Source organism: Tursiops truncatus, chromosome 7 (genome assembly GCF_011762595.2).
Source record: "Tursiops truncatus isolate mTurTru1 chromosome 7, mTurTru1.mat.Y, whole genome shotgun sequence".
NCBI lineage: Eukaryota > Metazoa > Chordata > Mammalia > Artiodactyla > Delphinidae > Tursiops > Tursiops truncatus.
Window position 1 is genome coordinate 79363765 of NC_047040.1, and position 72089 is coordinate 79435853.

General features: G+C 38.5%; 1 long non-coding RNA gene and 1 other non-coding gene across 2 annotated transcripts; one reads left to right on the top strand and one right to left on the bottom strand.

The window, feature by feature from the left end:
- The first annotated feature begins 7707 nt into the window (after positions 1-7707).
- Positions 7708-12931, top strand: LOC109547820 (uncharacterized). The gene is made up of 2 exons (XR_002173748.2): positions 7708-7976; positions 12807-12931. It is a non-coding gene; the product is annotated as an uncharacterized lncRNA (long non-coding RNA).
- A 57484-nt stretch (positions 12932-70415) lies between these two features.
- Positions 70416-70579, bottom strand: LOC117313096 (U1 spliceosomal RNA). Its single transcript, XR_004527559.1, has one exon. It is a non-coding gene; the product is annotated as a U1 spliceosomal RNA (small nuclear RNA).
- Between the last annotated feature and the right edge of the window lie 1510 nt (positions 70580-72089).

Here is a 72089-nt window from a genome sequence, read left to right on the forward strand (position 1 = left end):
AAAAATCTTAAAATCCCTTTGGGGCAAAGAATATCTAGAAGTAATGAATCGGCAGGAAAACAATCAGTTCTGTATTACAGAAGTGGTAGGAAACATGAGCTTCTAAGGAAGAACTCACACAGCCTGGTTCTGATGATAAAAATTGTCCTCCCTCTGTTATGGTGAGAGAAAGGAACAGTCACTCCAAGTAAAACAGAAAGACAATGACAAAGTGACATAACTTCGGAGGGCAATAATTCTGATGGTTTGCTGTAAGTGGAGAAATAATAAAATGTGTCTTTCAAGATTTAGAGATGATTTTCAGATTTAAACATATTGCAAAATATTTGTTTAAGAGTTGTGAGCATTCCCTTTTCTGTTTGATAAAATGTTGTAAGTGCCTGAGACGGTTTTGCATTTTTAACAAATACTTCTAAATTATTTTTATTGCAGATAGTTTTATGTTTCAGATGTCTGAATATGCACTGAATGCTTATGAGCTTGTTATAAACACCTGAAGAGAGAGGGTTTACAGTGACAACACATAAAGAATCTTAACCAAGGTGCTAATATAATGCAATGACAAACAGCATCCATTTCCAGCAGTTGTGCCATCGTGATAGTGTGAGTTCACAGCACCTGACTGGTAACCGCTAACATGTTGTCTGTCAAATCTGAGTCACAGTTACAATTATTCAGAAGACATTGATTTTTCTCATGCTGACAGAAGTATTTATCACTTTTCACTCAGGATAAGTCTGATTTAAGCACATATATTATACTCTGATGGTACTGGAAATCAAGATCCCCGGAATCCGGGATCTAGTCTTTACTCTTCCAACTTCTACATATGTGACCAGTGGCAAGTGCAGTTTTCAGTTCCTCATCCATTTAAGGAGAAGGTGGGAAAAGATAAATTCTTAGATTACTTCCAGCTTGAATATTCACTAACGCTCTGTGCTGGCTCAGTGTTCACGGGGCATTTCCCTCTGACCAACCCAGGAGGTCTTTCATAGATCCCACTGCTGCCTCAAGTAATAGGTAAACCATGATAAAACTATGATCCATAAATGGGTTATACTGTCATGGAAATCCCATAAAACCAATGCTTCAAATATTTGAAAGGCATGAAATATATTTCTGTTTATGAGAAAAATACAAGGGAATTTTCTTATGATCTTTGAACTAGAGTTTAATAAATGTGAAACACCCTCTTCAGTGACTGATCACAAAGGTAGAAGAGTAACTGAATTTGAAGATTAACTGAATCATTTCTCTTTTTATTTTGGTGGATGAGAAAGGTATCAGCTGCGTATTAGGACTCTGCTAAAACAGAGAAGAGTATCGTTTGTGTAACTGGTGTTTAGGGCAGGCGCATGTGAGTATGCACGTTGTATGCCAGACAATCCAGAGGATGCAGTTCCCTCAGCCCCTGACATGAATGCCCTTACAGAGTTGTGCAGTGCAGAGCCTGTTTGAACTGACTGTGGAGCCCTGCAGCATAATAGCTTAAAATGGCATTTCTGTGTTTGTGACCTCACAAGCATCTATTGGGGTAGGACGGAAGCAGAGCTGGCTTCATGGGCCTGTGAAGTGCAGTTGCAGAGGGTCCCGGGCTTACAAAGGCCCATGTTTGGTTTACTGTTCTGCTATCACCATGTCATTATCTTGAAATTCTTAATACTTTTTAAACAAGAGGCCCCATCTTTTCATTTTTCACTCGGTACCAAAAGTTATGTAGCTGGTCCTGGATGGATGGTCCTGGGAGTGGTTTAAGACCGTAATAGCAGGAATGTAAAGAGGAAGAAATAGTTGCTTGTCAACTTCTGACATCCAAAAGAGAATTTTTACAGCAAGGCAATTGGCTTGAAAGCCAGGATTTGTGAAGACAGTAAACCAATTTTCTACTTTCTTTATTATATCAAAGGATTCAGATTATACAATTTCTCCATAAATATAGAGGAAATGATCTTTTCACATATGAGCAAATGTGTATTGTCAACATTTGCAACTATTTTATTTGGCAGTGTAATCAGTAAGCTACCTGGACTAGAGAATACCTTGTGTTTGCCTTTGGCATAAATCTACACAGACTGATGTTCTGCCACCTGGCTTAGTTAAATCAATCCATAGATGTCGAGCCAAGTAGAAAATTTTCCTGTATGATTATTCTTCATATTCAAAAAACATGAGTAACTGTGTGTGTTTTACATGAGTGTACAAAGAAACTAAAATCCATTTCCATGGTTGGCTTGAACATTTTCCTTGAATATTGTTATTTTTTTGACCTGAAATAACCTAAAAGTGAGGACACTTAAGTTGATCATATTGAGTTGTATATTGTATATTAACATGGCCAGTTCAAATAGTCATAATCCAAAATGGATTTTAAAGCTGGAATTATTCACTTTACTTACATTAATCATTAAACTCACAAGAAATGTGAATACTAAGAAATTTAGGAAATGACCAATAGTAGTCTTATTTCTTAAAAGGAGTTAGCTGTGATTACAACATTTGAATCTTTCCGGTTGGTAACTGAGTAGTCTGTCTCCCATATTTGGAGCTAGGGAGAGAGCAAAGGAGGAAGGGAGGGAGGGAGGGAAGGAGGGAGAGAGAGAGAGAATGGTGATTAAAAGCTCAAGCAAGTTATTGGCCCTAAACCTGTTGGTGACATGCCAGCCCTTGTGAGCTAGTTGAAGATTCTCAGCCTCTGCAGTATTGACATACTGACATTTGGACTGGATAGTTATTTGGTTGGGGGGGGGAGTATCCTCTGCATTGTAGGATGTTTGGCAGCATCCTTGTCTCTACCCACTAGATGCCTCCTCTTCAGTTGTGATAACCAGAAATGTCTCCAGATATTGCCAAATCACCTTCAGTTAAGAACCACTGGCATAGATTGAACTAAGGATATCCTGAGGCGGCCGCTTCTCCTTAACTTACATCCAAAAGCAGGACAAGTGGTCCTCTTGGTTCCTTTTTCATAGGCTGATACCTTGATATTGTATTTGAATGTTGAAGAGATAACCCAAAGAAAAGTGAATATATTCCCATACAACTTAGAACAGCTAAACTAGACTGCCTGTTCCCGGGCCTTCCCTGAATATGTGTGTGTGTGTGGTTGTTGCGGGGAGGGCGGGCAATAAGAAATTATTCCAAGCTGGAGGTAGCCCCAGTCCACCCATTCCTACCTTACTGACATGGGAACAAGTAATACAGTAAATGACCATGATCTCAAAGAGGACTGGTCCACAGATGCACTGAGTTAACACCACAGCAACATGTTTTCAGCTCCCTTAGTGATTTTAAAAAAGGTCCATCCCCTAGTGTGTTGGTCCTGCCTACATCGCCGTCCTTTCTTTTTTTTTTTTTTTTACATCTTTATTGGAGTATAATTGGTTTACAATGGTGTGTTAGTTTGTGCTTTATAACAAAGTCAATCGGTTATACATATACATATGTTCCCATATCTCTTCCCTCTTGCGTCTCCCTCCCTCCCACCCTCCCTATCCCACCCCTCTAGGTGGTCACAAACCACCGAGCTGATCTCCCTGTGCTATGCGGCTGCTTCCCACTAGCTAGCTATTTTACGTTTGGTAGTGTATATATGTCCATGCCACTCTCTCGCTTTGTCACAGCTTACCCTTCCCCCTCCCCATATCCTCAAGTCCATTCTCTAGTAGGCCTGTGTCTTTATTCCTGTCTTACCCCTAGGTTCTTCATGACATTATTTTTTCTTAAATTCCATATATATGTGTTAGCATATGGTATTTGTCTTTCTCTTTCTGACTTACTTCACTCTGTATGACAGTCTCGTCCTTTCTTTGTAGAAAGCTTGGTTCAGAATGTTTGGAAGGATTTGAGTACTCCCTAGACTTCAGGGTACCTGAGAACTTGAAGATACAGTCCCCCCAAAAGTGATTTTTTTCCCCTAAGATTAAGAACAGCCACAATCAACACTAACTGTGCCTAGTTACCTGGAAATTTTGATTTACTTGCCCCACTTTCATTCATTCCAGGCCTTCAATAATTAGTTCGCCTTTAGATGAGTAGCAGATCATCAAGTTTTAGGGCTTATCATTATTTACTGTTGGTTCTGTGCTTCTCTGACATTTGGAAAATATACTGACCAGCTCATTTAAAAAAATCTTTCTGGCCCATAAAGAGAAGAAAGGAGGTGTAGTAGAGATCCTTTGAAGCTTTAGCAGAAGGAGTTGTTCCATAAAAATAACATTTTTCTGTGATTTAATCTGTGAGTGGGAAACAGTTGTATACTATTTCTGTTATGGGGGCAGAGTATGTATCTTAAATTACCTAAGTATTTGCTGTGAAGTATTTGAGTAGCTGCTTCCATCCTACAGAGAAAAATACTTTCAAAATAGATAATGCAGGGGAATACAATACAATTACTCAAATACTCCAGAGTCAGACAAAGGCATGCTATATAATGTGTCTTGTTCCTAAGTTTTTGTTCCTTCTCATTTTACTTATTTTCTTTGTAGGATAGATTATATTAAAATAAGGTTTTACTACATATCTAGAGGCTTGGCTAACATTTTTGTTTCAAAACATGGAATAAGTTTCCTTGTGTGTGAAAAGTACCTCTTTACATATAAGGAAAATGCAAACAGGGAAGTGGAAAGATTTGCCTAAGTTTGCAAAGTGAGCTTGGGCGCTCTATGGCAGGCTGACTCTGCACATTAATGACCATTCTCTGTGTTCAGTGTCACCACTTTGGCCCATGCCTTTCTGGGAGCAGCGTGAGAGGAGGCTGTGTCACACTTCTATCACTCCCTGATTGGTACATTGAAGTATCCCTTATATTTTACACTCTGTATTTGACCACTGCCTACAGTTAGGGTCACAGAACTGAAATATCAGGAAGCTGAGAGACTAAAAGTAACTAAACTTGATGGAAAGATAACAACATTTTCATTTTGATAAGAAATGAAAACTATCACCCATAAATGCTTTTACTTAGTATCTTTAGGCTATGTTCAAAAAAAGAAAGAAAGGATCATTGTAAATTAGAAGTCCACAGTTCCTTTCCCTATTCTGGCATTAGTAACCTATGTGGTCTTAGTAAATCATTTGTTCTGGACTTAATCTCCAGTCTGCAGTCTTGTTTCCTCTGGAAAAAATCCTAAAACATCATGATCACCATCAGAATGCCCATGACTAATAATCTGTAGTGCTTGTGAGACTGTGGGAAAAGAGAGATTCTCATTCACTCTTGGTTGGACTATAAACAACCTTCTTAGAAAGTTATCTGGCAGAGCTAATTAAAATGTAAAATATATATGCCTCCCTAACCAGCAATTCCACTTCCATCTACTCATTTACTAGATATAAAAATATTTAAGTATTTAAAGACATATGCATGAGAAATTTATCACATGATTTTTGGCAACAAAGAACCGGAGACAATCTGAAGAGTCATCGGTAACAGGATAATTGAACAAATTGGGTAATTCATATTCTGATATACTACACACCTTTTAAAAAGGACAGAGACCTATATGAATTAACTTGGAAAGCTATCCGTGACGCATTTATAAAGTAAAAAAGCAATTTACAAAATGCAGTATGCTGTTATCCCATTTGATATTAAATCCTTATATTTACATATGTATATTTTACGCTTGTGATAAGCAAAGGAAAATATGGATGAATACATCCAAATTGGCAGTAGATAAATCAAAGAAGGATAGAGAATTACTGCCTTCCTCAAGATGTATCTCTGTCCTGTTTGCATATGTACAAGAAGCATATTACTTTTAGTGAACAATATTTTTCCAACATTTTATTGTGAAAAGTCTCAAACATACAGCAAAGCTGAAATAATTTTACAGTATGAAGCCATATATATGCCACTTGGATTCTACCCCATTAACATTTTACTTTACTTGCTTTATCATGTATCTATCCATCTGTCTATTTTTCTATCCATTCCTCATTCCACTGTATTCTTTTTGATGCATTTCAAAGTAAATTTCACACCTCAGTCCAGTTTCTCCTAAATACTCCACCTTTCATAATAAATGACATTTTGATTGAAATTTAAATATAATACATTTTAAAGAAAGAGCTCTGGTTGTGGCTTCACTCACTAGGCATCTTGTATTACTTCTCCCTGCCCCCAACATAACAGATCTTCCGAGGTCTATAAAATGTAGGGCAGTTGGGTATTAAGGTTTGAGGGTCAGATCTTAGAAATATTAGTGAAATTAATACTCTTTCCTACACTCTTTGGGGATCCATAGACTGACATATCTCTTAGTAAATGCTTTTTGGAATTCAGTGTAAATTGTCTGTACATTCATGAAAATGTGAGCCAGAGATCTCTAAGGAGATTTCAGGCTTTTGGAGACATAAAAGGTATATTGCTCAGAGCTCAGTTGTCAAGAATAGAATCCACTCTACCTAAGCATGCAGGGAGTTATTACATGGTATTATGTGACTTACAGAATCACTGGGAGGGCTGAAGAAAAACCATGTTGAGATTCAGGAAACACTTCCAAATCCACACAGTGGAATTGGGCCAGGGGAGGTGCTGCCTCCACCATAATCAGAAGAATTATTACAGAATCAGAAATATGTCATCATGGCTGCCTGTTCCAGAATGATACCTCAGCCTTTGCCAAGAATCTGCCAAAGGAGGAAACTACCTGTAGAATCAGGAAGTGACTGCTGTAGTTGTCCATTCCAGAACCAGGGTGCCTTTGCCATGATCTACACAAGCAACACGGAAGCTCCTCACTTTGCTTCCTCCTGAAATGAATCAGTATCCAAACTCTAAGATAATACCTGGAATCTCAGCATAAGGGAATCTAGGAAATGTTTCATGAAAAGCACTGTTAGTTGACTGAAATAATCAATTTTCTCCTTCTTGAGTACATGGCTACATTGTGTTTTCCAATCTCCCCTGAAGTTATATGTGGTTGTATGTCAAAGTTCTTGCCTAGAAGATGCAAGTAGAAGTAATATATGCCTTAAGACAATAGTCATACCTTATCCACATTTTTTTCTCCTTATTGTTGGCTGGAATCTGACCCAGGATCAACCATGTGGATAACAATAAAGCCAGAGGGTGTAGAGCTGTATTGCTACCCTGGATTTTGGGATGACTTTGTGGAGCAAAGTCCATTTAACCATTTTGGATGACTCCATGAGTGAGGGGGAAAAAAGAAACTTGAATCTTCTTTAAGTCACTGGATTATTGCTTGATCTTTTGGTTATAACAGGCTCGCCCTACCCTAAGTAATGCATGTGGATTTTAGCTTTTCAGCCTCTGTACCTAGAAATGTTGTTTGGGTTTAGAAGAGCAAGCCAATCCATTGTGCTCTCCGAAACAGGGGTCCTCTCCTCTCCCTTCAAAACACACTCTTTCTCTCCTTTTCTCTCCCTCATGTCTCTCATCTCACACAACCAAACATGCACACACACACAGAGTCTATCTTATTCATTGTTGAATTGTCAGTGCCTAACATAAGACCTAGTGTGTCATAGACGTTTAACAAATATTTGGTTAATGAATAAATAAATGAAGACATCTTCACATTTGAGGAGTATTATGAGGACAGCTTATAATTTTGTCTTTGACATATTTCATTGGAAGGTGTGGTTTGAAACCTTGGAAAGGATTTCAACATCTTGTGATGGGGTTAAGGGCATTCTGTTAGCAGAGAAGTATGCTTAAAGTACGGCAGCATAATAGGGGTGAACATAGTGAGCTTACTGTTATATATGGTGAGAAGGCTGAAGAGAAGGGGCTTCGTTTGAGATTGGATTCAGATTGGGCAAATTCTTAAATGCTATACTAGGGCATTAGCAATTCTGTAAGCCAAGAAAACATCAAAGGTTTTTTTGTTTCTGGTTTTGATTTTTGCTCTCGCGTTGTACTGACATGCTTGGATCTGCCTTTTAGAGAATGAAGTGCTGGCAGTGTGGAGGAGAAGACTGGAGGTGAGAGAGCCTGGGAGCAGAGAGGTCAGGTAAGGGGCTATTTGAATTGCCCAGGAAAGAACCATGGATATTTAAATTTGGCAGAGCTAAGGGATACATTTGAGAGATATTTTGGAGATAAAATTAATAGAACTGGGTGACTTATTGGATGATAAGTAGAGAGAATTTCTAGTTTGTAGATTGAGTTGATAGTGCTATTAACTTAAGACAAGAAGTGCAAACAAGGAAGTAAATTGTGTTTGGGGGGGGATGAAGTAATAAAATTTGTCTTTCAGACTATTGCATTACCTTTTAGGAAATGGAAATATTAAGTAGCTAGATGGAAACATGGGTCTGGAATTCAAGAAACAGATTAAGACACTGGTGACTTGGAAGTCATGAGCAATCTATTAGTATGTCTCAGGAGGTGATCTATGAATATTTGCATCCAAGATACTTGCTTCGAGATGCTTGTAAAAATGAAGATTCTTGGGCCTCATCGCAGATATAGTCAATCAGATTGCCTGGAGGATGCGGCCCAGGAATCTGATTTTCTAAAAATTTTCTTGGGTTATTTTAATGCATTAAAATTTTTGAGAACCAAGGATAAAGGTGATAACCAAAGCCTAATGGTAGATAAGATTATCTGGGAGAAAGTATCAAGTAAGGAGAGATTATGGACAAATGCACAAGGATATGGACAAGAATGGTATTGGACTGCAGAAACTGCAGAGTTTAAAAACTGTTTAAAGAGGAGAAAAAAGAAGAGATTCTTAAGAGTAGAGAAGTAGCAGTAGGAAGAGAAAAGTTTTAGGGAGGCGATGTGGTGAGGGCTCCAGAGAGAGAAACATCATGTTCTGTAAAGCGATCACCTAGAATGAGACAGAGAAAAGGATACTGGCTTCCTCAGTTTGTTGGCCATCACTGACCCCTGAGGTAGCAGTTTCAGTGAACTGAAGGGAGTGAAATAACATGATGTCACTAAAGCATTAAAGGAACTCAGGATTCAGAGATAGACTATTTTGAGACTATTTTCCTTTTATAAGGGAACAATATATATTTGTTTATACCTCAATGTAATTTCTATTTCAAACTCTCATTCTTCTTTGGAAGAGAAAATATGGTGTTAGTTGGGGACTTTCCCCTGTACCTGTTTCTCGTAGAATGTGCAGCTTACCACTCTGTGCTCAGGTGGGTCCAGGCAGATCATTGCTGAGATGTCTCTTGGCCCATCTTCAAGGCTCCTTCCAACCTGACAGCTTTCTCTCTCCTCATGAGTCATATTCGACTGGGGGTGCCTGTGGGACAGGTGTGGCCTGGTGTGTAGAATTTCACCAAGCGGACACTTCGTCTTGGAGTACACCCTCTTTCCGGGGTTTACTGTTGAACATTGCATACCCATCCTGGAGATCTGTTGTGCACCAAGGCTATCGTGTGACCCCTCTCAGACACCAGTCCCAGGGTGCCTGCTTCTCCCCTTGAAACCCTGTTCCTCCTCCCCAGATGCCATTCTTTTTTTAATTTATTTTTGGCTGGTTGGGTCTTTGTTACTGCACGTGGGCTTTCTCTAGTTGCGGCGAGCAGGGGCTACTCTTCATTGCGGTGCATGGGATTCTCATCGCGGTAGCTTCTCTCGTTGCAGAGCAGGGGCTCTAGACGCGCAGGCTTCAGTAGTTGTGGCTCGCAGGCTCTAGAGCGCAGACTCAGTAGTTGTGGCGCATGGGCTTAGTTGCATCACTGCATCACTTAGTTGCATCCAGGTATTGAACCTGTGTCCCCTGCATTGGCAGGCGGATTCTTAACCACTGCGCCACCAGGGAAACCCCCAGATGCCATTCTAAATGTGTTGCACATACTATACACACACTCTTCACTTAATCCTCAAAGTAATATCACAAGATCGTTACTATTATTGGTAACTTACCTTTAGCAAGAGTCACAGCTTGAGCCTAACCTCGATTTGAGGATTGTGTGTGTGAGTGCACCTGGAAAATGAGGAGGTGAGAGAGGCCTACGTAGCTGGGGAAGGCCCAGTGTGAGGAGGGAAGCTCTTTCAAAGAGGAGAAAGTCCAAACATGATGTGTGGAGAGTATACAGGAATGATTCCAAGGGTGACTAGGTGTCTGTCAGATGCTCCTTGGCTTAACTCCCGTGCAGTCCTGCCAAGTCCTAGGGTGAGGGGTGTAACAACAGAGCTTATGTAAATTAAAAGAGTCATTTCTCTAAACTCCCCCATGGGACATTGACATGCAAATTGTCAATTACATTGGGAACTGCTGGTGCCTGTAGGAGAAGCAGTAGTACAGGCGGTAGCAGATTGTCTATGGTGATGGCAATGATGTTAAAGACAGAGGCATCTTTTTTGTTAGTATATTCTGTCTGGCTTTGATAATCAGCAACCTTGCTACAGATACGGATACTCTTAAGCCTTGGGCAATCGCAACCTTACAGCCTCTGGAAGGCAACAGTGGACAACATTGGCATAGATGCCACTTTCAGCATCCACAGAAGACACGGGTACCCCTCTAGTGGGCAAGAGGAGGAAGGGAGAAACGTGGTTGTATGCTATGTGACAGACAGGAGGACTAGGTCTTGGAGCACTGAGCAAATAGAAGGAGGATTTGGGAGGTATTCGACAGGGGGTAAATCTCCCACCAGGCAGGTCAGGATGTAGTCATAAGACTACTACTTCTATCAGTTATTAATTAGTCTTTTTTTTCTTTCTTTTTTTTTTTTTTTACTTATCTGGGGTATAGTGAAGAAAATAGATGAAATTGATGAGAAAACCAAGGTTCAGCGAATTAAGAAAACGTGTGCAAAACTCTATACACAGCTAATGAATTGTGGGATCATTTGTCCACTCATGCTGCCATCTTCCTATCTGGGGCAAAAGAGAAGATGCCAGGGGAGAAAAAAAAGATTGTAATTATCTAACAGTAATCGATGGCAGGGTCTTGGATAAATTGGGAGAGGATAAGATTAAGAGGGTAGCTGGAGGAATTAATTAAAGACATTTAGAAAATGGAATATAAGAAACTCAAGCAGAAGTATTTCAGACAAAAGATTATAAACATATGGAATTAGATAAGAAAGCTAGCTGAATTTTCAGCATACAAAGTAATTAAAGAAAGACATCTGGAACAGGAGAGAAATAAGAGAAGTATAGGAAATAAAAGGTAGGTTTGTGATAAACTAGAGTATGCTGGTAAGGCCAGATGTGTTTTTTTTTTCTCCTTTGCTTGACATATATTATGTCTTTCTTAACCACAGTCCCAAATATTGCACATTTCAACATGTTATATTTGTTTCTGGAAATATCTAGGAACTATATAAATATATCTGCCAAAGCAAATGATTCAAAGATCCACATGATCTGTTTCTCACGGCTAACTTAGCCTGTATCTAGCTTCCCACAAAAGTCTAGAACGTTCGTTTGTGATTACATATTTTGGCCACAAAAATAACGAAAATGGCTATGTAATATGGTTTTCTATAGCAATAGGAAGCAATATCCACTAAATTACCCCTACAAATGTCTTTCCTCATGGTCTTCTCCTCGTGTTAAGACATGAAGCAAGGCAATTTTGATGATGAGGGGTAGAGGTGCATTATCCTTTTATTTCTGAGTGCACTGGAGGTTAATCACATCTGTGTGAATGACGAGAATATCTCATTATACATGGATTCTTCTCATTTGTGTTTGAAGTGTAACTTCAGCTTATGGAATATCTTTGGTCATTGCCTAAACTATGTGGAGGTGTAGATGGCTGCTGATGTGATGTGACGGGGGGAGCCACCGAAGAAAGGCCTGCTCACCCCCAGATATTTTTTGCTCTGACTGGCTGGCTATGGGAATCACTGAGTGCTGTCATTTTCTGAAAGGACAAGAGACTCAGTGACTGAATAGACTTTATGATGAAATATATCCGTTTTGCCTTGTTTAAGAATGTATTGTTTACGCACAGGGAATTGGGGATACCAAATCCTTAGATGGGAACGTGGTGCAGCTAAATTGTCTCTGGCACAAAAAAGAGAGCAATGATGCAGAATCATTCTGGCCAGAGAAACAGCCTCACAACAAAAGGATCTGTGGGGCTGGGCTCTGTCATTTTCAAGGTTTACTGGTAAAGTATGTGTGGTACAGCTGCTATGACTCTGAGCAAGCTGTTGTCCTTGGATCGGTTTTTCAGGAAAAAAAGATTTACTCAAAGCATCCTTTAATGTGGAGAGATACATTGTTTACTCTTTAACCTCTGAAAGGTTAGATATCTTGACAGATCTGAGAGGATTTCGCATTCACATTATTATAGTCATTGATTTATTCAATAAGTATTTATTGAACAATTACTAAGTACCAGACTCTATACTAGGTAGTGGAAACGTAAGAACAAATAAGGGAACATTCCAGTCTTTGAACATCTCAGAGTTTAATGAGAAAAGGAGGACAGTGCAAAAACCCCAAAAATATTAAAAGAAAATGAAATAATAAAGTCTTATCAGCAATTGCATAGACCAGCTATACAAAGTATTGGGATAAAAGGTAACTAATCATTCCTAGAAGGAATCAGGAAAGATTCAAAGAAATTATATTTGAGTTGAGTGAGTTTAATTTTTCAAAGGAGCAGAGAAGTTAAGAGTATTCTAGCATAGGGAGAAATTGCTCATTAAGATAGTAGTACTGCTATGGAGTGAATGTTTGTATCACCCCCAAATTCATATGTTGAAACCTAATCCCCAGGGTGATGCTATTTGAAGGGAAAGTCTTTGGGAGGTAATTAGGCCATCAAGGTGGAGCCTTCATGTTGAGATTATTGCCTTTATGAGAAAAGATGCAAGGGAGCTTTCTCTCTCTCTCTTTCTCCCCTCTCTGCCATGTGAAGACACAACAAGATGACCAACTACAAAGCAGGAAGTGCCCTCACCATACACCAGATCTGCGAGGACCTTGATCTTACACTTCCTAGCCTCCAGAGCCATGAGAAATAAATGTCTGTTGTTTAAGCCACCTAGTCTATGATATCTTATTATAGCAACCCAAGCAGACTAAGTACTCACTAACTCATCAGAATAGATGTTGTAAATCATAGTGGTTAGTTGTCACTAAGCAAAGACTGAGAGATGGTAACACTCAACAGATAAATTTCACTGGGCTGGAACATGAAGAATTTTCTAGGGAAAATGGTCCAGAATTAATGGAAGTCCCACACTTTATGAAAGCACTGGGAAGCCTGATGGATGAGCAGCTGTCATGGAAGAAAGGATGCCAATAGAAAGGCAAAGACCAATAAAAATAAATTTTGCCTACTTAATAATTTTTCTTAGGCTTAGTCCTAATCAATTTCATCCCACCAGAGCCCATGTATCCAAATCAAGATGACATTAAAAATATGGAAAAATCAAAATCGATACCCATGGCTCTAATAAAGAGCTGAACTCAGCATGTACCATAGAGGCATCAAGATCTAACTCCAAGCCTTTTAAATTCTGTAAAGTGATGAGCTTTGAAAGCATGCTGTGCCTGCTCCAGAATGTCACTTAACTGTTGTGAAAGTCACAGCATATTCCTGTCACTCCCAGTTTGCATAGTTTAGGAAACCAAATACATACATATATATATATATTAACATCTTTATTGGAGTATAATTGCTTTACAATGTTCTATTAGTTTCTGCTGTATAACAAAGTGAATCAGCTATATGTATACATATATCCCCATATCCCCTCTGTCTTGCATCTCCCTCCCACCATCCCTATCCCACCCCTCTAGGTGGTCACAAAGCACCGAGCTGATCTCCCTCTGCTATGTGGCTTCTTCCCACTAGCTATCTATTTTACATTCGGTAGTGTATATATGTACATGTTACTCTCTCACTTCATCCCAGCTTACCCTTCTCCCTCCCCATGACCTGAAGTCCATTCTCTACCTCTGTGTCTTTATTCCTGTCCTGCCACTAGGTCCATCAGAACCTTTTTTTTTTTTTTTTTTTTTTAGATTCCATATATATGTGTTAGCATACAGGATTTGTTTTTCTCTTTCTGACTTACTTCACTCTGTATGACAGACTCTAGGTCCATCCACCTCACTACAAATAACTCAATTTCGTTTCTTTTTATGGCTCAGCAATATTCCATTGTATATATGTGCCATATCTTCTTTATCCATTCATCTGTTGATGGACACTTAGGTTGCTTCCTTGTCCTGGCTATTGTAAATAGAGCTACAATGTACATTGTGGTACATGACTCTTTCTGAATTATGGTTTTCTCAGGGTATATGCCCAGTAGTGGGATTGCTGGGTCATATTATTTTTAGTTTCTTAAGACCCTCCATATGGTTCTCCATAGCGGCTGTATCAGTTTACATTCCCACCAACAGTGCAAGAGGGTTCCCTTTTCTCCACACCCTCTCCAGCATTTACTGTTTGTAGATTTTTTGATGATGGCCAATCTGACCGGTGTGAGGTGATACCTCATTGTGGTTTTGATTTGCATTCCTCTAATGATTAGTGATGTTGAGCATCCTTTATGTGTTTGTTGGAAATCTGTATATCTTCTTTGGAGAAATGCCTATTTAGATCTTCTGCCCATTTTTGGATTGGGATTTTTGCTTTTTTGTTATTGAGTTGCATGCACTGCTACTCTAATTTGGAGATTAATCCTTTGTCATTGCTTTGTTTGCAAATATTTTCTCCCATTCTGAGTGTTGTCTTTTCATCTTGTTTATGCTTTCCTTTGTTGTACAAAAGCTTTTAAGTTTCATTAGGTCCCATTTGTTTATTTTTATTTCCATTTCTCTAGGAGGTGGGTCAAAAAGGATCTTGCTGTGATTTATGTCATAGAGTATTCTGCCTGTGTTTTTCTCTAAGAGTTTACAGTGTCTGGCCATATATTTAGGTCTTTAATCTATTTTGAGTTTATTTTTGTGTATGGTGTTAGGGAGTGTTCTAATTTCATTCATTTACATGTAGCTGTCCAGTTTTCCCAGCACCACTTATTGAAGAGGCCGTCTTTTCTCCATTGTATATTCTTGCCTCCTTTATCAAAGATAAGGTGACCATATGTGTGTGGGTTTATCTCTGGGCTTTGTGTCCTGTTCCATTGATCCATATTTCTGTTTTTGTGCCAGTACCATACTGTCTTGATTGCTGTAGCTTTGTAGTATAGCCTGAAGTCAGGGAGGCTGATTTCTCCAGTTTCGTTTTTCTTCCTCAAGATTGCTTTGATATTCAGGGTCTTTTGTGTTTCCATACAGATTGTAAAATATTTTGTTCTAGTTCTGTAAAAAATACCATGGGTAGTTTGATAGGGATTGCATTGAATCTGTAGATTGCTTTGGGTAGTATAATCATTTTCACAATGTTGATTCTTCCAGTCCAAAAACATGGTATATCTCTCCATCTGTTTATATCATCTTTGATTTCTTTCATCAGTGCTTTATAGTTTTTTAAGTACAGGTTTTTTGCCAACTTAGGTACGTTTATTCCTAGGTATTTTATTCTTTTTCTTGCAGTGGTAAATGGGAGTTTTTCCTTAATTTCTCTTTCAGATTTTTTTGTTATTAGTGTATAGGCAAGCAAGGGATATCTGTGCATTAATTTTGTACCCTGCTACTTTACCAAATTCATTGATTAGCTCTAGTAGTTTTCTGGTAGCATCTTTAGGATTCTCTATGTATAGTATCATGTCATCTGCAAACAGTGACAAGTTTTACTTCTTTTCCAATTTGTGTTCCTTTTATTTCTTTTTCTTCTCTGATTGCTGTGGCTAAAACTTCCAAAACTATGTTGAATAATAGTGGTGAGAGTGAACAACCTTGTCTTGTTCCTGATCTTAGAGAAAATGTTTTCAGTTTTTCACCATTGAGAACAATGTTGGCTGTGGGTTTGTCATATATGGCCTTTATTATGTTGAGGTAGGTTCCCTCTATGCCTACTTTCTGGAGAGTTTTTATCATAAATGGGTGTTGAATTTTGTCAAAAGCTTTTTCTGCATCTATTGAGATGATCATATGGTTTTTTCCTTCAATTTGTTAATATGATGTATCACATTGATTGATTTGCATATTTTGAAGAATCCTTGAATTCCTGGGATAAACCCCACTTGATCATGGTGTATGATCCTTTTAATGTGCTGTTGGATTCTGTTTGCTAGTATTTTGTTGAGGATATTTCCATCTATGTTCATCAGTGATATTGGCTGGTGGTTTCCTTTTTTTTTTTTTTTTTTTTTTTTGCGGTATGTGGGCCTCTCACTGTTGTGGCCTCTCCCGTTGCAGAGCACAGCCTCCGGACGCACAGGCTCAGTGGCCATGGCTCACGAGCCCAGCCACTCCGCAGCATGTGTGATCTTCCCGGACTGGGGCATGAACCCGTGTCCCCTGCATCGGCAGGTGGACTCTTATCCACTGGGCCACCAGGGAAGCCCTAGTTTCCTTTTTTTGTGACTTCTTTGTCTGCTTTTGGTATCAGGGTGATGGTGGCCTCTTAAATTGAGTTTTGGAGTGTTCCTCCCTCTGCTGTATTTTGTAAGAGTTTTGGTAGACTTTACCTGTGAAGTCATCTGGTCCTGGGCTTTTGTTTGTTGGAAGATTTTTAATCACAGTTTCAATTTCAGTGCTTGTGATTAGTCTGTTTATATTTTCTATTTCTTCCTGGATCAGTCTCAGAAGGTTGTGCTTTTCTAAGAATTTGTCAATTTCTTCCAGGTTGTCCATTTTATTGGCATATAGTTGCTTGTAGTAATCTCTCATGATTCCTTGTATTTCTGCAGTGTCAGCTGTAATTTCTCCTTTTTCATTTCTAATTCTGTTGATTTAAGTCTTCTCCCTTTTTTTCTTATGAGTCTGGCTAATGGTTTATCAATTTTGTTTATTTTCTCAAAGAACCAGCTTTTAGTTTTACTGATCTTTGCAATTGTTTCCTTCATTTCTTTTTCATTTATTTCTGATCTGATTTTTATGATTTCTTTCCTTCTGCTAACTTTGGGGTTTTTTTTGTTTTCTTTCTCTAATTGCCTTAGGTGTAAGGTTAGGTTGTTTACTTGAGATTTTTCTTGTTTCTTGAGGTAGGATTGATTTTATTGCTATAAACTTCCCTCTTAGAACTGCTCTTGCTGCATCCCATAGGTTTTGGGTCATCGTGTTTTTATTGTCATTTGTTTCTAGGTATTTTTTTATTTCTACAGTGATATCTTGGTTAGTTAATAGTGTATTGTTTAGCCTCCATGTGTTTGTATTTTTTACAGATTTTTTCCTGTAATTGATATCTAGTGTCATGGCGTTGTTGTTGGACAAGATACTTGATATGATTTCAATTTTCTTAAATATACCAAGACTTGATTTGTGACCCACGATATGATCTATCCTGGAGAGTGTTCCATGAGCGCTTGAGAAGAAAGTGTTATCTATTGTTTTTGGATGGAATGTCCTATAAATATCAATTAAGTCCACCTTGTTTAATGTGTCATTTAAAGCTTGTGTTTCCTTATTTATTTTCATTTTGGATGATCTGTCCATTGGTGAAACAGGGGTATTAAAGTCCCCTACTATGACTGTGTTACTGTCAAGTTCCCCTTTTATGGCTGTTAGTATTTGCCTTATGTATTGAGGTGCTCTTATACTGGGTTCACAAATATTTACAATTGTTATATCTTCTTCTTTGTTTGATCCGTTGATTATTATGTAGTGTCCTTCTTTGTCTCTTGTAATAGTCTTTATTTTAAAGTCTCTTTTGTCTGATATGAGAATTGCTACTCCAGCTTACTTTAGATTTCCATTTGCACAGAATATCTTTTTCCATCCCCTCATTTTCAGTCTCTATGTGTCCCTAGGTCTGAAGTGGGTTTCTTGTAGACAGCATATATACAGGTCTTGTTTTTGTATCCATTCTGCCAGTCTGTGCCTTTTGGTTGGAGCATTTAATCCATTTATATTTAAAGTAGTTATCGATATGTATATTCCTATTACTATTTTCTTAATTGTTATGGATATGTTATTGTAGGTTTTTTCCTTCTCTTGTGTTTCCTGCCTAGAGAAGTTCCTTTAGCATTTGTTGTAAACCTAGTTTGGTGGTGCTGAATTCTCTTAACTTTTGCTTGTCTGTAAAGGTTTTAATTTCTCCATCAAATGTGAATGAGATTCTTGATGGGTAGAGTAATCTTGGTTGTACTTTTTTCCCTTTCTTCACTTTCAATATGTCCTGCCACTCTCTTCTGGCTTGCAGTTTCTGCTGAAAGATCAGCTGTTAACCTTGTGGGGATTCCCTTATATGTTATTTGTTTTCTTTCGCTTGCTTCTTTTAATATTTTTTCTTTGTATTTAATTTTTGATAATTTGATTAATATGTGTCTTTGCATGTTTCTCTTTGGATTTATCCTGCATTGGACTCTCTGTGTTTCCCGGACTTGACTGACTCTTTCCTATCCCATGTTAGGGAAGTTTTCAACTATAATCTCTTCAAATATTTTCTCAGACCCTTTCTTTTTCTCTTCTTCTTCTCTTGGGATGCCTATAATTTGAATGTTGGTGTGTTTAATGTTGTCCCTGTGGTCTCTGAGGCTGTCCTCAATTCATTTCATTCTTTTTCCTTTATTCTGCTCTGCGGTAGTTATTTCCACTATTTTATCTCCCAGGTCACTTATCCGTTCTTCTGCCTCAGTTATTCTGCTATTGATTCCTTCTAGAGAATTTTTAATTTCATTTATTGTGTTGTTCATCATTGTTTGTTTGCTCTTTAGTTCTTGTTAACGTTCCTTGTATTTTCTCCATTCTATTTCCAAGATTTTGGATCATCTTTATTATCATTACTCTGAATTCTTTTTCAGGTAGAGTGCCTGTTTACTCTTCATTTGTTTGGTCTGGTGGGTTTTTGCCTTGCTCCTTCATTTGCTGCATATTTCTCTGTCTTTTCATTTTGTTTAACTTACTGTGTTTGGGGTCTCCTTTTCACAGGCTGTAGGTTCATAGTTCTTGTTGTTTTTGGTGTCTGCCCCCAGTGGGTGAGGTTGGTTCAGTGACTTGTGTAGGCTTCCTGGCGGAGGGGATTGGTGCCTGTATTCTGGTGAGTGGGTCTGGATGTTGTCTTTTGTTGGGCAGGGCCGCATTGTGTGGTGTGTTTTGGCGTGTCTGTGAGCTTAGTATGTTTCTAGGCAACCTCTCTGCTAATGGGTGAGGTTTTGTTCCTGTCTTGCTAGTGTTTGGCATGGGGTGTACAGCACTGGAGTTTGCTGGACATTGGGTGGAGCTGGGTTGTAGCATTGAGACAGAGGTCTCTGGGAGAGGTCTCACTGATTGATGTTACATTGGGGCCGGGAGGTCTCTGGTGGTCCAGTGTCCTGAACTCGGCTCTCCCACCTCATAGGCTCAGGCGTGACACCAGGCCGGAGCACCAAGACCCTGTCAGCCACATGGCTTCTATGCTGACAGAGTCCTCTGGGAGCCTGGCACTGTTCTGGCTGGTGAGACCTGAGTAAACTCAGTAAGGTCGCCACCCACAGCCGTTCCGTGGTAACATTTCCTCTGTCTATATATATTTTTAAATTTTTCGTTTCCTTGTATCTGCCTTCTAGATGTAAAAGGTCCCGATTAGGTCCTAGAGGTCTTGTTTTAGAAAAGCAGCCACTGACTATGAACAGGCTCTCAGAGAAAGTCTAAACAGTAACACATTGTTAGGATGTTGTGAGGCATCATAAAAATATGCCTCCAAATCTCTCCATTTCGAAAGTGATAAATAGATGCCAAAAGCAATATTGCATTTCTCAGAATCAACAGAATTGCTAGGAGCTTCTCTAAGATAATAGATAGGTATAAATATTTTTTAATTAAAAAATTTTTAACATGAGAATTTGGCCATGTATATGGAAAGTAAATGAAAGTATAAAACAATTAGTAGTTTCACTAGAGGTAAAGATACTCCTCTGGTAGACATCAAGCCTTCTTGTTTGACGAGAGAGACAATGAATCTATATCACTGAGTGTCTTGCTTTCTGAACAATAGAATATCTACATACCTTGGTATAAAGGGAACCTTTTACCAAGTTATCATGGAATCAATCTTAGTTTCTGGTAAAGGGATATCTCACTTTATTGAGGACTCTGAGGAGGAAAGGGTTTTCCCTGGGGCCTGGAGGTTATACCATAAAAGCCAGGCCCCATTCTCTAATCCTTGCAACAATTCCGTTCTGCAAGAGAGGACACTGAGGTTCTGAGAGCTGGAATAACTTGGTAGAGGTAGATTTGAATCCACCTCTGTCTGCCTCTGATGCTTTGTTTCCTTACCCCATCTTGTGACTTCCCTGTGATGACTCCCCCTTCTCTTTAGCACCTGATCTTGCCAGATGTGTTCCATGCAGAGCCCTGATGATCACCCAAGCCTGATTTGGGGGAGTTGGGAGAGAGAACTTGAGAAGTGACAACCAAACTTCTCCCATGTGATTGAGGACTGACAGGTTCTTGAGGCATATGGCAACGTACACTATGTTTCAAATGCTTTACATATTTTAGCTTGATTAATCTTCACCCAATCCTGTGTGGTAGGTGCTATGAGTATCATTCCCATTTTAAAGATTATTTGCCTAAGGTCACACAACTAGTAATTGGTGGAGGTTGCATTTGAAACCAGGTAGTCTGATTCCAAAGCATGTGCTTTTCACTATTATGCAATACATACATACATATAGATAGTTGTTTTTATTTCCTTCTCCTATAGATGCCTAATCAGTTTTCAATAGTCTAGAGACTGGTTGTCTATCTTACAGATTGTAGCATCATCTCATTTTTTCTATAGTATTTTTTGTTTACCTCATGAAAATTTCATCAGAGCATATATTATTTAGACACATGTTTGGGAAATTTAAGACCATTCATTTAGTAAATATATAGTTAATGAGCACCTACTCTGTCCAAAGCATTGTTCTAGGAAATGACCAAAAAAATACAAAGATTTGATATCAGAGTCTCTAACCTTGAGTTGATTATTATCTAAAGGGAAGATTAGATAAGAGGTAGAGCAAGAGAAAGGGCATAAAAATGATATACACAAATTCTAGGGTGAATCAACTAAGTGATCACAACTTACTGCTGAATTGAACAGAAGGGCTTCTAGGAGGCTCAGTGTATCAGAAGGATTTGGGCAGCAAATGAGTGTGTGCTCTGTGCTGTAGTCACACTGCCACACTCTCAGTTTCTCTTTCCTGAACATTTCCGCGAGGTTCGCTTCTTAAATGTTTTGGTAATTCTGGGTGTTCTGAGTGTCTTTTTCTTTTCTTTGCACTTATCAGAGTTGCAATTTTACATGAATCTGTGGTATTTGATTAATATCTGTCTTCCCACTGGTTTAAAAACTCCATGAGAGCAGGGGCTGTGCTGCTTTTGCTCATGTTTGAATCCCCACTGTCTAGCAAAGTGCCTGGTACGTAATAAGTGCTGAATAAACACTGGGTGAGCCAGTGGAGCCAGGGATTTAAGTAGGGGGAGAAACCATATGAACAAAAGAAAAGTGGCAATATAATAAGGGGTTCACTAAAGGAAGAGCCAATTTACAGGGAGCTGCAGCTGGGAAATATATTGAGATCATGCGAAGGAGGGCCTGGAATGCCAGAGCGAAATGACTATATTAAGTTGGGAAAGGTCTTGGGGAAAAACCACCAGAGTAGCAGTATGAACATAGCTGAAGGCTTATCAGGGGGTGGTGTAGAAGACAGATTAACAAGGAAAATCAGTAAGGCTCCTAGAGGGACTCTATCCAAAAGCCTGATCCTTCCTCCCACTATATCTGTATTAGACCGGCTTCTCCAGAGAAGCAGAACAAGTAAGATGGGGATATACACATACATATATATAATATATATAATATATATTATATGTATAAAATTTGTTATGCAACATATAAAAATATAGATAGATTGATAATGTATTATGATGAATTGGCTAACATGTTTATATAGGCTGAGAAGTTCCACAATCTGTGGTCTGGAAGCTGGAGACCCAGGAAAGCTGGTGGTGTAATTCAGTCCAAGTCTAAAGATCTGAGAACTAGGGAAGTCATCAATGGTATAAATCCCAGTTTGAGAGCTGGAGAAGATGAGATGAGACATACAGGAAGCACCTTCCTCCACCTTTTGTTCTATTCAAGCCGGAAGTGGATTGGCTGATACCTATCTACACTGGGGAGGGCAGTCTGCTTTACTGAGTCCACTGGATACAAATGCTAAACTCATCCAGAAACACTCTTATAGACATATCCAGAAATAATGTTTAATCTAGGCACTCTGTGGCAGGTCAAGTTGACAAAATTAACCATCACTACATTCTAAGCTGCCAAAGTTCTGAAGACCAGGTCAGTGCATTCCCCATTTCCTTCCCTCTGGGTCATGTGCATTGATACTTCTGTATAACTTTGCCAAAGACAAAAACTAGTAATCCCAACTACATGTCACATAATCATGTAGTGATTTACCTTTTGCGACTAAGAGACTTGTTACAACAGAACACAGACTATATCAAGGGGAGATAAGGAGCCAGTTATGTCTTCAGCAGACCATGTAGGTTACTCAGGGCATACCCTCTTTTCTGTCACTGCTGCATTTTCACTGCCGCTCTGACATATGAATTGCGGCCCCAAAAGGGGTGTCACTGGCAGAGGCTTTGCTGGTGAAAACTCAAATCCCAGAGACTCCAACTCATTTCTTTCTTCAGTTCATGGTTCCAGTATCTTCAGAATTGATGGACTATCACTCAAAATGACCTCTGGTTTCTTTTTTTAATTTATTTATTAATTAATTTTATTTTTGGCTGCATTGGGTCTTTGTTGCTGCGTGCGGGCTTTCTCTAGTTGTGGCGAGCGGGGATTACTCTTCATTGCGGTGTGCGGGCTTCTCATTGCAGTGGCTTCTCTTGTTGCAGAGCATGGGCTCTAGGCACGCGGGTCTCAGTAGTTGTGGCTCGTGGGCTCTAGAGCACAGGCTCAGTAGTTGTGGTGCATGGGCTTAGTTGCTCCGCGGCATGTGGGATCTTCCCGAACCAGGGCTCGAACCCATGTCCCCTGCATTGGCAGGCGGGATCTTAACCACTGTGCCACCAGGGAAGCCCAGACCTCTGGTTTCTTATTCATTGGTCAGCTCAAGCCTGGGATAATATGCACTGTTCTATCAGTGTGACTCTGGGCTGGAGAAAGAGTTCTCTCTGTGAGGAGAGTAGAGAGCTTTATGGAAGCCATGGAAGGAGACTGGAAGTGACCTAACAGTTTTATCTAGATCATTTGATGCCACGTATTTAAGAGGAATGGACAATTTAATCAAGAGGACAATAGCCTCAAATTCTGCAGGTAAATAAGGAGATTGGAGGGCTTAGAAAATATTGCTAAATTTGATCACAATAAAAGTGTGGAGCAGAAACCAGTCTATAAGGGATTAAGAAGTGAAAGCAAGGCCTGGGAAGCCATAGATGCAGACTAATTTTCAAGAATTTTGACAGTGAAGAAAAGAGAATGCTATGGTAATTGCTTGATGTGTCAACCCTATACAGGGAAAGATTTTAGAACAGAGACGATCTGAACACATTGTAAGTAGAGGAGATGAAAAAAACAAGAAAATTCAAAGTATACACTAAGAGAGACAATTATTCATGAAAAATTGCTTTAGAATTGGTATTAAAGCAGTAAGATGAAGACCAATATTCATAATTAGGGTAGAGATGATTCCTTCTCTGAGTCAGAAGACATGAGATAAAATTGATGGAAGATAACAGAGTTTCCAGAGGAGAAAAGCAATATGAAAATGTTGCCACTGAACAATCTCAGTCTTATCAGTAATAATACAGACCAAAGCTATTTTTCATAATAAAAAGAAACACATTTAACACTATACAATACAGATGGCTGAATGCTTATATTAACCATGTCTTATTTTCTGTGTTCTGATGCTTTACCATTATGACCCTTGCTGACCCTGGAGGAACTGCTTTTCCCAGGGTTAGCTAATTCTTTGATAAACAACTTGCCAGTGTGTGAGCTTTTCAAATGTAACTCAACCAAATCAGAGCCCACATTCCCAGCCACCTCCTTTACTTTGGGTTCTAATACTCCGGGTCGTTATCCACCTGTCCTAATTACCCGAGGAACAGATACCAGACAACTAGGAACAGCCGCTATGCCCCAGAGCCCACTGAAATTATTCAAACTAGCCAGTCCCAAATCTGCCTCACCCGTTGCTTACTGTGGAAGCCATAGAGAAAGCTCTTGCTCACATTTTGCCCCCTCCCTCTGCCTCCTGACTGACCCTGGTGTTTCCTCACGTGGCCCCTCCATGGTGTTATGTGCCCCCTCCACTTGGGAGCTGTGATCAACAAGCTGTCTTTTCAACAGCGATTGTCTCTTTGTTTGTTTTTTTTGTGTGTGGTACGCGGGCCTCTCACCGCTGTGGCCTCTCCCGTTGCGGAGCACAGGCTCTGGACGCGCAGGCTCATTGGCCATGGCTCACGGGCCCAGCCGCTCCGCGGCACACGGGATCCTCCGGGACCGGGGCACGAACCCGTGTCCCCTGCATTGGCAGGCGGACTCTCAACCACTGCGCCACCAAGGAAGCCCAGTCTCTTGATCTGTTAGGCTTACCATACCTAAATAACCACAAAACCAAGGAAAACAATACCTTATAATTATAGACCTTACACTAATACTTCACATACTTAATTCATAAAGCAGATAGGCTTAGAAGGCAGTTTGCAAAAGGATAAGGAATAATTGTTTTCCAAGTTAAGTTTGAAGACTTATTGGGTTGGCCAAAATGTTGTTCAATTTTTCCATAAGATTTTATGGAAAAACCCGAACAAACCTTTTGGCCAACCCAGTATATCATTGTGGACATCTCCTATGTTGGAACCATCATAAATGATATCAATTTGTGATGAAATTTAAACATGCATTTTTAAATACAGAAGTCGAGGCATGTGCCAAATTTGAAAATAGCTGTAATTCATGCATCACAATTCTAAGGTTTGTAAAGAGCGTAGCTGGACTAGTAGTAACAAGGAAGCTGGATGTGACTTTCTACATTAAATAGGACACCATCTCCGCCAAATGCCCTGTGTACAGAGTCAACTGAGTGAGGAGGCTATCAGTGGGCCTCTCAAATGACAGCTACATCCTTTCTGTCCACTTTCATTTGCTCTTAATTCATGGCACCAATCCTGTTTTGGAAGCAATCCTCTTTTTGATGGGTTGAAACACAAACTTGCTTTACACTGATTCTGAGTAAGGGTCTAGAGATGTCACTTTTCTGTTGCATCTGATATCATCAACTAGTGCTCTTTAAAAGAAAGACCTGAACCAGCAGTGTACGATGTAAGCACACAGTAAGTGATGAGCTTTAGACTGCACTGAAGCATTACTTACTGTTCTGCAAATAATAATAATAGTGATGTGGCCAAACCATTTATACAATCAGCCTGTTATATTAAATTACATGTATTCCCTATCTCCCATGAGTAGCTTTGTCATAACAAGTGGCAACTTTTATAAATTATATAATTACTGGTAACTTTTAAATATTGTACCAATTACAAAAGTTTACCCCCTAAGCTCTAATTGGAAGGTTGATGGTTAATGGGGTGACAGCTTCTAGCAGGATTACAGGTTGAAGCTATATGGGTGAAACACAGTATCTGAACCTGCCACTTTAGCTTTACTGATGATTTTTATAATTCTGATTATTTTGATATTGCTTAATAGATCCACTATTTCACTTACCCAAATGTTCTAAAGGATGGATACCATGAACCAATTAATCTAGAAAACAAGTGCATTGAGAGAAAAATTATCTTTGGCTTTTATTTTTTTAGTATCAACATCATGCTTTGATTTTGATTGTTTATAAAAACAGTTGTCTCATCTACATCAAACCCAATAGATTTGAATAAAAGGGAAGTTTTACAAAGCCAGCTGTGAAAGTATTTAATGCTGTAGTTGTAGTGCTGAATTTTTACCATTTAAAAAAAAGAAACATCACTTACACATTTCTCTAGTTGAACTTATGTGCGAGTTAATAAGATGTCCTTTGTAACTCATAGAGTGAGTTTTAGTGAAGTGTTTGGTTAGGCTTCTGAAAAGGCTGTCATCTTAAGGGTGTATTATTTCTATGATATTTGAAATCTCCTTCTTACACTTGTGAACTCTATGAAGACTACACAATTAAACTATATTTTTTCAAAATTATGTATCTTCTGTTTTTAAAAATTCTGCAAAAGCTCTCTGTGATGAAATTGTAGCTGATTTACCTGCTAAAGCCTTCTGCTATGCTGAGCATGAAGACCCCGTGGTCCTTGAGAGCTCTGTCATGGTTTTTCACTTAGCATAATGTTTTACTTAATATTCAGAAAGGACCTTAGACAATCTAGATCATGAGCTGAATAATTAAGACAATTTTATTATTGCCTGGGGGTTTATCTGAAGAAGATGGTTTTTCCTTTGGTTTGTTGATGTATCATCCTCCAGAAATACAACGGTAAACATGCAAAACAAGAATGGGATATACTTGGCATTTAAACTCATTCATTATTCAATCATTTGTTTACCAAATTAATTTTACCAAAGAGTGACAATAACACCAGAATAAGAATCTGGGTGCTGTTGTTTATGCGCAAAAACAAAGAACAAAAACCTTTAACAAGCAAACAGACTAGCACACTCATAGATTTCTTTTTCTGAGATAGCACTATATTGGAGAAGACAGAGTAGGGAGTCTAAAAGGGGGGCGGCGGTCACTGAAAGAGTGACATTCTGACCCTTTGGAAGTACCTCATTTCTCTCAAACTATGAGAATTAATATAGGAAAATGTACTTTTCCCTTTCAATAAACAACACCCTAAGTCAGCAGTCCACACTTTTCTGTAATGGGCCAGATAGCAAATATGTTGTCAGTATACAACTCTGCCACTGCAGAGTGAAAGCAACCGGAGACAATATATAAATGAATAGTGTGACTCTCTTCCAATAAAACTTTATTTTTGAACTCTTAAATTTGAATTTTGTATTACTTTCATGTGCCACAAAGTATAATTCTTCTTTTGATTTTTCTTTCAACCATTTAAAAACATGAAACTATTCTCAGCTCACTGGCTGTACAAAAACAGAGCATCCTGGATTTGACCCTTGGGCAGTAGTTTGTTGACCCCTGCCCTAAATAATAATCTTATAAAGAATCCCATATACACACACACATATATATATATTTATACATTCTAACATTTTTTGCCAGAAAATCAAACTTAAATTACACTTGTTTTCACGAAACACAATGCTTGTAAATATGTCCAACTCACAGCCCAAATAAAGACTATAATCTTTTCACATCTGTGGCAGAACCCCAGACAAAGAGTTCTCCAAGTTCTATCTGAGTTTCTCTGCATTATGCATAAGCCTTCTTTAGTCTCATTTGCATTTTTTTAATTCACTGGAGACATGTGGTACATGGCCATAACCTCTTTCCTCCTACTTTCTCTCTTTCTATATCCTCTCTCTTTCCCTACTTACATCAATTTTAGGCTTCACAGGACAAAGGGATTTTAATTTGATACAACACAGCAAGGGAGAAAATGACAGAGGGAAGGGAGCTATGGGGCTAGGAAGGTGAGAGAGGAAAGGAAAAGATGAAAAAGAGAAGCACAAAAAGGAGGTGGTTTTTCATTCAAGTCAGAAAAGGATGTGTTCGGAGACGTGGAATACTGTTTCCTGCACTTTTCATTGCCACTTCTCCTTCTCTTTTCCCCATTTCTCCTGCCTCACCCCCAACTTGCTCATTTGCCCTCATCTGCTAGCTTAGCCCTATTTCTCATCTGCACAAAACTTCCTACTTCTCTCTGAACGTCTTACCTGATTCTCTCTTTCAATCCTATTTTTTCCTTTATTCTTTGCTTCTCAGCACTGACCTTGGGCTCATCATCTTGAATGTGTCACTACAACTTGCCTTTCACCTCTCTCTGCTTCCAGACTCTCCAGATAACTACCCCAAAGGCCGCACACCCAGCCTCTGTGGACATGACCGGGCCTCTCAGAGCAGCGTCAGGTGCTCCTAAGTCCAGGCCTCCACCTCTGTGAAGCATCATGGCGGCAGTATGAATTTTCCCCCATGTGTTTATAGAAACAAATGGTACAACTGAGCTTGTACATTTACACGGCAGGTGACTATTCTGGCTCCATTAATTTTCTTTTTAAATACAGAAGTTAGCTTTTATCACTCTTTCCCATATATTTGTTGACTTGTCTGAGTATTGGGGAACTTGCATGCACTGGTGATACCACTGTAGAATTCAAATGAATGGGTTCAGTTCCACTATTTTTTTTCTAATAAATGGACTCATTAATGAAAAGCATTAAAAATTACTTCATTGTAAAAATTTTAGGTGTCAAGTAACACATTCACTGTTAAGAATTCAGAGTATACATATGAGCAAGCAAAAGTCAGAAATCACCACAAATTCTCTTTCCCGTATGTAATCATTGTAAACATTTTGGTGTAAAATCTTCCAGAGTTTTATATAAACCTAAATATGGATTGATGTATACATGTGTATTAGTCATAATTTGATCAAAGAAGCAGAACCATTTGGAGATATACATAAAATAAGGGATTTGACCTTTCCCAATTATGGGAGCTGGTTAAATACTCTGTGCTTTTGTTTTTGTGTCTGGTGCTGGAGAGTGAATACCTATCAGGCTAGATACAATCTCTGACCCTCAATTTTCTCATTTGTAAAATGGGAATAGTACTTACTTAATAAGGTTGTTATAAGTATTAATATCAGTGTTAAATGAAATAATGTAGTAATATGCTTTATCTTAGTTCCTAGTTTGCAGGAAGAGCTCAATATATTTCACCAATAATTATTATTAATAATTATGGTTACAAGATTTTCTAGCACCGACATTTACTAGCTATGGACAAGTTATGTAGCTTTTCTGAGGCTCAGTTTCTTACCTGTAAAACAGAGCTGTTAATACTTATTTCAGAGTGCTGTTATGAGAGTTAAATAAAGTACATCCAGAAACAAAGTCTTGCATAAAAAGAGCACTCAGTGAAAGTCTACAGTTCTCCTAATGCTAAGGTTGCTTTACCTTCATTAGCAGCCCTGCCGTGTCATTATTTCATACTGAGCTTGTCATCATTTAAATCCTTGGGGTTTCTTTAACCTGATGGTGAAATATCTCTGCCATCCTACACTTGAAAAACTTTGTTTATCCAGCTCAACACAGGATTTTACATTTGTCTTTGTTCTCTTTCATTGTAGTAAATTTCTATCCCATATCTCAGAAGGCCCAGATTTTTTTTCAGATGTGATACTGGGTCCAATATATGATTCTTCCTTAGTTTTCATGTTTCCTACCAATTCATCTAAGCTATTAGGCTGAGCCTTGTAAAACTGCTGTTTTTGTAGGTCAAAAGTGGTCACACATGGGCAGTAGTATATGGTTCAACCTAATATTTATTACAAGGTTGAATAGAATAGAACCAAGGACATGATTGTGAACTAAATTTTTATTTTGTTTTATTTTATTTTGCGGTACTTGGGCCTCTCACTGTTGTGGCCTCTCCCACAGCACGCGCAGGCTCAGCGGCCATGGCTCACAGGCCCAGCCGCTCCGCGGCATGTGGGATCCTCCCAGACCAGGGCACAAACCCGTGTCCCCTGCATCGGCAAGCGGACTCTCAACCACTGCCACCAGGGAAGCCCGTGAACTAACTTTTTATTAGTAGTCTTGACCTTTTATGGGTCATGAATCTGTTTGAGAATCTGATGGAAGCTATTAAATTTTTTACTGGGAACACACATACACACACACACACACACACACACACACACACACACACACTTCTTAATATCATCTTTTTATTGCACTGGATATTCATTTCCTTCATGGAGATATAATATAAAACACATTTTAAAAAGGCCTCTCTTATTCTCAACTTTAATGTAAAAAATGTTTATTGCTTTAAAAATTATAGTAATATAAATTATGTATAAAACCCAAAATGTAAACCTTAATTGTGTTCAACTTTAAATTTCAATGAGAAAGCAGATATTTTTGGCTTGGATAAGAAGTAAACACTGTGGAGTGAACTTACATGGCTCTGTGAAAATCATCTTTTGACAATCAATTCTGAGTTTTCATTTCTGTCTACAAATGCTGAAACTTTGTAATGACAAATGTCTGTAATAGCAAAAAAAAAAAAAAAGGAATCATAACTCCCATTACTGGTTTTGCTAGATGAGAATAGGCTCGTTTCAAGGAGCAATGGAATTTCCGAGGTCTTAAGGTAGAATTTATGTCATACCACATCCTTTACTGTCAAGTCAGGGAGGTGAATTTTCATAAGTCCTGCCAATCAGCACAGTAAGCATTATGACTGCACAGCTCACTTTCAGGTCATCTGAGGAGAAGTAACCTTCCAAAAACACCTGGCATTTCCAGGTGTTGGTAGATTCTGGTTTTCTTAAAAAATGAGCTTTGGGGCTTCCCTGGTGGCACAGTGGTTGAGAATCTGCCTGCCAATGCAAGGGACACGGGTTTGAGCCCTGGTCTGGGAGGATCCCACATGCCGCGGAGCAACTAGGCCCGTGCGCCACAACTACTGAGGCTGCGCGTCTGGAGCCTGTGCTCCGCAACAAGAGAGGCCACAACAGTGAGAGGCCCATGCACCGCAATGAAGAGTGGCCCCCGTTTCCTGCAACTAGAGAAAGCCCTCGCACAGAAACGAAGACCCAACACAGCCAAAAATAAATAAATAAATAAAGTAATTAAAAAAAAAAAGTAGATAATGTTAAAAAAAAAATGAGCTTTGTTACTTTTGATTTCAGCTTATAGAACCACTTTCTCCAGCAAAGGAGAGTTTTCAGTTTGTCTCTGATCTTTCATTACAGAATCTCTGTTTGGTTGAAAGGCCTCATATGTTTAAAACAGTATCTATCGCTGCTTTGTGACCACCTAGAGGGGTGGGATAGGGAGAGTGGGAGGGAGGTGCAAGAGGGAGTGGATATGGGGATATATGTATACGTATAGCTGATTCACTTTGTTATATGGCAGAAACTAAACACCATTGTAAAGCAATTATACTCCAATAAAGACGCTTTAAGAAAAAAAGCAGGGCAGGAATACCTTGGAGATATTGTGTGTTCAGTTCCCAACCACCGCAACAGAGCAAATATTATAATAAAGTGCACCTAAAGTGAGTCTCACACACACACACACACAAAACAAACAAAAACCAAAAACCGTATCTATAATGCTGACTCTAGGGCCTTAATGGAAAGGTTTATATTATTCCTGTGGCCAAAAATATTTGTCAGGTGAGCCATTTCAGAATGACATCCTCCATAACAAATGGTTCTGTGAGTGAATTTCTTCTGTCAGATAAGAATGGTGATGGGTGGGGATGGCTCTATCCAAAGTTAATCTGTCTTGTATTGAAGACCCTTTCTTCTATATATCAAATGAAAGAACTCCATATTCTGCTCCTCTATCTTGGCAAAACTTCTTGGCAAGGTGATTTAGGTCCTCAGTCATGATGAGGATGTCTTTCACAGCAGTAGCCAAATGTTTCAGGCTGTTGATAGTCTCTCACATGAATGCATTCTCATATGCAACACTACGTTTGTAATTATGGGTGGAATTGATCTCATCATTCCCCTTTTTATCAACCCACATGATAAGTGTTGCCTAAAAATCCTCAAGGACAGGTATCCTGCAGAAGTACCCTTATTTGTTACCTCTCATAGAGAAAAGACGAGCGTTACTTACCTTCTCAAGCCACAAGAATGACATAATTATTACGTGGTTTATTACAGTTCTTTTTTTTTGGGGGGGGGGGTGGTACGCAGGCCTCTCACTGTTGTGGCCTCTCCCGTTGCGGAGCACAGGCTCCGGACGCGCAGGCTCAGGGGCCATGGCTCACAGGCCTAGCTGCTCTGCGGCATGTGGGATCTTCCCGGACCGAGGCACGAACCCGTGGCCCCTGCATCGGCAGGCGGACTCTCAATCACTGCACCACCAGGGAAGCCCTATTATAGTTCCTGAAAGATGAACAGTCGTAAGCATGTTCCAAGTAAAACTCTCTAGTTGATAAGACATAATCATATTTCATTATTAATAACAAGTTAATCTGCAAATGTTTGCATTAACTGTCTTATCATTATTATAAATCATCTTGGTTATTGATAACTGCAGCAACTTTGTTCAAAATTTGTCTTTCAAATCCCCCTTATAAATAAATGGCACTTAGCCAGTCCCCCAGTTGGCTAAGCCTTCACCAAGATAGTTCGTCCATTCTACATTCATTTTTATTTATGATCCCAACTTACATTGTGGTTATATGTTTTGTTCCAAATTTTTTTCCCATAGGCCAAGCTAATCTTAATATGGTTATTATTTCCATCTTGTTTTTGCCTTTATTGAACATCGTCCACTGTAGAATTTATTCTCTTCCCTGACTTCTTCCTCCTACAGGCTAAAATGTATTGTTACTTCCCTCCCAACAATCCCGAAAAGAGCAGTGGTCAAAGTTTCTACCTGGCCAGCTGTCTATACTACACTTTTTATAAGATGATCTGTATATGGACCTCCATTCTTAAGTTCAGAGATTTTCTTGGGAATAACATTTGATGTATAGCACTATTAATTATTCCCTCATGAGTAGATATGTTTCTGTCTGAAAATGATTCTCTCCCATTTTGCATTTCTATGCATGAATGCCTACTGCAAAGTGTCAGTATTCATAGGTGGTATTTACTTATTGTATCTAGAATTTAATTTTAACTGTTTAAAACATTTACTCAGTGAGTAGCTTATGAAAATTACAGAAAATGAGTATTTCTTATTTTCTGTTACTTCAAACCTCCTATACAATCATCTTTATATATTATTCTTATTGCTCATCATAACTCTTTTTTCTCTCTTTCCTGAAAATATTACTTTAAAGCCTTTGTAATCAAGTTAGTGATCTCCTGGAATCACAATTTCCTTAGACTTTTAAAAATGATCTTTGACCCTTTTCAGGGACCCAATTCAATTATTGCAAGAATATAATTTTCAAGAGTTTTAAGCCATGGAATCCTTATTTCCCTTAAAGAAAATCTTGTTCAGCGCCCTTTTATATAAAATATATAAAAGTGAAGGTTTTCTAGTTGAAGGGTGTTGCAGGTCGGGGTGCCAGATGGGAAGGCTTTTTCTAAGTGATGCTCCGTGGCTTCAGATCACCTGCAGAATGCAGCTTGAGAACCAGTTTTGCAAGCCATGCTCAAATTAAGCAAAATCTTTTCTTTTTATGGCAGTTTCTTTCTTTCTTCTCTGAATATTTATTGAACACTCACCATTTACAGAACATTGTGCTATGCACTCCTTATATCCTACTCTCATTTCCAAAGTGGTATCTTTCTATCAAAACAGTAAATGAAAACACAAACATCCTCAAAACTCACTAGGAATCTATTCTGGGCAGCTTCTGGTGGTTACAGTCTTTCCAATATAAATAAGCACACACAAAAATCAGTTTTTCTTTTTTAAAGGTTATGTATCTGCACCACTGAGCTGGGGGCTTGGCACATAATGTAGTGAATGTGATTGCCACAGACGAAAGCTCAGGTTCTCTAGTTGTATTTCCTTCAGTGACCCAGACCCCAAACAAGAGGACTTGGTGTGCCATGCACACACTGCATCTCCCTGCCTCTGCCCCTGTATGCGTGCTGCCCATTCTGTCCTCTGTAAATGGGCTGCTGTAACTTCTGTCTTTTAAATCTTTAAAGCCCAGTCAGCCAAAAATAATTGTTTCCTCTTCTGTGCCCCAAACTGCACATCTCTTCTAAAACCACATATTAGTCCTTTTATTACAATTATTTTTATATATTTTACACCTGTCTTCCTATAAGATGTAAATGCCCCCAGGACAGAAGAATTTGCAGGAGATTTAAGGTCCTGGTTAGCAGATGGGGACAAGACATGTGGAAGTTGTACTATAGTTGTTAATGGAACTTGCCCTTATATCCAAAAGCTGCTGAGGTCCAGAGGTATTTGGATTACATTTATTTTACAAAGAATGCAGAACTTTTAAACTTATAAGTATTTAAAAAAACAGTATTAAATGAAAATATCCAGTAAGGCTAGGGTACACATGACTGATGTAATTGAATATATATGCTGTGTATATATTACATGTGTGTATGTCTGTGTTTCTCCCCTTCTTGAGGAATAAAGAAGAGATTTTGCCAAAAGGGTAAAACTAGCTAGCCAAAAATGAAAAAATCATAGAGAAGAGAAACAGAATAGATTTTCTGGGTACTCTGAAGAAAGCAGATGATTCCCGTTTTCCAGTTTTGACTAAGATTGCCTACCTTGGTGAGATCTATTTCATATTAGCACTTTGCCCAACTCTCTAGAAAGTACAGATTGGCAGGAAGGAAGAAAACATGCTTTGGCCGCAAAATTGAAAATAGTTGCACTGAAACTATGAGAATAGTGATACCATAAGGATGACTATAAGCAGATGTCTCTGAAAAAAGTGTAAAACCCACAAAAATTCTAATTTCCTGCTATCACGAACACTCCCCGTTGGTTTTTTTAGACTGTTTGCTTTAGATGGCCAGGTGGACTTGGGGAAATGGCTAACATATATAGATTTTCCATTTCTCTAAGTGCAAGTATTTGGAAGCTAGTGAATGTCTGGATCATCTCTAAACCATCTTTCACCCAATAATTTTTTGGATCAAGTTAAGCCAGTGTCTGCAATCCACTGCCATGTAAGTTATTTCTGGCCCTGAAATTTTATTGAACTATGTGGATCATTTCACATTTCATAATGGGACATCAACTTATTATTGCATTATTCTTCTCTTTGATTCAATCATTTTAGAAACATTTGGAAGGGATGAACTCAAATCAGTGTTAGTCATGCTCTTAGGTGACTGGTCTGACAAAATACAATCATAGAAAGATGTCTGAGCCAGTAAAACCATCTGGGCTTTCATGTTTTTAAGACTCGAATGTTTTAGATTTGTGAATCATGCCAGTAAATTTCAAGCCAGTTGGATGGAACCGGGGAAAAAATGGCCTGTGTCTGGGTCACTTTTTTCTTCTTTTTTAAATACATACTTTAAACTACACATAACTTAGGTTGGAATATTCTTCCCTAAAGTAACTCTTATTTATAGCTACACTGTATTTGGTACGTGCACAATTAAGGCTGATGTTATTTAAACCTTGAAGGAATAAATGACCATATAAGTATGCACTAGTAATTTTCAGTAGTATTCTAATTCTAACGGTCAGCAGCTTTTCTTGGAGTTTATCTTGCTACTTGGGCCCTACAGGATTAAGATGGCGACTCTGATACCCAAGTACTCAGAATGAATTCACGGTGGTGCTCAGAAGTATAGGTGAGAGGGTATGGCCTTGCATCTTCAAGGAACCAACCCACTTTAAGTACTTAATACTCAGTAATAAGATACTTACAGCAAGTATTATTAGATGCCTTCCAAGCAGCCACCCCTCATTTCTTTCTGATATCATCCCAGTTCTGCTTGTGTTCCACCATTTACTCAGAAAAGGCAAGGAGAGCTGACTTTATTCCCAGCTCTTTGGGCAATATTAAGCCCATCTATGAGGTCATTCCCCTTGACAATGATTGGATCGCCCTGGTATGCAGTCAGCCAATGTTGTGGAACATTAGACCGCAAACTAAGAATTTAGAATTAGACCTTATTGTTTATTAAGAATTCATTGTGGGAAGGAGGAAAGGAAGTGTTAAACCAGCCAGTAACTGGATGTCCAAGAAGCCATACTTTAAGATATCAAAATTATAGGCTTTCTTTTATGCGCTGGCATAAGCTAAGACCTCCTCTAAGAATTACCTTGTGGCCAATGTGCAGAAAGGGCTTTGTGGTCCTCAGGAAGGCGAAAGCAGAAATTCATTGCGGGAGAGATGAGGGCAAAACTTGTAGTAATAATTAAGAAAACTTTAAAAATAGTGTTTGAATAATGTGATTATAAATGTGAAAGAGGCACAGTTTGTCCAGTAAGATGTTAAGGATCAATTCTTTTGTTGAGATTTTAACTTTGTTTCTCCAACTATCAGCTTATAGTAATAGCTGATTATGGGGAGTCTGATTTTTTTTCATAATAGGAGCTTCTAGAAAAAAACTCCACTTTTGAAAAGAAGCCAGGGAAGACTTATTCCTTTTCTCTTTTTTTGCCATATGTTGTCATATCTGCATGGCATCTTGAGGTTGGCTGGTCTTTGACAAAATGAGAATGCTGAAGATGAGAGAACAGAAAGATAGAAGGATTTCAGGTTGTTGTTGATGTCACTGAGCAATGAATTAATCAGCCCTAGAGTCATTCTGCCTCAAGATTTCCTGCTCTATTGGATAGTAAAAATTCCTTAATTGCTTAGGCCACTGTGAATAGAGATTTCTCTTATTTACAGTCAAAAACTCCCCAACCAATACATTGTTTAATCTAACTTTTGTCTCTTTAACGAAAATAACAATACTTAGCATAATTCCTGGTATGTAGAGAATATGGATCAATTAACACTTTAACTATTCACTTTAATTATAACTATACACTTTAGTTATAACTAAACTTTTCAAGTTGTTAAATTATTTTCTGAAGGAGCAGGTAAGGTATGTGGAGTTGTAATAAAGGAACATTTACAGTGAGTCAGTGCTGCCTTTACACCAGAAAAACGGTTCAAAGAATGTATGGTTTAGGATGTTAACATGCATACACATTCTAGATTCCAGCGATTCCACTGGTAAATAATGGTTTAAACAAAGTTAAACAAGTTTTTTTGTGGCAGAACTGCTCAGAGTGTAGATTATACTTATATATCCTTTGAATTTCCAAGAGGAATTGTAATATGCTGCATTTCCTCCATTTTAAAGTCAGAATATTTCATAAAAGTGCTATTGTAGAAAGAAAAGACTAGCCGTTTCCTTTAGTGAGGAGAATAAAAAATATCTAAAGGCATAGCATCTGTACCCACCGAGGTTATTGAAATGAATGTTAATAAGAGCACCTTGTTTTTCTGCCCCAATTTCTTCTTTGATGTTATCTATTGGGACAGGAGGCTTCTGGAAAAAGGAGTACAGATGCCTGTTCATAATGTAGAGAGTGGGAAAAATCATCATGGCTTTTAGGAAACTCCAGTCTCAGGATGAAGGAGAAGAACTAGAAACTAACTGACTTTGACTTAATTGTAAATAAGACTTGGGAGAATTGTGTACGGTCTGGTTCTGGAATGTAATACTTCCTCATGTTTGTCCTCTTTGTTTTCTTACATTGAACAGGATTTATTTGCCTGGGTTCAAAGTCAGTGATGATGTGCAGGATGCTGAAACACTGTGCTGGAGTCTGCAACCCGTTTTGAGAAAGGCAGAAATCAAGGGATAGAGAATGTGGGAGCAGCTTCTAGGAGGGCGGAAGAACAGGAGAAAAGCAGGAAAAGAGACGGGGGTTGCCCAAGGTGCTTCTTAGTAGAACAGCTATGTGGTTCCTAGAAGAAAAGGCGTGATGATATTTCTGGGCATATCAGTTATGATACAAATGAGGATGCAAAGGAGAAAGCTAGCTGCCCGCGAACACAATAGGGACTTAGAAGCTCTGTACCCAGAGTGTTCATCAAGAATTATCATGAAGTGCTGTAGAAGGCTGCGTCAGCAAGCAAAGGGCCAGTTAAGCCAGAGTCAGCCAAAACAAGTGGTGTGCCTAGGTAGAGGACATTCTGAGACGTTGGTGTCTCAAAGCAGTTATGCTGCTAATAATTGTGTAACTATGTTATGGTAAATCTTTATCCTTCCTTGGTCTTAGATTCCTCCTTTGTGAATGAGAATATCTCTAGGACCCTTTCCAATACCTAATAGTCTATGATACCCCAACTTGCCTTAAAACAGCAGTTGGCAAGGAGCTTATAAGGAGAAAACAAAAACAAAGACAAATGGCTGTGGGAACACAATTACAGAAATTATCCTGGAGACAGAAAGATTTATTTGTTCTTGTTCAGACTAAGATTGCATTTTGATGATGGAAGCAAGAAATAATTTTGAGGCTGTTTTACGCTTGATGAAGCAATTTGGGGCTGCACCAAGACACTTTGCTCTAGGGTAGAATTAAAGTTTCTACTTAGGGGTTTTTTTTGGTTTGTTTGTTTGGACAAAGCAACTTTGGAATTTTAAGATATCACCTCATTCACCTTCTCCTGGTTCTTATCATAGAGATAAAAAATGGAGATATTGGGCAATGCTGGGGGAAAGGAAGAAAATCAATATAGGTGACTATCTTTGACATACCATACAGCTTTAGATGTTGGTGTGTGACAACCAGGAGTTGAGAGGGTGGATGGAAGAAAGATTACTCCATTTGTCTGAGAGAAGAAGGAAATACGGGTGTAGAACAAAGTTCTCTGCTGGTGGCCTTCCCTGGGATCTCCTCGGAAACTCCTCATTGAGGTTTCCATAGAGATTTGTTTTCTCTATTGTTTTTTAAAATTGAAGTAAGAACATTTAACATGAAATCTACCCTCATAACCAATTTTTGAGTGAACAATACAGTATTGTTAACTGTTGGCACAGTGTTGTACAGCACGCCCCCAGGACTTATCTTGTGTAACTGGAACTTTACACCCATTGATTAGCAATTCCCAGCCTCCGCCTCCCATTAGCCCCTGGCTACCACCCTTCTTCTTTCTGGTTCTATGTGGGTTTTTTTTTTTTCAGGGGGGTGGGGGGAGAGTATTAAACTTTTAATTTATTCTTTGCTCTAATTCTTTCTTTCATGACATTTTCAGTTATGGGAGCCAGTGGACTCAGTTGGGGCCAGGTTTAAGGCCACTTGCTGCTAGAAGATTCCTGACTGAGACAGTTTCCTTAAAGCCTCTCCAAGTCCTCTAGGACCATCCGCTCATCAGCAGCTCTTAGAGTCATTTGTCCAACTTCCCTGCCCTGGCCCCTTTCCCACATTCTACCCTGGACACCAGGAAGCCCCCTAGGGACCTTTGCAACCAGCTGATTATCATTTCTGTGCCTTTTCTTTCTCCAGGCCAAGAGTGCCTTACCGCTCATCACCACTTTACTTCTTATGCCATCTTCAAGTTCCAGGTGGTACATTGTCTCACAGGACAAAAGCTGACTGGATGCTGTCCACTGAGCTCAGAATAGATTATGTGAACCTTCACTGACTGTATCCTGTTTATCTGTTGTGCTGTGGTGATCTGGCCTGAAAATGTGTCCCTTGGAGAACGAGGTCCTGGCCTTTCCCCAGACCCCAGCACAGGTCCAGATGCTGGGCAGGTGTACAGTAGGGAATGCTCGATTAAAGGCTGAGTGCTGTTTTTTACTGCCTTATCCTTATGCCACTTACCATTCTGGGTCAAACACTGTATCCCACATTTAGCCTGATAACCTTTATCGACAGAGGCCAGGACTCATAGTCTGTAAATGGACAGCACTTGATTCATAACTTTCATAATGGATAGTTAGCAAATATTAGTTCTCTTTGAAAACCATCCCTCCCACTATTCTTATTTTTTTCAGCTTTATTGAAATGTAATTGACAAATAAAATTGTTAGATCTAAAGTATAAAATGTGATGAATTTATACATATAGATTGTGAAAGGATTGCCCACCCCCCATCAAGTTAATTAACACATCCATCACCTCACAAATATACCTTTCTATATTTACCTTTTTTTTTTTTTGGTGGGAACGTTTAAGTTCTACTCTCTTAGCAAATTTCAGTTATCAAGTATAGTCACCATGTTATACATTAGATCCTCAGTCCTTATTCATATTATAGCTAAAAGTTAGTACCCTTTTACCAGCCTCTCCCTATTTCATCTACCCTGCATCCCCTGGCAACCACTTCTCTACTCTGTTTCTATGAGTTCAATTTTTTTAAGATTCCACATATAAGTGATACCATGCAGTGTTTGTGTTTCTTGATCTGGCTTATTTCACTAAGCATAATGCCCTTTAGGTTTATCCATGTTGTTGCAAAGGGCAGGATTTTCTTCTTTTTTAAGGATGAATGATAAATATCCCATTGTCTATATATGCCACATTTTCTTTATTCATTTATCCTTCAGTGGACACTTAGGTTGTTTCCATACCTTCACTATTGTGAATAAGGCTGCTGTGAACATGGGAGTGCAGGTATCTTTTTGAGATCATGGTTTGTTTCCTTTGGGTATATACCCAGGAGTGGGATTGCTGGAGCATATGATAGCTCTACTTTTAATTCTTTGAAGAACCTCATACTGTTTTCCACAGTGGCCGCTCCAGTTTACATTCCCACCAACAGGGCACAAGGGTTTCCATTTTTTGTTACCTTCATTGACACATATTGTTGCTTATTTTTTTTGATAATAACCATCCCAACAGTCTCATTGCGGTTTTGATTTGTATTTTCCCTGATAATTAATGATATTGAGCACATTTTCATGTACATGTTGGCCATTTCTGTATCTACTTTGGAAAAATGTCTGTTCAGGTCTTTTGCCCTTTTTTTTTTTCGAGTAGCTGAAAGTTTTATTATTTATTTAACATCTCTATTGGAGTATAATTGCTTTACGATGGTGTGTTACTTTCTCCTTTATAACAAAGTGAATCAGCTATACATATACATATATCCCCATATCTCCTCCGTCTTGCGTCTCCCTCCCACCCTCCCTATCCCACCCCTCTAGGTGGTCACAAAACACTGAGCTGATCTCCTTGTGCTATGCGGCTGCTTCCCACTAGCTATTTTGTTTGGTAGTATGTATTAGTCCATGCCGCTCTCTCACTTCATCCCAGCTTATCCTTACCCTTCCCTGTGTCCTCAAGTCCATTCTCTACATCTGCATCATTATTCCTGTCCTGCCCCTAGGTTCTTCATAACCACGTTTTTTTTTTTTAGATTCCATGTATATGTGTTAGCATACGGGATTTGTTCTTCTTTTTCTGACTTACTTCACTCTTTATGACAGACTCGAGGTCCATCCACCTCACTACAAATAACTCAATTTCCTTTCTTTTTATGGCTGAGTAATATTCCACTGTATATACGTGCCACACCTTCTTTATCCATTCATCTGTTGATGGACATTTAGGTTGCTTCCATGTCCTGGCTATTGTAAATAGTGCTGCAATGAACATTGTGGTACATGACTCTTCCAAAACTATGTTGAATAATAGTGGTGAGAGTGGGCAACCTTGTCTTGTTCCTGATCTTAGTGGACACGGTTTCAGTTTTTCAGCATTGAGAACGATGTTGGCTGTGGTTTTGTCATATATGGCCTTTATTATGTTGAGGTAGGTTCCCTCTATGCCTATTTTCTGGAGGATTTTTATCATAAATGGGTGTTGAATTTTGTTGAAAGCTTTTTCTGAGTCTATTGAGATGATCGTATGATTTTTCTCCTTCATTTTGTTAATATGGTTTATCACATTGATTGTGTATATTGAAGAATCCTTGCATTCCTGGGATAAACCCCGCTTGATCATGGTGTATGAGCCTTTTAATGTGTTGCTGGATTCTGTGTGCTAGTATTTTGTTGAGGATTTTTGCATCTATGCTCATCAGTGATAATGGCCTGTAGTTTACTTTTTTTGTGACATCTTTGTCTGGTTTTGGTATCAGGGTGATGGTGGTCTCGTAGAATGAGTTTGGGAGTATTCCTCCCTCTGCTATATTTTGGAAGAGTTTGAGGATAGGTGTTAGCTCTTCTCTAAATATTTGGTAGAATTCGCCTGTGAAGCCATCTGGTCCTGGGCTTTAATTTGCTGGAAGATTTCTAATCACAGTTTAATTTTCAGTGCCTATGATTGGTCAGTTTATATTTTCTATTTCTTCCTGGTTCAGCCTCGGAAGGTTGTGCTTTTCTAAGAATTTGTCCGTTTCTTCCAGGTTGTCTATTTTATTGGCAAATTGTTGCTTGTAGTAATCTCTCGTGATCCTTTGTATTTCTGTGGTGTCAGTTGTTACTTCTTTTGCATTTCTATTTCTGTTGATTTGACTCTTCTCCTTTTTTATTCTTCATGAGTCTGGCTAATGCTTTATCAATTTTGTTTATCTTCTCAAAGAACTGGTTTTTAGTTTTATTTATCTTTGCTATCATTTTCTTCATTTCTTTTTCATTTATTTCTGATCTGATATTTATGATTTCTTTCCTTCTGCTATCTTTGGAGTTGTTTTGTTCTTCTTTCTCTAATTGCTTTAGGTGAAAGGTTAGGTTGTTTATTGGGGATTTTACTTGTTTCTTGGGGTAGGATTGTATTGCTATAAACTTCCCTCTTAGAACTGCTTTTGCTGCATCCCATAGATTTGGGTTCGTCGTGTTTTCATTGTTATTTGTTTCTAGGTTTTTTTTAATTTCCTCTTTGACTTCTTCAGTGATGTCTTGCTTATTTAGTAGTGTATTGTTTAGCCTCCATTTGTTTGTAGTTTTTACAGTTTTTCTTCCTGTAATTGAAATTTAGTCTCATAGCTTTGCGGTCAGAAAAGGTACTTGATATGATTTCAATTTTCTTAAATTTACCAAGGCTTGATTTGTGACCCAAGATATGATCTATCCTGGAGAATGTTCCATGAGCACTTGAGAAGAACGTGTATTCTGTTCTTTTTGGATAGAATGTCCTATAAATATCAATTAAGTCCATCTTGTTTAATGTATCATTTAAAGCTTGTGTTTCCTTATTTATTTTCATTTTGGATGATCTGTGCATTGGTGAATGTGGGGTGTTAAAGTCCCCTACTATGATTGTGTTACTCTTGATTTCCCCATTTATGGCTGTTAGTATTTGCCTTATGTATTGAGGTGCTCCTATGTTGGGTGCATAAATATTTACAATTGTTATATCTTCTTCTTGGTTTGATCCCTTGAGCATTATGTAGTGTTCTTTGTCTCTATAGTCCTTATTTTAAAGTCTATTTTGTCTGTTATGAGAATTGCTACTCCAGCTTTCTTTTGATTTCCATGTGCGTGGAATATCTTTTTCCATCCCCTCACTTTCAGTCTGTATGTGTTGCTAGGTCTGAAGTGGGTCTCTTGTAGACAACATATATATGGGTCTTGGTTTTGTATCCATTCAGCCAGTCTGTGTCTTTTCTTGGAGCATTTAATCCATTTACATTTAAGGTAATGATTGATATGTGTGTTCCTATTACCATTTTCTTAATTGTTTTGGGTTTGTTATTGCAGGTTTTTTCCTTCTCTTGTGTTTCCTGCCTAGAGAAGTTCCTTTAGCATTTGTTGTAAACCTAGTTTGGTGGTGCTGAATTCTCTTAACTTTTGTTTATCTGTAAAGGTTTTAATTTCTCGTTGAATCTGAATCACATCCTTGCTGGGTAGAGTAATCTTGGTTGTACTTTTTTCCCTTTCTTCACTTTCAATATGTTCTGCCACTCCCTTCTGGCTTGCAGAGTTTCTGCTGAAAGATCAGCTGTTAACCTTATGGGGATTCCCTTGTATGTTGTTCGTATTTTTCCCTTGCTGCTTTTAATATTTTTTCTTTGTATTTAATCTTTGATAGTTTGATTAATATGTCTTGGCGTGTTTCTCCTTGGATTTATCCTGTATAAGACTCTCTGCTCTTCCTGGTCTTGATTGACTATTTCTTTTCCCATGTTAGGGAAGTTTTCAACTATAATCTCTTCAAATATTTTCTCAGCCCCTTTCTTTTTCTCCTCTTCTTCTGGGACCCCTATAAATCGAATGTTGGTGCGTTTAATGTTGTCTCCGAGGTCTCTGAAACTGTCCTCAATTCTTTTCATCCTTTTTTCTTTATTCTGCTCTGTGGTAGTTATTTCCATTATTTTATCTTCCAGGTCACTTTTCCGTTCTTCTGCCTCAGTTATTCTGCTATTGATCCCTTCTAGAGAATTTTTAATATCATTTATTGTGTTGTTCATCATTGTTTGTTTGCTCTTTAGTTCTTCTAGGTCCTTGTTAAATATTTCTTGTATTTTCTCCGTTCTATTTACAAGATTTTGGGTTGTCTTTATTATGAGTACTCTGAATTCTTTTTCAGGTAGAGTGCCGATTTCCTCTTCATTTGTTAGGTCTGGTTGGTTTTTACCTTGCTCCTTCATCTGCTGTGTATTTCTCTGTCTTCTCAATTTGCTTAACTTTCTGTGTTTGGGGTCTCCTTTTCCAGGCTTTAGGTTCCCGTTGTTTTTGGTGGCTGTGTCCAGTGGATGAGGTTGGTTCAGTGGGTTGTGTATACTTCCTGGTAGAGGGGACTGGTGCCAGTGTTCTGGTGGATGAGGCTGGATCTTGTCTTTCTGGTGGGCAGGACCATATCCGGTGGTGTGTTTTGTGGTGCCTGTGAACTTATTATGATTTTAGGCAGCCTCTCTGCTAATGGGTGTGGCTGTATTTCTGTCTTGCTTGTTGTTTGGCATGGTGTCTCCAGCACTGGAGCTTGCTGGTCATTGAGTAGAGCTGGTTCTTAACGTTGAGGCGGAGATGTCTGGGAGAGCTGTTGCTGATTGATATTATGTGGTTGTCTCTGGTTGACCAATGTCCTGAACTTGGCTCTCCCATCCCAGAGGCTCAGGCCTGACACCCAGCCATAGCACCAAGACTCTGTCAGCCACACGGGTCAGAAGAAGAGGGAGAAAACAAAAAGAAAGAAAGAAAAAAATTAAAATAATAAATAAAAAATATTAAAATAATAAAATTAAGAAGTAATAAAAAAAAGAAAGAAGAGAACAACCAAACCAATAAACAAATCCAGCAATGATAACAAGTGCTGGATTATAACAAAAGCTATACTAAAAAAAGGACAGACGGAACCCTAGGACAAATTGTAAAAGCAAACCTATACAGACAAAATCACACAAAGAAGCATACACATACTCACTCACAAAAAGGAAAATAATATATAGATATATGTAAAAGGAGAAAATATATATATATATACGTAAAAAGGAAGAGAGCAACCAAATCAATAAACAAATCTAACAATGTTAATAAGCTGTAAATACTAAACTAAGATAAACATAAAACCAGAAACAAATTAGATGCAGAAAGCAAACCCCAAGTCTACAGTTGCTCCCAAAGTCCACTGCCTCAATTTTGCAACGATTTGTTGTGTATTCAGGTATTCCACAGATGCAGGTACATCAAGTTGATTGTGGAGATTTATTCTGCTGCTCCTTGAGGCTGCACAGAGAAATTTCCGTTTCTCTTCTTTGTTCGCACAGCTCCTGGGGTTCAGCTTTGGATTTGGCCCTGCCTCTGCGTGTAGGTCGCCTGAGTGCATCTGTTCCCCGCCTAGACAGGATGGGGTTAAAGTAGCAGCTGATTAGTGGGCTCTGGCTCACTCAAGCCAGGGGGAGGGAGGGGTACAGAATGCAGTGGCAGAGGCTGGCATGACATTGCAGCAGCCTGAGGTGCACCGTGTGTTCTCCCAGGGAAGTTGTCTCTGGATCACGGGGCCCTGGCAGTGGCAGGGTGCACAGCCTCCCGAGAGGGGAGGTATGGATAGTGACCTGTGCTTGCACACAGGTTTCTTGGTGGCTGGAGCAACAGCCTTAGCGATTCATGCCCATCTCTGGCATCTGCTCTGATAGCTGTGGCTTGCGCCCGTCTCTGGAGCTCGTTTAGGCAGTGCTCTAACTCTCCTCACACACCTGGAAACAATGGTCTCTTGCCTCTTAAGCAGGTCCAGACTTTTTCCTGGACTCCCTCCCAGCTAGCTGTGGCACACTAACCCCCTTCAGACTTTGTTCATGCGGCCAACCCCAGTCCTCTCCCTGGGATCTGACTTTCGAAGCCTGAGCCTCAGCTCCCAGCCCCCGCCCACCCCGGCGGGTGAACAGACAAGCCTCTCGGGCTGGTGAGTGCTGGTCAGCACCAATCCTCTGTGCGGGAATCTCTCCACTTTGCCCTCCGCACCCCTGTTGCTGCGCTCTCCTCTGTGGCTCTGAAGCTTCCCCCCCTGCCCACCCCCAATCTCCACCAGTGAAGGGGCTTCCTAGTGTGTGGAAACCTTTCCTCCTTCATAGCTCCCTCCCAGAGATGCAGGTCCCGTCCCTATTCTTTTGTCTCTGTTTTTTCTTTTTTCTTTTGCCCTACCCAGGTACGTGGGGAGTTTCTTGCCTTTTGGGAAGTCTGAGGTCTTCTGCCAGCGTTCAGTAGGCATTCTGTAGGAGTTATTCCACATGTAGATGTATTTTTGATGTATTTGTGGGGAGGAAGATGATCTCCGTGTCTTACTCCTCCTCCATCTTGAAGGTCCCCCTTTTGCCCATTCCTAAATCCTGTTACTTGGGGTTTTTGCTATTGAGTTCTTTGAGTTATTTGTATATTTTGGATATTAACCTTATCAGATATGTGGTTTGCAAATATCTTCTTCCATTTCATAGGCTGCCTTTTCATATTATTGATGTTTTCCTTTGCTATGCAGAAGCTTTTTATTTTGATATAATTATACTTATTATTTTGTTTTTTGCTTTTGTTGCCTTTGTCTGCTTCTATGTGTTTGTTTATTTTAGATACCTCATATCAATGGAATCAGTGTTGTTGCATACTGCAGGATTTCCTTCCTTTTTAAGGCTGAATAAATACATTATATATATATATATAATATATATATATATATAACACATTTTCTTTATCCATTTTTCTCTTGATGGACATTAGCTTGTTTCCACATATCGATTATAATGAATAATGCTGCATTGAGCATGGGTCTTCTGGATGACAGGGATGAACCAGAGAGCATACCTTCACTCTCCCTTTCTGTCACACCATTGCTCAAAGCCATTAACACACAGGGCATCTTCTTTTCATAGAGCTGCCAGTACAATCCAAATAGAGACCCTGAACTTGCTCCCTGTGTAATGTTTTGTTTTAAGCCCTTAATGCAATTGAGAGTAAAAAAAAACATGACTTACTTCATGCTTCATACTCTAAGCAAAAACCTTCCTCACAAGTTAAACAATTTTTTAAAAAGAACTATGTGATTGTCCAACCCAAACCTCAAGTCAACCCAGTTAATGAAATCCAGACTCTGTTTTGAACACCAACAAATGAGGTCTGGGATCAACCAGCCAGAAGCTATAGAGCAGACTCAAGAGACTGGTTTTGAAGGGAACCTAACAGTTTGGACTTCTCTGTGAATACTTTGCCTTCCTTTGCATCGAAGCCTTGCTACAGTCAAGGCACAGGAAATATTCCACCTAATGTGTTGCTGAACCCATGAGCGTTTAGTCTCTGGTAGTATGGCTTTAATTTAAGGGAAAGTTTGTAGTTCTGTTGGCCAACTGAATTAACCGAAGTACACTTCAAGTTCATATTGCTCCAGGAGCAAAGAGGGTTGAAATTAGATGAGTGGAAATTTCAATTTAATTTAAGGGAGTACATTCTAACACTAGAAATTTGTAGAGATGGAATGGTCTTTGCTGTCATCTTCTCAAAGTCATAAGATTAAACTAGGCTTCCATTTGTACTTATGCAAAAGAGATTGAATGAAAGGGTGAGTCTGAAAGCATTCATGCTGACATTGTACAACCACTTCTCCTTCATGTATGGAGAGTATTTGTGTATCTAATGAAAGGACAGGGAAATGACAGCTATTATGCACTTCCGGTTTGCTAGGTATTTCATGTACTATTGCATTTAATCACCACAGAAATTCAGTCATCCGACTATTATCTGCACTTTAATGAGAAGAACTCACCTGCCCAAGGACAAAGAGAATTAGGCAGAGGTCTTTCCAACTCCTGAAACCATGCTCTTAATAAAAATGAACATTTAAGGAGCACCTACTCTATGCTATCACCGAGTCTAAGCACTCTACACATATGATCTCCTTTAATTTCCAACAGCCTGATAAAGCAAGTTCGAATCTTATTCCTCTTTAATTCTTTAATTCCTACTCCTGAGGGTATTTAGGTGTAAAAAATTAATCAAGTTATCCAATGAAAATGATTTTTTGCTAACAAAACTAGGATTTGACCCTAGACAATGTAACTGCACACGTCTAATCATTAGTGTACACTGCCTTACATCTATACTAGGCTGTTTGCTGGATTCTTCTGTAGTACTGATTTTGGCATATTTTTCTAGCAAGAAGTACACCTTCCTATACGCCTTAGAAATAAACTGAAATTTATTCACAGATAAATTTTTTTAAATCCAAGATAATTATAAAACCACAACCCATAAGCTCTAAATCATTTCTAATTGTCACAACTATCATCAGAACCATAGTAGTTGTATCTTAGGGTGAATTGCAGCAGAAATAAGGTGTTCCTGAGGTACTTGCCATCTTGAGTCCCAGTCATACCTCCAATTCTTTCTGTCCCAGTAAAGGAAGAATAACATGGGATTGCTAGTAAGAGTGACATTATTATGGGGATAACATTGCATTCATAACAAAGCAAATTATTTGGAAAAAATCAATAAACTGTTGTACATCATTACTGATAACATCGTGTGTGCGCATGTGTGCTTGCATGTGTGGCATAACTTACAACTAATCAAGGTGTGCCCTGGTCTTGCATCCTCCAAGAACAATTCTACTCTAACCTTCTGTGAATGTTGTAGCAGATAATGCTGATTCTCTGTCCAGATCTTCTTGGAACTCATTTTCACAATTTCCTTTTCCCCACTGTAGGAATTCCCATGGGCTCCTGGATGACTGAGAGCCAGAAGTTCTGGTTATTTATATTCCCTAAAGGTGGACTTAACCAGTGACTCCCAGATGTGGGAGTATGACAGCCCCTTTGACTTGGGTGAAGACTATTAGAGGCAGAATTCACAGTCCATAGTTTTCTGCAGGATCAGGATGAAGGTAGCCTCTGGGGGACTTTGCCTGAGATCACTTCCTTGCTTGGCTTCCTCCTCTTTCCTATCCTGCTTTCCCCACTCCTTTTCCTGCTCCCAGACTGGCTTCCCCTGGAAGCACTTTGTTAATAAATCACTTAAACTGGAATCATACTCTCAGGTTTGCTTCTGGGGAGCCAACGTGAGACAATCTATCTCCTGGTTCCTCTAACAGACTTCAGGTCCTAGCAGGGACAAATAAATTTCATGAAAAAACTTGAAGCTGAATGTTTATGGACACATCTATCAGAAAATAAGAAGAAAAAAAAAGAAAGGAAGGAAGGAAGGAAAGAAAGAAAGAAGGAAGAAAAAGAAAGAAAATGTGTATGGTTCTACTCAGTGGGGTACAGACAAGAAACATTTTTTTTCCAGTCACTGCTTTCAACTGTGCTCTGTCAAATCCCTTTTCTTTTCCCTTAATAACATCTTGGACAGTTATCAATGCTCAGTCTAGTTGAAAAATGAATCTCAAGCTTGATTTAAAATGCATCTCTTCCCCTAACTCTAGGACAGGCATTCAGCTGGGCTCGTTACTGCTTAGGGAGTATGTGTGCCAGTGGATGCTTCAAATACATCTTCCACACTTTTCTACAAAATGTAGATCTTTCTGTGTGTTGATGCTACTGGGGAGGAGAGTAAGAGAAAATAGTGAGCACTTCCAGACTTACCTAACTCCTGTTGTGGTCCTCATTCTACTGGTAGCCACCTCTTCTCCAACTAGCCCTGACCAGGGTTAGGGCTGTGGCACCAGCCGGGTCATGCTGGCTCTCGTGGGGCACAAGGGTGAGTCCCTTGGAGGTCATTGCAAGGCTTCCAACTGCATAGCTCTCCATGGGAAAGCTGGCTTTAATGCTGTCTGTTTTTCTACTTCATTTCCTGCCCCCAGAAGTATACTCTACAAATTCCTATTCCTACATCCCAGGTGGAGTGTCAACATGCTGGCTCAAACCCTACCCATGAGAATTTTATCCTTTTTTTTTTTTTTTTCCTAATTCTCCTCTCCTGTTCATATAGGCTCAGGGTAGATCAGCAAGTTCACATAAGCAGACACCTAAATGTAAAATAAGATGCAGCATCCCTTTTTGAAGGCATCTTACAGTCTCTATGAGAGGTTCTCTCGGAGTCTCCATGCCCAGGCACCTCTCACGCTTTAGAGAAAGTGTAAAATAATATCTGAAGGCTAATACAGCATTCCCCTTGAGGCCAAGGCCAAAGATGCTGAGGACTCCCCCTCCACTCTCCATACCTGAGTCTTTAGTTAGATAGATGATAGATAAATAAATGATAAATGATAGATAACTGAGTTTTGCTCTATTATAGATGATTAATGATAGATAATTACTATATAGATAGGTGGTTGGTTTATAGACAGTAGATAAATAGATGGACAGATGATTGATAGATGATAGATAGATAGATAAATAGATAGATAGATAGACAGACAATAGCTAGTGAGTTAGATAAGTAATTGTGTAGATTTTGCTCCCTTTAGTTGAGCCCTGAAGAAATTAGTCTGGCCCTTACTGTTGGTGGCTCTTTTGACTGAGGGTACTGAACACATGTTGTTTTTTGTCTGTGTGCTGTAGAGCACAATGGACAATCTATGGCCCATGATACAAATATGGTTTGTGGCCTGTTTTTGTATGGCTTGTGAGCTATGAACAATTTTTAAAGTGTTGTAAAAAAAAATATAAATGATAAAGCCTAAAATAATAACTAGCTGGCCATTTATAGAAAAGAATTATTAATCCCTACTCTAGAGATAATTTCAAGGCAATAGGAAAGGTTCCCCTCAACATCCCCCTACACATTTTTTCTGTTATTCCAAGTGAAGAGAAGTGAGGATTTAGCATTTGTTTTTTTGCCCATCCCAAAAGATTAATTTTAATAGCTATTTACTAAGCACATATTGTGAAATTAGGATTGTGTTTGGTGACAAACTGGTACAAAAAAAATATGTCATAGGAGCTGACCTCAACTCAGGAATTTGAAATCTCAGGAGGACTTAAATCACACATGTAAAGTGTTAATAGAAAGCAGCCCATGATTAAGTTATATAAATAAATGGCACTAATAGTAATTGCTGTGGGATTAGGATGATTACAAAGTCCATGCAGGTTGAAATAACCAGTAAAGAATAAGCCTTTATGTAGACTTTAAGGCATGCTTAGAGAGCTACAAATCCCAAAGAACTGGATTCAGTTGCAGCCAAGATTCAAATGCTTGTGATTTCCTGGCTCTTGGGAGTATCAGATATCCAATGACTTTTCAAATAGGATATCATTTATTTAGGAGTCTCAACTCCAGAACAACTAAACAGTGAAAATTATTCATATAGAATTTTGTAAATGATTACCAGAAATATTGCTTGAACCATGATTTGCTATGGTTCATGGTGTGATAATCTGAACTGTATGTACCTCTTGGTGATCTCTCAGGAGCCCAATCCCAAGGCTACAGACAGGATTCTGAGGACCATAAAGGATGATCACAGAGCTCTCAAGTCTTCATATAATTTGGAAAATGTTTAACACTGGCAATCTATTAATCTACATAATGAGAAAAATTGACAATGATACAATGCATCTACAAGATGCTAGGGCTGGGTGAAGTCTGTTTTCATCCTATGCTGGATGAAGTCATATGGTCAACAAATCATCTTTGGTTCTTCTTAACTGGTGACCAGCTTCCATAGCTATTTATATAAAATTTTTTCAGAGTTAAATGCCTACTATTATATGTTTATCTAGCAAGGTGCTGGGAATGACCAGCATTTGCAGTCTGCCAATTGTGGGAACATGAAGATTGATTTCTTTTTTTTTAAATAAATTTATTTGTCTATTTAATTTATTTTATTTTTGGCTGTGTTAGGTCTTTGTTGCTGCACAGGGCCTTTCTCTAGTTGCGGCGAGCAGGGGCTACTCTTCGTTGCAGTGCATGGGCTTCTCATTGCGGTGGCTTCTCTTGTTGCGGAGCACAGGCTCTAGGCACACGGGCTTCAGTAGTTGTGGATGTGGGCTCAGTAGTTGTGGCTCACGGGCTCTAGAGTGCAGGCTCAGTAGTTGTGGCACACGGACTTAGTTGCTCCGCGGCATGTGGGATCTTCCTGGACGAGGGCTCAAACCCGTGTCCCCTGCACTGCACCACCAGGAAATCCCAAAGATTGATTTCTGAAGGGTTGGATGAAAAATAATTGTTAAATACTTCCCTGTACCCTTTTATCACTATATTTGTCAACAAAGCTATTGGCATATGGGTAACATTTGATGAACTTATTATCTCACTGAGGTTCTAGGATCCTTATGCTAGGATTATTTCATCCCATACATGATCCAGAGGTCATTTTTATAGACCCTTATAGAATCATCCTTTATCATCTTAAAGCAGGTGCATGACTTGTCTAGTTTAGACATGCCAGCACTGTTGTCTTTGAAAGCAACAGATGAGTTCCAGATTATTGGACCCATTCATGTGTGTGATTGTGTGTGTGTGTATGTGTGGGTGAGTGTGATATCTGTATCTCTAACTCTACATCTGCATCTGTATCTTTATCTCTACCTCTATCTGCATTATATCTATAACTATATAGATATCATTTCAATACTGATCCAGCAGTTTTTCAGATTTTTAAAAAGCTGCTATAATGTATAACCACTTAAGATAACTTGAGGGAATTTTTTGTTTGACCAAATATGCATTTTCCTGAGACCTCTCTGGAGGGGAGTAGAGCATTTCAACCAGAACCAGGCTTTGGGAAACATGACCACATCTGTATTTCATAATGATTTTGAGCCTAGATTCCAGCTGTCGGGATTTTGTATATTCTGCCAGGGGTATTACCATATTAACTTCTTGTAAAAAAACAAAAACTAAGAAAAAGGAAAAGAAAAACACCAGGCAAAGCTAAGAGATTAGCTTCCTTTATTTGCATGGCTTTTAAAATACTCTTCTGAAACCCTGAATTGAACATCGTCTTACTTGGTTTGCAATCAAACACAAATGGTTGAACCATCATGTCCTGCTAGCACAACTTCAAAAAAGCAAAACAGAAAAGCCAGTGGAGTGGATCAGGGCGTGCCACCCCAAAATATGCCACTTTAACATATTGATTATTTTGAGCTGAACACACCTAAGAAACAATAGTTGCAGGAAGGGTTTTCAGACCTCCCCCTTTTTATCTAAAAGCAGGTTGGTTATAAAATTTCTGACCTCCACCTTTCTACCTAAAAGCACATTGGTCATAAAATTTTCCATGAGAAAAATGTCCTCCCTGTACCAGAAAGAAAGAACATTTTTATCACCAAAGACTGGGAGTTGACACTGAAATGGACCTGTACAGACAAACCTACTAAAATAATCCTTATCTTCTATTAGTGCCTTCATACATTTCCTAGTCACTGTCCCACAGTTTACTGCCCCTAGTCCAAGTCCCTTTGTCTTGTCACATCTCCACAGTTTATCATCACTTGTGTGAAAAGATATATAAGCTTTTGGGCATAATGATTTCTTCAGTTTTTCATTTTCCTTCTGAGTTCTCTTGTATACATATAAATATATTAAATAAATGGGTATGCCTCTTTTCTGTTAATCTGTTTTATGTCGGTTTAATTCTTAGGCCCAGGCACATAACCTACAAGGATAGAAGGAAGTTTTTCCTCCCCTGCAGCAAGAGCACTTTGAGAATATTCATTTGCTTAAAGCAGTGGATGAGGTAGGCATCCAGTTTTTATTGGCTATTCACCAGATCATAGCACTTAAGGAAAAACAACTCAGCATGTTATACTTTCCAAAATATTGACATGATACATGTAGCTCTGAACAAAGGACTTACTTTCTTAATTTAGAACAGGTTTTCAATAGATTGTAGTCAAGAAAGCCTAAGAGAATGAAACATGTATGGGTTTTAAAATCAGATACACCTGGGATTAAATCCTGTTTATACCGTATATTTGCTGTTTGTTTGGGGTAAGTTATTTCACTTCCCTGATCTTATTTCTCCTTTGCAAAATTAAGGTAATGATCCTACCAAGTGGGACTGTTTTACATATTAAAGGAAATAATATATGTAAAGATCTTAGGACACAGCAGATATTCAATAAGAATTAGCTCCCCTCCACCCCCATCCCCAATTATTTGCCATGAATAGTAACTTAATCTGGAAACAATGCTCAGAATACATCCTAGATTTTATCCAGTTAATTCAAATACCACATGTGAAAACATATATTTCAAAACAATTTATGCATCTAACCTTGCCATCCCTATACAAATGAATTTTTCTTCAAACTAATGTTGTGAATAACAGAAGATTGGCATGTCATTTGGCATTTGTTTTAGAGAATCCTTCCTTTGTTGATAAAAAGGGTGAATTTTAATGCTTGAAGCAAGTGAAGCAAAGAGTTAGGAGCTTACTTTTTTGAGCTTCCTTTGACTCTTATGTCCATTGGACCACCAATTTTGCTTCTTTCACTTAGAAAGAATAAGCAAGGAAACTCACAAAAATATTAAAGCAAGCCAGTTTCCCCTCCCCCACCACATGAACCATGTGGTATTTGATGCAAATGTGGATTATAAGACTCCAGAGAAAGTTTGTGGAAAAACAGAGATCTGAAACCATAGCATTATGGAATATCTTCTAGGGAACTTTTCAATCATGAAGGCTTCCTTGATAAATTTCTGGTGAATCCTGATGGGAGAATACAGAAAGCAGATAATTGGAGGCTCTTCTATCTTCTACCTGGAGAGAGATTTACTGTAACACCCCTAGGTTTCTGGGGTGGGGGGAGGGTGATAATCCTTTTGTTTACATAATTCTGAAAAGGGGCGTTTAATTTTAAACATTGGTTTGAAAATAATTTTAATTATGTAAATAATATAACTAATGGAAAATTTAAAAGAAGGGAAAAAAAGTGACCATTAATCCCAGTACCTTAAAACAATTATGATAACAATGAGCTGATGTTTTATACAGCTTACACAGTTATAATCATAATATAAATAATCTACTTCTTTTAACACTCTTCATACTTTCCACCTTGAATATAGATTTTATAATGATTGATTTAACACTAGCCTCATATTTCACTTGATGTTTGTAACAATTTACTTAACTACTTTCCTACTTTTAGACATTTAAATTGTTTCTAAAGGAGTTGTTTTAAGGATTGTGACAAATATTTCTAAATGCCCGAGTATTTAAAACAAAAAATGAAAACAATAATGAAAAAACAGACAGTCATTTAATGACAAAGGTGGAAGGGCAGCCACTTACCTAGAACCACCTCTATGGCCCTCTGGTCTAGGGGTCATCCCACCTCTGATTAAACACTTCTGTTACCATACTCGGGTTTGGCTGGTCACTGCCGAAAAGCCAAGAGGCAAGTGTTGGTAGAAAGAAAAGTTGCTTTAATCAGAAAAACTGGCAATCTGGGAGAAGGCAGACCTGTGTCCCGAAAACCAACTCTGAAGATGCTGCTCAGCCACAAAAGTTTTTAAAGGGAAAGTTTTAAAGGGGAGGTAATTTCAGTTAATCATGGAGATAGGGGATCAGACTCATCACCATCTCCCACTGCATGCAGGCTTGTCAACGCCTCGCGATCTTTCTTCAGATGCTGTCTTGTTCCATGGTTTGTTTGTGAGATTACTGAAGGGGAAGCTAGGGAAGAGATCTGGTCATCTGTTAATTACTTATTCTTCATTTCTACTTCTTCGATCTGTCAACTACAAATTGGCACTTGCCATTGGCACTTTCCATCTGCCTCTACAAGGATTAAATCATGTGCTGCTGCAACTGCTGACTTTCAACACCCTCTGAAAGGAATACAGGGTGGAGAGTAGAAATGAGGCACTTTGTGCTCTGGGAAAAACTGGCAGAACCGGTCTTCAGACCGTTATTTTCAGGAGCCGATTTTATGAGCCCAATTTTTGTATCTCCTCATATCTAGAAAAGCACAAAAATCCTTCATGGTGATGTCTGCTCCTCGTGACTAGCAGTAACCTTCATGAGACTAGCAGAAACCTTCTGCAAAAAAAATGTGCTTCATTGCATGTACATCAAAATCACATATATACTGACCTTTCCCCTTAGCTCTTTGGAGCAGTTTCTCAGAGCTCTCTGATGCTGTGTCCCAGGCTATAGTCCTCATTTTGTCCCAAATAAAACTTAACTCTCAACTCTCACATTGTGCACTTTTAAAAATTGACAATCTATGGAAAGAACCAACAGATTAGGCAAGGTATTGTGTGATCAAAAGATTTGAAAGGTGTGCTTTGGGCTGGAGATGAGTAGAGCATGGGGGTGCCTGGTTTAAGGTTAGTTACAATATAGCTTTGCTCAAGTGACAAGACGAAAAGGACCTCCTTCAGAGAGCTCGTTCCTGCAGAGAGCTCTTTCTTGCCAAAAGTTGCTTACACTTCCAGAGGGTGACAAGGATCAAGCCCAAGACACAGTTCTGAAGCAGAGGATCTGGTGGCTTCCTGGAGCTATCTTCCAAATGGCGTCTGTAAATACATGTGTACTTCTAAGGAACTGTTGAGTTCTCCCTACTGTTTTAGGAAAACAAACTATTTTGGTTGTTGAAGGGTTTTTTTTTTTTTTTTTGGCTGTTGTTTTACATCCCAAGGATAAGTTGCTTTCTCTTCATCAGCAGTTTCCATAGTGTATGGAGCAGAAGTCTCCAACTGGCAACCCAGGGGCTAATCATGGCTGCAGATCTGTTTGGTTTAGCCCAAACAGGGTTAAAATTATATGTTAAATTAGTTGCCAACGTTTAAAATTCAAGAGATTTAACATACAGACCTAGATTTTTTTGTATCTTTTGAACAACTGGAGGATCTGGTAATATAGAACCTGTATTTTTACTTCCCGAAAATAGCCTGGACCTCACTAGTATCTGTGCCTAAAAGAAAGGATATTTTTTTCCTTTACCTTTGGCCAGCATCATTTATTTAAATTATTTTCCTCGCCTCTGTGACATCTGAATTTACAACTCTCATGTGCTGGATAACTTTTGTCTTTGTGCCTTTGTATCTGCACAAAGATAGAAATACAAGTGAGGAACAAGCAACAGGGGCACAGATTGACTTTTATTTAGGATAGAAAGCTGTTAAACAATTATAACGATACTTAGTAAATGCAATAGTTGTGTGTGATCTTTACAAGCACAGAGCATAAAAGAAATATGCTGAAGGTAAAAGAAGATGATATGGAGCCACTACTAAAACACTGACTCAGCCCTGAACCAGAGAAGGTTTCGCATTCTACAGAGAAACAAGTAAACACATACCCGTGGTCAAGATGGGTACGTGTTTATTTGTTTGCATGGCTAAATTAGCATAGGGAGATTTGCCAAAGGATGCTCACCCTACAAAGGACTTAGTTCTTCTCAATTATTCCTTTTATTTGATTTCATTTTATTTTATTTTTGGCATTTGGATTAATCTCCACTCAGGCATTCATCTATAGGAAAAGAAAAAGCAAAACATTAACTGGTATCAAGTCACATACGGTGACAGAATTGTCATCTTAATGGAAATATGGAAACTGATGTGACATTTTTACTTGGCTTTATTAAACTACTTCGAACACAAGTGTAATCAAACACTGGATTTAACAGATTTTTATGATTCATTTTATATTATGTACACAAAAAAATTACTAACAATAATCTGATGAACTCCAATATACCCAACCCTCTGCTTATGAAATAATCCATTTAAAGAAAAGTTAATTCCCTCTGCACCCTTGCTCTATCACATGTTCTTCCCTACCCCCAACCCTAAGGTAATCCTTATTCTATATTTAATGTTCATTACTTTTAAGGATGACATTTTATTAGAGAGATTCACTGATCAATTATATTTCTTCTTATACTTCAAATTTATATAAATGGCATTATACTTACACATTGTTCTATACCTTGCTTTTTTTTGTTCAACTTTTGAGATTCAACCATGTTAATATTCAGAGTTCTAGCTCATTCATTTTGGCTGCTGTGTGGCATTTTTTGTAAATATACATCTGAAGAATATAATATTTTCCAATTTTTTACTAGTAAAAATATTTCTGCCTTGAATATACTGACCTTATTTTTAATGCACCCCTTAAACCTATGAGGGCAATTGCAGCTGGCTCATAGGATTTATATCTTTTCCACATCACTAGATTTTGCCAAATTCTTTCCAGTGAGTTATACCTATTAACACTCATACTAGCATTGTAAGAGAGTTGTTTTGCTATAACATTGTCAATACCTAAAAAAAAAATTACTTAACAAAAACCAAGAGGTATAAAGTGGTATTTCAAAGAAGAACTACAATCCTGCAGCCTGTGGAACAAAAACCACATTCACAGAAAGATAGACAAGATGAAAAGGCAAAGGGCTATGTACCAGATGAAGGAACAAGATAAAACCCCAGAAAAACAACTAAATGAAATGGAGATAGGAAACCTTCCAGAAAAAGAATTCAGAATAATGACAGTGAAGGTGATGCAGGGCCTTGAGAAAAAAATGGAGGCAAAGATCAAGAAGAGGCAAGAAATGTTTAACAGAGACCTAGAAGAATTAAAAAACAAACACCTAGAAGAATTAAAGGACAAACAAACACAGATGAACAATACAATAACTGAAATGAAAAATACACTAGAAGGAATCAATAGCAGAATAACTGAGGCAAAAGAACGGGTAAGTGACCTGGAAGACAGAATGGTGGAATTCTCTGCCACAGAACAGAATAAAGAAAAAAAGAATGAAAAGAAATGAAGACAGCCTAAGAGACCTCTGGAACAACATTAAATGCAACAACATTCACATTATAGAGGTCCCAGAAGGAGAAGAGAGAGAGAAAGGACACAACAAAATATTTGAAGAGATTATAGTTGAAAACTTCCCTAACATGGGAAAGGAAATAGCCACCCAAGTCCAGGAAACGCAGAGAGTCCCAGGCAGGATAAACCCAAGGAGAAACATGCCGAGACACATAGTAATCAAACTGACAAAAATTAAAGACAAAGAAAAATTATTGAAAACAACAAAGGAAAAATGACAAATAACATACAAGGGAACTCCCATAAGGTTAACAGCTGATTTCTCAGCAAAAACTCTACAAGCTCCAAGGGAGTGGCATGATATATTTAAAGTGATGAAAGGGAAGAAACTACAACCAAGATTACTCTACCTAGCAAGGACCTCATTCAGATTTGACGGAGAAATCAAAAGCTTTACAGACAAGCAAAAGCTAAGAGAATTCAGCACCACCAAACCAGCTCTACAACAAATGCTAAAGGGACTTCTGTAAGTGGGAAACACAAGAGAAGAGAAGGACCTACAAAAACAAACCCATAACAATTAAGAAAATGGTAATAGGAACATACATATCGATAACGGCCTTGAATGTGAATGGGTTAAATGCTCCAACCAAAAGACACAGGCTTGCTGAATGGATACAAAAACAAGACCTGTATATATGCTGTCTACAAGAGACCCACTTCAGGCCTAGGGACACATACAGACTGAAAGTGAGGGGATGGGAAAAGATATTCCATGCAAATGGAAATCAAAAAAAAGCTGGAGTAGCAATACTCATATCAGATAAAATAGACTTTAAAATAAAGAATGTTATGAGAGACAAGGAAGGACACTACATAATGATCAAGGAATCAATCCAAGAAGAATATATAACAATTATAAATATATATGCATCCAACATAGGAGCACCTCAATACATAATGCAACTGCTAACAGCTATAAAAGAGGAAATCAACAGTAACACAATAGTAGTGGGGGACTTTAACACCTCACTTACAGCAATGGACAGATCATCCAAAATGAAAATAAATAAGGAAACACAGCTGTAAATGACACAATAGACCAGATAGATTTAATTGATATTTATAGGACATTCCATCCAAAAACAGCAGATTACACTTTCTTCTCAAGTGCACATGGGACATTCTCCAGGGTTGATCACATCTTGTGTCACAAATCAAGCCTCAGTAAATTTAAGAAAATTGAAATCATATCAAGCATCTTTTCTGACCACAGCGCTATGAGATTAGAAATCAATTACAGGGAAAAAAACAATCAAAAAACACAGACACATGGAGGCTAAAAAATATGTTACTAAATAACCAAGAGATCACTGAAAAAATCAAAGAGGAAATCAAAAATACCTAGAGACAAATGACAACGAAAACATGACAATCCAAAGCCTATGGGATGCAGCAAAAGCAGTTCTAAGAGGGAAGCCTTAGAGCAATACAAGCCTACCTCAAGAAACAAGAAAAATCTCAAATCAACAATCTAACGTTACACCTAGAGGAACTAGAGAAAGAAGAACAAACAAAACCCAAAGTTAATAGAAGGGAGGAAACCATAAAGATCAGAGCAGAAATAAATGAAATAGAAACAAAGTAAACAATAGTAAAGATCAATAAAGCTAAAATCTGGTTCTCTGAGAAAATAAAATTGATAAACCATTAGCCAGACTCATCAAGAAAAAGAGGGAGAGGACTCAAATCAGTAAAATTAGAAATGAAAAGGAGAAGTTACAACAGACACCTCAGAAATACAAAGCATCATAAGACACTGCTACAAGCAACTCTATGCCAATAAAATGCACAAGCTGAAAGAAATGGACAAATTCTTAGAAAGGTATAACCTTACAAGACTGAACCAGGAAGAAATAGAAAATATGAACAGACCAATCACAAGTACTGAAATGGAAACTGTGATTAAAAATCTTCCAGCAAACAAAAGTCCAGGACCAGACGGCTTCACAGGTGAATTCTATCAAACATTTAAAGAAGAGCTAACACCAATCCTTCTCAAACTCTTCCAAAAAATTGCAGAGAAAGGAATACTCCCAAACTCATTCTATGAGGCCACCATCACCCTGATACCAAAACCAGACAAAGATACTACAAAAAAAGAAAATTACAGACCAATATCACTGACAAATATAGATGCAATAATCCTCAACAAAATACTAGCAAACAGAATCCAACAACACATTAAAAGAATCATACACCATTATCAAGTGGGATTTATCTCGCAGATGCAAGGATTATCAATATATGCAAATCAATGTGATACACTATATTAATAAATTGAAGAAGAAAAACCATATGATCATCTCAGTAGATGCAGAAAAAGCTTTTGAAAAAATTCAACACCATTTATGATAAAAAGTCTCCAGAAAGTGGGCATAGAGGGAACCTACTTCAACCCATATATGACAAACCCACAGCAAACATCATTCTCAATGGTGAAAAACTGAAAGCATTTCCTCTAAGATCAGGAACAAGATAAGGATGTCCACTCTCACCACTATTATTCACCATAGTTTTGGAAGTCCTAGCCATGGCAATCAGAGAAGAAAAAGAAATAAAAGGAATAAAAATTGGAAAAGAAGAAGTAAAACTGTCACTGTTTGCAGATGACATGATACTATACATAGAGAATCCGCCACCAGAAAATTACTAGAGCTAATCAATGAATTTGCTAAAGTTGCAGGATACTAATTAATGCACAGAAATCTCTTGCATTTCTATACACTAATGATGAAAAATCTGAAAGAGAATTTAAAGAAACACTCCCATTTACCATTGCAACTAAAAGAATAAAATACCTAGGAATAAACCTACCTAGTGAGGCAAAAGACCTGTATGTGGAAAACTATAAGACACTGATGAAAGAAATTAAAGATGATACAAACAGATAGAGAGGTGTACCATGTTGTTGGAAGAACCAACATTGTGAAAATGGCTATACTACCTACAGCAATCTACAGATGCAATGCAATCCCTATCAAATTACCAATGGCATTTTTTTTTTTTTTTTTTTTTTTTTTTTTTTGCGGTACGCGGGCCTCTCACTGTTGTGGCCTCTCCTGTTGCAGAGCACAGGCTCCGGACGCTCAGGCTCAGCGGCCATGGCTCACGGGCCCAGCCGCTCTGCGGCATGTGGGATCCCCCCGGACCAGGGCACGAACCCACGTCCCCTGTATCAGCAGGTGGACTCTCAACCACTGTGCCACCAGGGAAGCCCTATTGTCTGTTTACGGCTGCATTTGTATGGTTCCTACATATGGTCTAATTCTCTTTGCTGTGCTTTTAAGAGAAAGCAATGGAAACAATCTCCATATGAGTTCATAATAGTCATCCTTGAACTTGGACTTACACTTCTCTGTATGAATCTGTGAATAGGTTTAAGTGTCTTCTGCATTTTCTCTCTGGTAACTGGTAGCACTTAGTATTTAGTGGGAAAACCCAGAGTTAAATAGATCCTTGGGGAAGGTGAGAGAGTGATGCCTGAGGAAACCATCTTAGCCTCAACATTTACGTGAACTTTGCTTTCTTTTTCTGCAATAGACCAAAGTTGGCTTTAACATTACGACATGTTGTTTTTTTTAAATTTTACTGGAGTATGGTTGATTTACAATGTTGTGTTAGTTTCAGGTGTACAGCAAAGTGATTCAGTTATACATATATTCATTCTTTTTTAGATTCTTTCCTCATATAGGTTATTACAGAATATTGAGTAGAGTTCCCTATGCTATACAGTAGGTCCTTGTTGGTTATCTATCTTATATATAGTAATGTGTGTGTGTTCATCCTAAGCTCCTGATTTATCCCTCCCCCCATGACATGTTTTAAATGACTTATAATCAAGTCAAATTTGTGCTTTAAAGAGGTGCACATGCTTATCCCATGTCTTCTTGCAAGCACAAGCACATGGGGCAAACACCAGTGTGCTGCCTGCCCCAAGTTGAGACGCACAAGGGTAAAGGACCTGGTTCTGCTCTACAAGATCATTCATTTCATAAATCCTTAATGAGGACTGACTACATGCCTGCCACTAGGTGAGGTTGGGAATACAGCAGTGAACAACACTTAAGACTTAGAGTTTAGTACTAATCAGTCTATACCTATAGATATTTCTTCCCTGTGTATAGATAACACTAATGCAAACAAGCCAATGAAAGTACTGAGTACTGGAAGGGATGAAGGATGAAGGTTGGTCCAGGTGGTGGAGGAGATCTGCAAGTAGGAATAGAAACTTGGTGGCATATTAACTGAGAAGCTGCATATGGGTGTCAGTTATTAACAGGGTTGACACTGCAAGGCACCTCCTTTTAGAACTTAAAGTTTCTCCAAGCACTAGCTTCTCCTCTTGGACAGTGTTAGGGATTAAATTGGGTGCCCTTCAAATTCATGCTGCAGTCCTTTAGGGAAGTAATTAAGTTTAAATAAAGTCATAAAGGTGGGGCCCTAATCTGATAGGATTGATATCCTTATCAGAAGAGGAAGAGATAGCAGAGATCTCTCCCTTTCCATGTAATCACAGAGGAAAAGCCTTGTAAGCACACAGTGAGAAGGCAGTTGTCTACAAGCCAGGAAGAAAGACCTCACCAGAAACCAACCCTGGCACCATAATCTTGGACTTCCAGTCTCCAGAACTGTGAGAAAATAAAATTCTGTTGTTTAAGTAACACATTCTGTGATATTTTGTTATGGCAGTTTGAGCTAACTAATATAGACAGCCATCATGATATGATTCATTCATTCAAAAGAGGTTGACCGAGCATCACCTACTATGTGTCTAGTGCTGTGACCAAAACAGGCAAAATCTCTGCATTTGGGGAGCTTACACTCTACTGGAGAGAGACAGACAATATACAGAATGCATAAGTAAAATATGTAATATGTATAGTGAATGGTGATAAATGATATGGAGAAAAATAAAGCAGAGAAAGGGGGACAAGGAGTACCAGGGGGCAGGAATAAGATACAAGAGGGGTTTGAAAATATAATGAATAAACATAATTTCTATTTAAAAAATACATTTTATTTCCCTATGCTGAGAATAGAGTAAAGAGGGAGAGCAGTGGGAGTTCCCTGGTGGCCTAATGGTTAGGATTTGGTGCTTTCACTGCAGAGGCCAGGGTTCGATCCCTGGTCGGGGAAGCATCCCACATGCCACTCGGTGTGGCCAAAATACGCGCACACACACACACACACACACACACACACACACACACACATATACACACACACAAGAGGGAGGGCAGTTAGGGGTCAATTGTAATCATCAAAACAAAATATGATCACCTTGAACCAGGATGATAGTGCTGGGAATGATAAGAAAATGTCAGATTTTGGATTTTGAAGGCAGAGCCATCCAGATTAAATTTAGATAGAAAAAGAAAAGAGTGAAGGATGACTTCAAGGTTATTGGCCTAAGTAGCTGGAACGATAAGAGTTGTCATTAATTGAGATGGGGAAGACAATGGAAAGGAGATGGTACATGAAGATCAAGAGTTTAGTTGTGGGCATGAGTTCCACAAGACTGTCATCCAAGTGGAGATGCTAAGTAGACATTAGATACATGAGTCTGGGGTTCAGAGGAGCTGCCTGGATTGTACTGTACATGGTAGGTAAAAATTTGGGGGAGCCTTCAATGCATATATGGTATTAAAGGCACTAAAGTCTGGAGAAAATTAAGGATACAAGATTGAGTTCTGAGATTCCAATAATAAGAGATTGGGGAAATGAAGAATGAGCAAAGAAGGCAGAGAAGCAATTCAAGTCAGTTCTCTCAAGTCAGAACATGCAGTCTTGAAGCCAAAAGGAGATACGTATCAAGCAGAAGTGGTGAGGTCCTATGAAAAGGAGTTAGAATCAGTGGACTGGAGGTTCTAGCAGGGCTGAAGAATTACTGGAGTCAGGGCATTATAGCAAGGTAGAAGGAATTTAGGTAGATGCAGTAAGAATTTGGGGAGCTTGAAACTGAGTTGATGGAGGGTTGTAGTTAGTTCTTGATTATGACAAAGTGTAGGTGTGAGCATGGGAATGACTGGCTGAAGTGTGGAGGACAAGGTATAACTTCCAGGACATTACAGATGAGGGGTAAATTATCTGAGAGTCCAGAGTCTTGGAATGTGGGTATTCAAAGCACCAAAATGTGGCTAGTATTTGAAGAGTGTGATAGCAATCCAGTAGTTAAAGTCATCCAGAATGAGGGGTATAAACTGTGAAGTGGTGGGTGGTATAGTTTGATGACACTACATAAAAAGCTGGGGTTCTAAAGAAAGATTGGAAAGAGAGTGGTCTGGAAGCAGCATGAGGAGCAAAGATGACTCAGCCCATTTCCAGGGCCCATGGTAGAAGGGGGTGGGAAAGGAAACAGCTGTCACTTTAGAGGGACCAAAGAGAGAGTCTTCAGTGGGGGTCAGATTTCCATTAGAGCAAAAAGGTGAACCTTCTGAAGAAAATCTTCAGAAGAATTTGAGTGTTTTATTGATGACTGATACTAAAGTTCCAGAAGGCATTGGAAGGGTGTCAAGGGTCCGAAAATTGGAGCGTGTACAGAGCCATATGTGGATTTGATTCTAGGGGTTGAAGGGTGACGGGAATCCTAGATATTCTCAAGTGTCTAACATTACAGGAATGGAGGGCATAAAAAGAATCATCCAGATGGTGGGAGACTGGGAAGGACAAGTGGTTGGGAGGAGGCATAGTCTTTATAGAAGCCTGTGGAAGAATTCTTTGTCCCTCCCTTTCACTCCTCCCAGGGGAGGCCTGAAGGCTGGGGAGGCTTAGTCTTACGTGGAATGTGTGCAGTGGAAATATATCCTGTAATTTTGGAGATTTTAAAATATTGAAGTATAGTTGATTTACAATGTTGTGTTAGTTTCTGGTGTACAGCATAGTGATTCAGTTTATATGTATTCTTTTTCATATTCTTTTCCATTGGGGTTTATTATAGGATATTGAATCTAGTTCCCTGTGATATACAGTAGGACTTTGTTGTTTATGTGTTTTATATATAGTAACTTGTATCTGCTAAACCCAAACTCCTAATTTATCCCTCCCCCACCCCCTATCCCCTTTGGTAATCATAAATTTGTTTTCTATATCTGTGAGTCTGTTTCTCTTTTGTAAATAGGTTCATTTTGTGCCATATTTGAGATTCCACATATAAGTAATATCATATGGTATTCATCCTTCTCTTTCTGACTTACTTCACTTCGTATGATAATGTCTAGGTCAGTCCATGTTGCTGCAAATGGCATTATTTCATTCTTTTTAATGGCTGAGTAATATTCCATTGTGTATACATACCATACCTTCTTTATCCATTCATCTGTCAATGGACACTTAGGTTGCTTCCACATCTTGGCTATTGTAAATAGTGCTGCTGTAAACATTGGGGTGCATGTATCTTTTTGAATTATAGTTTTGTCTGGATATATGCCCAGGAGTGGGATTGCTGGATCATATAGCAACTCCATTCTTAGTTTTTTAAGGAACCTCCATACTGTTTTCCATAGTGGCTGCACCAATTTACATTCCCACCAATAGTGTTAGGAGGGTTCCCTTTTGTCCACACCCTCTCCAGCATTTGTTATTTGTAGACTTTCTAATGATGACCATTCTGACCTGTGTGAGGTGGTACCTCATTGTAGTTTTGATTTTCATTTCTCTAATAATTAGTGATGTTGAACATCTTTTCATGTGCCTCTTGGCCATCTATATGCCTTCTTTGGAGAAATGTCTATTTAGGTCTTCTGCTCATTTTTTTATTGGCTTGTTTGATTTTTTGTCATTGAGTTGTATGAGCTGTTTGCATATTTTGGAAATTAATTTTTGAGATTTAAATGTCAAATTTTACTCAGCTTACTGATATTTAGAATACAAACTTTATTTCTCTCTCACACATATTTCTGATACTTATTCTAAGCATTCCATGCCCACAAGCAGCTCTTTAGTGTTTCCTGGCAAAGGTTTTTCTTCCATGCATAGAGAGTAGCCATGGCCTTGCTACATTTCTAAACATGTTCATACTAAAGGAAGATGTCCTTTCCCAAGGTGGGAGTAATTCCCTTGGATAATTGTTTGAAGAGAGCAAACATTTCTCTCTGCTAAATGCTCTGAGTCCCCCACTTAGCCACCAAAGCAAATAAGCACAGGTTAGGAAATATAAACAGGCATCTTTACAGACAGTATGAACAGATCATAATTTATCATTTATTAATTATAGCTAGCAAATCTGTTTCCAGATAGCAGCTTATGATAATAAAATATACAATAAAGTTGTTAAAATTAACAGAAAATTCAAAATATTGATAGAAAAATAAACCACCATATACTAATCATTCAGGTTAATGACTTACTATAACAAACATTAAATTTTTTTCTGAGCCTCCTAGAGGTCAAAGCAAAAAGGGATGAATTATAAGGTTCTTATGCACTTTATGATAGGACTAATGATATTTTTGGGTGCCTGTTATGTGTCACTTTTGTTATAATATAAACCTTACAACCACCCCATGAGATTAATTCACCATCCCCATTTTAATATGAGGAAATGGAGATTCATAAAAGGAAAGTGCCTTTGCCAAGATCAAATGACTGGAAATCATAAAAGTATTTTGTCTACAGCTGAACCCTGTCTTTGTTCTTTCTAAAATCCAGGAACATGGTAATAAATTTTAACTTAGTAAAGGTGTTTCTGCAAATCTTCCTTTGATATCATTGCCTGGGAGCAAAAGGAAAGGAAAAATTTGATATTCAATCATTGTAGTCTGTAGGCAATTATTTTCCTTGCCATGACCAGCAACAGGTTGTAAACTTTTTATCAGTTTCTACTTGCCAGAATATCAGGAAGGATAGTTTGTTAGAGTGAAGAACAGTGTTTTAAATAATGGTTTCTTCTTCTTAAGTGCTTTCTACATTCTAATAATAAAATTAATTAAATCCACACTCTTTGTTATTTACTCTATGTTAGTTTCCTGGGGCTGCTGTAAGAAATTTCCACAAACTGGATGGCTTAAAACAATGAGAATTTATTTCTCTCATAGTCCTGGAGGCCAGAAGTCCAAAAATTAAGATATCAGCAGGAGCACATTTCCTATTGAGGCTCAAGGTGAGAATCCCTTATTTGTCTCTTCCAGATTCTGGTGATTGTTGTCATTCTTTTACTTGTAGCTACATCACTCCAGTCTCTGCCTCTGTGATCATATTGCCTCCTCTGCTGTGTGTCTGTGACTGATATCTCTCCTTATAAGGACACCACTTGTAATTAGAGCACACCTGGATAATCCAAGATAATCTCTGTCTCTAAAGACCCTTAACTTCATCATATTTTTGCCATAAAATATAATATTCACTTTTTTGCCATATAAGGTAATATTCATATATTCAAAGATCAGAAAGTGAATATATCTTTGGGGTTTCATTTTTTCAGTTTGCCACAATTTTCTTTCTGGCTGCCAAAGTTTCATCTCTGTCCCACATGCAAAATACGGCCAGCCCATTCCAACATCTTCAAAAGTCTTAACTCATTTTAGTAACCACTCAAGTCCAAAATTTCATCTAAAGAACATTAGCTCAAAAGCCCCAGATCTCATCCTGTAAATAATCTAAATCAAGTATAGGTGACAGTCGGGCATGATTCCTCCTGGGGCAAAATTTATCTCCATCTATCTATGTGTGAGACCAGAAAACAAGCTATCTACTTCCAAAATTCAATTTGAAGACAGGTATACTATAACAGTTATAGACATGCTCATTCCAAAAGAATGAAAGTGGAAGGAATAAAGGGGTTACCAGTTCTAAGCAAGTTCCAAATCCTGCAAGACAAATATCAGGTTTCTAGTCCTAGGAATAATCCTCTGTCACTCAGCTCTGTACCCCTTTGCATCCATGTCTCCACCCTTCAAAGTCATTCTTCCTTTTCCTTGAAGGTTAGCACACTTTTGTAGCTGAGTAGATTTATAAGCATGTTTCCTGTTTGCAGAATTTAGGGAGTCCAGCAGACTTTTTTCATGTTGTTTTATCTCTCTTTCTGTCCAAACTGACAGTGTTTCTCCTGAGGTAACATTCTTAAAAACTTTGTGGGTCTCCTGTGTGTTATAGGTATTCACATCATTAAATAAGAGGGCCCTCCACAGATCTTTCTCGGATAATCCCATCTTAATTCCTGGCTTCCTTGAGATGATTGAGTAGATCCATGAGTCACACACCTGATCTCTTTAGCTAGAGGTTGTCCAACTGTATCTTTAGACTTCTCTCCAGGGCATGCTCTCCTAACAGTGAATCTCCTAATTTTGGCATCATTTGCAATTTGGATAGGCTGAGAATTTCTCAAATCATCAAGTTCTGGTTTCTTTTTGTTTAACAGTTATTTCTTTATCTCTTTCCTCTTTCATTTAATCATGAGCAGCAAGAAGAAACTAGGTCACACCTTCAACATTTTGTTTAGATGTCCAAGATTTTTGTTTACAAATTCTGCTTTCTATACAACTGTAGGATGCTGTTCTCCCTTATAAGGACATTGTGATGGTATTTAGGGCCCACCTGGCTATAATCCAGGATAAGGTTCACCTTTCAATATCCTTAACTTAATCATATCTTTTGCCCTTATTTTTTAATATAAAGTAATATTCACAGGTTAGGGATTAGGAAGTGGATATATCTTGAGGGAGGAGGGCATATTTTCAGCCTACCACAAGCTGCAAAATCATTACCCTTCAGGGGAAAAGCATTTTTTGTAAGATTGTACCACCAGAGGTAGATTCAATCCACCTGATCAGTTAGCTCTTGTTTAGAGGAGAGGTTTTGATTTTAAATCTGAAAGATACTCTACACATATATCAGTAGAATGGGAGAGAAAGTAAAGCATGGTTATTATTTCACGATGAGGCTCATGCCTGTTTATACCAGGGACATATGAAGATTTGAAAGTTGAGGGCTAGTGTAAGAAAATGAAGAGGCAGAGGCAGAATTAGGCAGACTGTTGCCATGGTGATACAATTAGTATCTCTCTCACACACACACACACACACACACACACACACACACACCCCAAAAAAATACAAATCAGAGCATGTATTTGCAGTGCTCTGAATTTTGGTTTTTAAATTAAAAACATACCTTAGGGATCTCCCCAAATCATCATCTATAGAGTGATTCTTCATTCTTCTAATGGCTGCCTCTTATACTATTCTGTATATGTACCAAGAGTAATGTAATTCCTTACTGGATGACATTTTTCCTCCAGTTTTCTGGTTATTCTATGAACATCCTTGCATATATGTCTTTGCACACATGTGTGAGAAGCTATCCAAGTCAGGGCCCACTTATTTACCTAACTCCTTTGGGGGTGTCATTCACACCGTAATCTATGGGAATGGAACTGCCTGAAGTTGGGCCGTGTGTTAGCCTGCAAGGCTGTTCTCAGTGGCTGTGAGTGAGATACTTTCCCAGAGATGAAATGCTAGTTCTAAAGTTAGAGTATGTAAAACATGAGTCTGTATTCATTTACAGTGTCATTAACAGTGAGTGCTTGTGATGACCTGTTTTCTGCATGGCTTCTAAAATGTGCAACACACAATCCTACAGAAACAGTTGCTCCTGAAGTTGTGCAACACGTGAAATAGGGTGGCCCTGATTTCTCAAAACTCTATAATCAGACTGATTTAAGTAGACTATTAAGTAAAAAATAGTATCCTCTTAAAATTTGCACTTATGTAATTACAAAGGTGTTTGGGCATGTTTTATATATTTATAATCTGTTTATAGGTATGTGTGTGTCTGTGTGTAACCTCTTTGTTCATACTATTTGCCTATTTTTTTTTTTATCAGGGGAGGGCACAAACGCAGTCCCCCACTACCACAAATTATGCAGTCGAGTTTCCCCCATTTGGGGAAATCACAGGGGTCAGCACATCCGGAGTGCAATGGATAAGCCTCGCCCTGAGAAAACCACCTTCGTGATCATGGTATCTCCCCCGCCAGGTAAGTATTATTTGCCTATTTCTTTTCTTGAGGGATTATAGATCAAGACTTTTATTAAAGACTTAAAGATGAAAAATAATTTATTTCAAATGTGCTGGATATAATTTTTCAGTGTCATTCTATTGACCACTAAAAATTTAATACAGTTTGAGTTGCATGTCTTTTGTATAAATACCATTTCCATTATATGGTAATAGAAATATCCCGTGTTTCCTTTTTAATCCTTTTTAGCCTTTAGTAATTTAAGGAGTGTGTTCAATATTGATATCCAATTTTGTTTTCATTTTTCTCCAAATGGTTTATTATTTTCTGACGCCATTCACTTAATAACACACATTTTCTTACTGACTGGAAGTGTACATTTATTGTATGCTGAATTCCCATGTATATTTTAGTTGGTAACACCTTTATAACTGAGCCAAAAGAAGAGCAGAGTTATACAAAATATGATGGAGGAAAAATAGTGGATTCCATTTGGGATATGTTCATATGAGTTATATTTCGGACAAACAGGTGAAGAGGTCCATTCAGTATTCAGGATTTCTGTGTTTAGCCTCATTTTAAAACAGGTCCTCATAGATATTTAGTTGCCATTACATAATCTTGGCCAAGCCAGATTTCCCCAAATATTTTGTCTTCAGTTTCATCATGGTCTGTCTCTTATGGCAGGGGCTTTAAGTCTTGGCACTATCACAATTAAAAAAATTAAAAGAGTTCTAATTCCAACTGAGGTGACAGGTAATTCATCCCTAACTTTTTGTACTTTGATTTTGTGTAAAGAGAAGGTGTAAAGGAATGTGCCTTTTATGAATGGACAGTTCTGGTACCTTGGTTATTAATAATATAGCTTTATTTAATGGTAAAATAGTTTCATTATATGTGAAGTCTTAACTTGTTCCATGTAAATAACAGTTCTAGGAGGAAGCTCCCTGTGGAGAATCTATGTAAGCAGTCATCTTTTTTATAAAACCGTATTAATTTTCAGAGTTCAAAGACTTGGTTTTAACAAATTTGTTTTTATAAAGTTAGCAATGAGAGTGACCTTAGGAAAAAACATTAGGAATGTCACTTCAGCCAAGAATCCTATTGGAGAAAATATTCCCTGAAGAAACCAAAGCAGTTATTAACTGTCTACTTCTAATTTAACTTTGGACTGAGTGAGAACATTGGATGATTGCCATCCTCTGAAGCCTTATCATTTTTAGTTAACATTTAGCTAAATCTTTCTTTTGTGTTTCCCTTGTCCATTATGAAGTAAAATCTAATATCCAGCCAGTTCGTTTCTAAATTCTAATTAGGTTACCACCTGTCCTTATTACATTTACATGAGACATTTTGGAATGGGTGTTACATATTGGGCCAATTTGTGTGAGGTATGATAGTATGCGACAATCAAGATGTATAGTGTTGCTAGGTTATAATTCTTACTTCTCAATTTTTCTAGGCATCTAGATTTTATGGGTGAATTTTAGATTCAGCCAAGAGGGATCCTAATGCTTAAAAATTATTTGGACCTAA